At 37.9% G+C, this 72,089-nt stretch overlaps 1 long non-coding RNA gene across 1 annotated transcript; it reads right to left on the bottom strand.

The window, feature by feature from the left end:
- Window positions 1-27,770: 27,770 nt before the first annotated feature.
- Window positions 27,771-49,026, bottom strand: LOC124261932. Its single transcript, XR_006894470.1, has 3 exons — window positions 48,836-49,026; window positions 36,564-36,569; window positions 27,771-27,781 (listed from the first exon to the last, which is right to left on the bottom strand). It is a non-coding gene; the product is annotated as an uncharacterized LOC124261932 (long non-coding RNA).
- Window positions 49,027-72,089: the final 23,063 nt, after the last annotated feature.

The following is a 72,089-nucleotide window of genomic DNA, read 5'->3' as shown; positions in this document are numbered from 1 at the left end:
TCTTATCTTCCGAAACCAACTCCAAAACTTAGATTATGGTATGACCGCTTCATGAATTACACTTGGAAACTGGTATATGGAAAAACATTGTTAGATTTAATGGACAGTATGTGTATTATGAACTAAAGCTTCCCTTTGGCATGACCAAAATTAGCAGTCCTTAGACAAAACAGCTGCCCGAGTATTTTTGTAATAATCCTTTTGAAGAAAAGTTCCCCACAATTTTGAAATCAGGTCGTAAACCATTTACTTCAAAACCAGCCATATGTATTAAGGAAGGTTTATGCAAACGAATCATGCATGTACATGAGTGTATTTTCTTCGTTGTTGTTTTATGAGAATTCATACTATCACAACTCTATGTTGTCTATGTCTCAACATGTGATTGATGAGAATATAATTCTTCATCTTCTTAAAAGCACTCAAAATAATCGTAACTTGTATCAGTCGGTGAACTATCCATTCTCATATCTCATAACTCTTTAAAGCGGGACCCATACATGTTTATTGTTTTGCATACCTCTATGTATATATGTTATACCGTACCTAACAACTCATCGTATAGTTGTATATGTGTGTAGATAGATGCATGCTTGTAATATTCAAGTACAGAATACTGGGAGAAATAATATCTTCATCTTGCAGTAAAATGAATATCTTATGGGCAACAAGATTAACCCCTTTTCAGCCAAACTGAATTGATCACTTACAATAACAAGAAAACATCTATGACACTTCAGAAAAATGCATTATAATGCCATGCACAACAAGATGACAATGCAATATTTGATTTGGGTGTTACGAGACCTTAAAATCTAACATAACTCCAATGTGGTAATATTCCAGGGTGCGCTAAGGACCACCGTCATGTCCCACCGTGTAGGATAAGAAAACCAACGTAATAGTTAAAACGTGTTCTAAAATAACCCCTTATTTGTAAAAGTACATATTGATCCACAAAAAAAAAATCATTCTTATTGACCTTTTTGATCAGCTAAATCGTATAATCTATTTCCTTGTTAGAAACGGAACAGGCTTCCTTCACAATAACCGAAACAACATTGCTGCTAAGAAGCCCGAGGCTAACCCCTTGGCTCCCAACACTGCTCGATCCGAAGGTGATTTGTGCAATCAGGTATAACATAATGGGTTGTCGCAATACAACACTTTACAATGTAGATTGTAACACGTTTAAAATAACATGTGTATCCCCTTGATGTCTATCGGCGTCATATTGCTGCAAACTTCACCTAGTGACGAGAGCACAGAGGACCAATGAATATGGTGTGTAGTTGGACACCGAACCGGGTACATATTATAGCATTACGGACAAACTGACAGACAGCATTTTGAGCTGTCATATCGAACAAAGTGATGGATAACAACTTCTTTAATTTGTGCGACTTTTCGATAGATCCTTGTACTGTACGTTGTCAAGACGGGATGAACACAATCCTGCTTGACAACGGTACAAGAAACTGTATCGAAGCGTCTCACGGACGAAATAAAACTTGTTATCCATAAAGTTTGCTCAATATTTTACTTCCCAACTTTTAATATGCCACTCAAAGAGGTGTTTGAGGTGTCGTTTGGTAAACATGAACCAATGCAATCATGCACCGGAAATTATTTTTAGTTTCCAGGAATATCGTGACACACGTGGTATCGACATCGATATTTGGTGTGTTCTTTTCAAATTAAGTGTAATCAAATTAGAAATTAATAATAGAACTCTAGGGAATTTGAGGAGAAGAAAATTGACAATAATAGGGAAAATAACTGTTGTAAAAACTTTAGCACTTTCATCATTGGTGCATATATTCACTTCACTCTCAAATCATCCAAAAGAATTCATTGACAAATTAAATAATATATTTTATAACTTCATCTGGTAAGATAAGCGGGATAAGATAAAGCGAGCGACACTTATTAGAAAATATGACGAAGGGGGGCTCAGAATGGTTAATGTAGAGGTATTCATAAACTCATTAAAACTCTCAGTAATACATAGATATCTTGAAAAATCAAAACAGTACTAGCCCTCGTACCTTTCCATTCAATGATATATTTCTGCTTGGAGCCAATATTGGAAATTATGTGAACATTATGAATCCCTATTGGAAAGATGTATTGGCTGCATGGGGAATATTTTATAAAACACATGAAACTGACTTTACAGATATTGATCAAATCTTATCCGAAACCCCTTTGGTTAAATCATCAATTCCAAAATAGTAAGTTTATCATAAGACATTGGAATCTCAAAGGTATTATTCACTCTATAAGAGACTTGTGTAATGATCAAGGTATTTTGCTATTTAATGAACTGAAGAAAACTTACAAAATCAAAGGCACAATTCTTGATTGTTATCGGGTTCTTTCAAATATACAAAAAAAACTGGAAAGATACTATTAGAAATCATTTATTGATTGTTCATAATTATTGTTTTAACACATCACTGATAGGCTTACTTTCAGCACCAAAGTGATCCAGATATTTCTATGATAATAAGTGCTGAAAACTTACCTTCGATATGTGAAAAATGGCAAAATATCTTTGATATTGTAATTCCATGGGAACATATTTTCAAAAAATATAGAAGATGTACAAAAGATACTAAATTGATTGACTTCCAGTTTATATTTATCCATAATATTGTCTATGCAAAAAAAGAGGAATTACTAAAAATGAAATTAGTGGATGATGAACTTTGCTCATTTTGTAATTTAATGTCATAAAATGTGATACATGTTCATTGAATGTTCTGGTTGAAACTGAAAGAGTATAGTGAAGATACATCATCAGAAAATTTTACCCTGACAAATACACAGTCTTAATTAGCGGAAATAATACCGACCTAATGTACCATGGACTTCTTACTGGCAAAAATACATCCGTGTATCAAGTATTAAAAAAGATAAGTTATCACTAGATACATTTGTAAAAATATTTGGTGATATTTTCAGGATAGGAAAAGCAAATAAAGTTGTAACTAGTTGAACATATGTGTGCCAGTATAGAACAAGAACTATAATACCATGTCTTCAGATAAACATCAAGTTACAATCTTAAAGAGGTATGGTGAAATCGTGATTAACGTCTCTTTCCAGACAGCTTCGTACACGTATGTTAACACGGTGCTTTATACTGTGTTCAGAATCAGTATACTTCAAGCTGACCAGAAAGAAATCCCTTTATGCTGAAACGCAAATATCATACTGGAACAGAAACAACACGACGTCAAGGAATGCTACAACAGCCCAAAAGATTTCATTTCACAACTTTTGACGCAAAAGCAAACATTTTAGTTCCTAGGTATTTTCCCAATATGGTTTATGGTAAACTTGTGGAGAACATTTCCAAATTTGACTCATCAGTGAGAAAAATGATGTCTGCTGTATCTCTCCTTGTGTTTTCGGGCGTGATCATCTCAGTTGCCTTTGCGTGTATTTGTGACAGAAACAACGGCGTTGCCGAACACACTCACTTTCCAAACACCTGGTCCTGGTATCACCATTGTTTGATAGTGTTTCGTAACTAAATGGATCACAAAAAGCAGTGATGACACCAGGTGTTTGGGAAAAGAGTAAGCCGTTCTCGCACTATCAGAAACACCTGTCATTAAGCACAGAAATATAGGTGTTTGTTGCGACCACCAAATGACACATTTACTAATACTGTTGGATTTTGAAACGATATGGCAATTCTGAATGACGTCTGAGGACAAGAGCAGAAATTCTGCCTCTACTTAATAGGTACAGTGAAGCGTTTCTGGTCGTTGTTCGGGGACAGTTTTAATGAACGGCTTTGAACATATGTGCTTACATTATCCTCTATGTGTATAACCATATTATTGGTACCTATTCAAAAGTGCCCGATGCCTGCAAGTGGATTGTTTAACCACTAAACAATGATGAAGTCATAAGTTAAGGGAAATCTAGTTTTTATGATATGTGTGCAATCTGAATGCGGAAATGTTTTTTAAAAATGTCTCGGCTGAACATTTGCTGTTTGGACTGTGTCGAGTCGTTATATCTCTAGGCCCTGTACCAGAGGTACTCATGTGACTTGGAAAAAATTGAAAAAGACGGGGTCAGAAGAAAAAGCCAGAATGATATTTAATGTACTCGCAAAATGACGTCAATGGATGCCTGTGTATGACTCCTCGTGGGGTCGGGCCAATGCTGGTTTTATGGCGATAACAAACTGAGGTACCACACCCCACATTTACACATCAAACCGATTTCCTGCTGATCAGTCCTTGTTTTATTCCATAAATGCCGAGCACCAGACAGGGCAACAAAAAGTGTCATCTATGACGTGACCACAAATCCCCTGCTCTTCGATCTTTATCTTCTAGACTTGCATATGAATGTGGATATTACGGTGGAATTACAATACAAAAACAAAACGAATATATATGTTATTTCAGCTCAGACGTCGGGGAGTCTCAATGAATATTCAATATTTGTGACAGCCTGGCCTCTTGTGCACAAACTCAGACTAATTTACGTAAACCTTATCACATATTCTATAGAATCCGGAATGTAACAATGACTGATAGTCATAATTATGTTATGTCTTTTGTAATCATGATTGATAAACCGTTTCCGTGAATGATCAAAGGAATAATGTAATTTGGAAAAGTATTTTCATTTTGCATTATGTTATGTCTTCAATAGCCATCATTTTTTGCATTAACTTTTTCAATTTAACCACAGAAACGACTTTCTTATGTGCAATGACCCATTCAGTTGTCAATAAAGTTACTGGATTTTTACCAACAATAATACTACTTTGTGTCGTCATCAATCACGCAATGATACGAACGTATGTGATAACTTAGATTACTGAAATGCTTTCTCGCCATCTTGATTCTGTAGAGAATACTGGTGAACGATAGTGCCATTCCAGAGTGATGTATCTGTGCAAATCAAGATAAGTGGGAAGTCCAATATATCGTTTTAATAAATCATGTTGTATTTGCTGAGAAGGAAGAGGATATCACTTGTGACGTCATGCGTTTGAAATATTCCTCTAAATATTGTTCAGTGTATTACCGTCAGTATGCAGAAAGGCTGAGTAGATTTATATTTGTGTATTGTACACTACCGTGTCACAACATGGGATTCATGAGAATTAAATTCTTATCCTTTTCTTCATACAAGCATTCGAATTAATTGTAGCCTATATAAAACGGTACACTATCCGGTATGATTCAGTGTGTCCAAACTATTCAAAGATTAGGAATTACTTGCTTTATTGTTTCGCATACCACTGTATATACATGTCACACAGGAGGCATCCTTGACTACTTAAAGTATAGTTTTATGTGTATGTATATATGGATGATTGTAATATTCATGTGCGGGATCCTTTAATATACCATATCTTCATCTTGCAATAAACATTGATTGTGCTTTCTGGTGGTGAGAGACAAAAGAATATATCCCAACAGATTGTCCTCTTTCCTGGAAATCTCAATAGATTACTTAAAATAAATTGCAAAATGTGATACATGCCTAATTAAATAATGGATGTGAAGAATTAGATCACAAATTATGCATCAGACAACTGGATAAAACATAGCAGACCTTCGATTGCAATTAACTCGTTTCCTACAATCACAATAATGCAGCCGCTTTGAGGACTGTCGGCAACGCCTCTTCAGTCAATATTTTATGAAGTAATTTGCTGCAAGCCGACCAGAAACCTATCCATTTAAATTGAAAAGCAAACATTATTTCATACTGAAACATAACAGCACGAGTTCGAGGAATATTCTAGCAGTCCCAGCCTCTGAAACAAATATGAGCATGCCCTTTCAAAGAAAATTGGGCATGTACGTCCATGTCTCTCAAGGTCTGTTTGCATCTACCGGGTTTTTAATCGAAGTATATTTGTTCTTTTAAGTGACGGCTAAATTAGAGTACAATCGCCACTGGCTGAAAGTATGGTGTAAATCCAGCTAGGGTCCATGCAGGTAGCAAAGGTACTGTAAGTCCCCATGTATGGTGATCTACATTCAGTTGCTGGAAATCTATAGCCCATTTTTACAATGTGGTGTTGTTTACTAATCTATTCTTTTAAATGCAATCAACTAGTTTTAACTATACCTGTGATACTCTGATAATCCTACTGTCCTGTTTAAATATGACCCTTTTTAGACACGATATGACACGATGAAATATTGCCAAAGTGACTATAAATTTAACTCACCGACTCACTCAAAGAAATTTTCTAAGATCGCTTGTTCTTTGTTGTTTGATCAGGTGTACGATTGTCAAGACCTGAATGGAGTGTTCAGTGGTTTTATAATAGCCATTTGGAGGACATTTCCAAATTTGAATCATCAGTGACAAACATAATGACTTCCATATCTTCCCGTGATTTTTGCGATTATGAACGGAGTATACCCACACCACCTAATTTTCCTGCCTAACTTTCTCCCACATCACCTAATTAGCAGACAGCCAAGTACGCCTTATATCTGTAACCACTGAACCGTGGCGTCTCACTGTTCATCACCTCATTAATTTTTCTTCCCTAACGGGTACGAATAGGTGAACTGGGAGGACACCTTATGAACACTTGACTTGCCAATGCTAACAACTCCGATGCAAAATGCTCTTTACGAGAACAAATAGTATCATCACTGTTTGATAGTAATTCAGAAGATACAGACAAACTCGTGCAATGGACCCTGCACCAAGTTCAGATCTCAATAAAAGCTATTGACCACACCAGCTGTCCTCAAAACGTGTAAGCATATCTTGACCTTCTGGTAGTACCTGCCAGTTAGCCAGAAATGTTTTCTAATGATGTTCAACGCCGTGCAGCAGTACTCCCTACATGCGAGGGCTGTCTGGAAACAAACCAGATAATCAAGTGATGGACCAGCAAGTCTAGTAGCATGATATCGCAATTACTAATTTTGATGAAATTTTAAATTAGTGGGTAATTCTGAATTACGTTTGTTTCGCAAGCGAAAGGAAATATATGTTCCTTTTTAGCACATTCGGTGGTTGTTTAAAGGAACGGCTTCGAACACATGCACTTATATCAACATTGGGTTACAGACAGTTTCAATGTCCAGGTGTATTCAGTAGCACATCAACATTTTACTGTCGACTCGAGTAGTTGGGGTTCTGCGCTCTGGATTGCATGGACTTACAAAGCGACATGAAACGCCAGTGTGTCTGGCTGCGTGTCTGGACCAATGCTTTCATGCCGCCAGACAACTGAAACATCATACCTCTTTTGGACACAGTAACAGATTCCTTGCAGGCCAGTCGCTGTTTTATTCCATAATTGTAGGGCATATGTATGCCCACAAAAGGATATCGTTCAGCGTCTCTTGCTGTGACGTGGCAGGTAATGGAAACGCCGACTCACCACTCTCTGGTCAGAGGGGCTATTTAATAATAATGGCCATTTATTACGCGTCTTTTCCACGCACTTGTGCATGCTCAAAGTGCTAACACATAATTATCCCGGATAACCCAAGCTGCCTGTGAGGCGCTAGAAGGTTATTAGTCACATGGCTTGTCCCACCGGGTACCCACTTTCTACTGGGTGAACAGAGGCAATTTAGACCAAAATCACTTACCTATAGGAAGACCACATGTGTCACATGCTTCGTTGTGGGGCATGACCGAAATCATAGAAACTCTCAGGAGTCAAGCTGCCAAACACGGTCACCTATCGAGGGACTGTCCACGCTCAACGTTACACACTACCATACACTACTACTTGGTACACTTTGTACATCAAAACGATTTTTTACGGTTTATGTACTAAATATAAAGCATATATTGCTGTTTCTACTCAGACGTCGTTTTGTCTTAAGTGATATTCAGTGTTTGTGATTGGTGGGCCTCGTGTGTACAGACTCAGCTGTATTTCCGATAATCTTGTCAAATATTCACAAAGCAGCAATGACTGACAGCTCTAATGATAATACATCTTTGGTAAGCATGATAGATGAAGTATTTTCGTGTTTTTTTAAAGGAATGATTTTAGCTTGAAAAGAGTCTATATTACTTTTTTCGATTCATTATTAACTGTTATGGCTTCAATATCCAATTTAATTTCCATAACATTTTAAATAAAAACAAATTTCGTATTGTGTATTGTCATTGGGTGAATAACATTACCCCTTTGTCTGTCCATCAGTCATATAATGGCACCAACGTGCGTGATGACTTATGGTACAGAAAATGCCTACTCGGAATCTATACAGAGTATCAGCGAATTCCAGTGCCAGTCCAGAGTGATGTATCAGTGCAAATTAATATGGTGTGCTTTATTACACTATACATGGTGGTAGAGCGAACTGTATTTCTTAATTAAATGCATCACTCTGATTCTTTGAAGCTTAAACCTGACCACATTGGATGGACACATCTCAACACAAAGGCCACTGTTTTGCTGTGTGTGTTGATACAGCATGTAAGTGTCTGAATGTCTGTGTGTGTCTGCTTTTGTGTGCTTGTGCACACGTGCGTGTGCTGTCAGGGATCGTTGAGACCCCTACCTTCCGAGCTGTCTGGTTCTTGCAAATACTACCCGAAATGGTCATAAATTGGTATTTAGGTATTTAGTATTTAGTCATGTTCACCACTCAGATACACCATACTGACTCAGTCTTGAACGCCAGGGAGGGCAAAAACACATTTCATATTTTCAAACCAATGTTTCGGAATGATGTGCCTTGGTTATAGAACCACCACGTAATATAACAACAACGTGACAACAAATTACACAACAGAATGCAAGTACATGTTTATTTTGATATTGCTTTAATCCATAAATTCGATAAGAAGCTGACACAGTTGACCTTTTGGTCTGCCGAGCTTTGAACATATGACCAACATAACCCCACGATCCTGTCTCCTGTGTGAAACACATCACTGACACCTCTGGAGATACAATAATAACATAATGTGGAGTATATCCCGTGGTTCCAGCAGTCACACGTAATCCATATATGGAAGCGCTGAGGCCACTTTGCTTTGATGAGGACAAGTGCTGTGTGAAGTCCTCCCGACATTCCCATGTCATCTGGCAGGTTGTGTTGGGTGGTTGTGACATCATCTTGTCGTTTCGCCAGACCTGTTCGTATAGGGATATAGGAGGATGTGTCGGTAGTAACCTGGTTTGTTCTTTCATCCTTCAGAACTGGTGTCTACCATATGACTGATATAACACCAAGGGCTTGTCTCATGTGTGGAATATACACCACTGACACCCTAAAGACACTATAACATGACGCAGAATATATATGAGAATATACACCACTGACACCTCTAGAGATACAATAAGATGACGCAAAGTACGTATATCCTGAGTTTCCATCAGCCGCATGTAATCCATATATGGAAGCGGTGAGGCCACTGGGCGGCGATGAGGACAACTGCAGTGAGGTCCTCCCGACATTTCCCTGTTGTGTTTGGTGGCTGTGTTGCCTCTGCAGACATGTTCCTTTAGGGTTATAGGAGCATGCATCAGGAGTAACCTGTTTTGTTCTTTCCTCCTTCAGACCTGCGCGATAAGGCAATAGTGCCAGTCCCTGGTTTGGTTCGTCCAAAGCAACCCTCTGTAGTAGGTCCGCTCTGGTCATTGCTTTTGTCCCAGGGTTTGCTGTCTCGACAGGAACTTTCGGGAGTTGTGTGACATTTAAACTTGTGTACGCAGGTCACTGCTTGATCTTCATGGCAACTGTAAAATAGGAGAACAGTGAAGTAAACTATTACACAGATTGATATCTGTTGAACATATGAGCACTAAACAATGACATTTCAAAAGTTACAAGTATTCTATAAATGTGTACCTTAGCTAGTAGCTTTTGAGCAGGCATTTTATGTAGATACTGTATGGCTGTTGCTTCAAGCTTTTTTCTCTGTCCATGACCTTGACATCTGTCTATGAAGTCCTTGCAAGCAGTGCGAAGATCTGGAAGTTGAAACTCCTCTGATGCGCAAAGAAGACCTGAAAAACAAAGTAGAGGTGGGTTCAATTTACAGTTTCCTCCGGGTTCCTTTCAACCTTTAGGGCTAATTTCCCTCTCACATTCTTTATATCTAATCAATTAAAAACCTACCGACAACATGGTTGACGTCGACCTTGACCTTGCCCGAGTGAACAAAGGTGATGAACCTTCTGAAAGTCTCCACCTCGTAGTCAGGGACATGGATGACGAGCGTGTTTGAGTAGGGGGAGGGTTTCTGTTTCTTGAATCTCTTCTTTGTTGTCTTCGACAGCTCACATTTTCGTTGGTGGTGCAGGACTAGCTGATATAAAGACCTGTAATAGTTGAGTATCATATGGTAGAATATCAGATTTAAATGTTTCATATTCTTGCCCCACTTCGTTTCATTAAGCCCATATTAAATGGGGACAAGCAGAAGAAAAATAATGTTGATAGTAAATATGTTTCTTGGAACCTCGAAATATACATGGTGTACTACATAATGCCTGTGTAATCTTACCTGCTACGAGTTGCTAGAATGGCCTTGACCCCATAAACTGGACGTTGATCTTTGCCAACAAGGAAAGTGACGTCACACAGCTCGGGCATGCTGAGAATAAAAGCGAGGCTATCCTGAAGACCGGCAGTGCTTTTAAAGATCATCACTTGGTTCTGAGCCGATGGGCGTGGCAGGTGATGAGGGGCGGGGCTTGAATCACGTGATATATTGAACGAATCACTGGATTCATAACCAGACGATGCTTCACCTGGGCACAAACACAATACATGAATTAGTTTTATCATAAGAAATGGCCATTCTTTGCAGGAAACCGAAAATACCCAAAGCTGGTGGGAAAATCGAAAAATGTGGACGCCGTCATTCAGGCATAAAACTAAAACTAAATTTATGAATGCTGTGTTGATAAACCGATCACCATTTATCGAAGTATCTTTCTGATAGCACAAAAAGAATCATTGCTACCCATGCATATCATGTCAAACTGAATGGCAATACATTATGAACTTTCAGAAAATACGCAGTATATTTATTTTCCATAGAAAAACAAGTAACAGAGGTTAGACTGTATGAAATATCACAAACAGAAATTCCTTAGTTTATCCATTGTCCATTGCTGGTTGCTAAAGCAACAGCTGCCGATTGTTTATTTGGAGACAAACCTACAGTACATTCGACACATCTAAATGCCGCTTGAATAAAAAAGAAATATACGCATATTACACCACAATTAAAAACACTCTGAATTCTAAATTGAGCTTTACACTTTCAGAAAGGGAGTTTCGAATAAGTCAAAATAAGTATACATGTTTCGTATTTAAACCCATAGTATGCGCTATTAATTCAAACAACTTCCACAATACGCAAAACAACAGCATTATTCACACTCAGCACTGGGGGAAATGATGTAACAAAAGTAGACATCATTATTATGACGCCATATTTCTGATGTTTCCGTCTAAAATGAAGAAAAGAAAAAAATATTGTTTGAATGATATTCACTATTTCTATAGTACCAGATACAAACTGTTCATCGCATCAGTAGCCAAATAACTCATGTTAAGTAACAACTCACCTCCACTTTCACAGTCCAGGATATCATTATCCAACAGAACAAGTCGTGAGCTATTCCTGTCCATTTTTCGCTGACCTCAGATTACAACTAAAAATTTAGAGTAATATCAGTTTGTCTGCCGGTTCAGTGACTGTCAATCTGCCATTCGCCTTCTTATAAATCCATCGTTACTCTGGCCGATGGGACCACGTGACTTAGAGACGTTTTGGCTTCGCCATGTTGTTTTTACAAGCGGTAACTTGCTTCAGGGTCTGTGTTTATACAGCAATCACTCCGTGTTAATTTCACTGATTAAAATGTACTAATAATTAATCGTACTAATTGCTGGTTAACAGCCAATTCAGTCAGCTGTTGTATATCAGCGGTTGTATGTGGGGGGGTATCTGGTCTAAACCCTCTCTGCTGTCTCCCTTTCTCTCAATATACTAAGGTTGTAATATAATCTTGAGGACTTTATATGAATGTCACTTATCTGAATTTGATGATGAAATTATTGAAAAATATATTTATCTTGGTATTGCGCTGGACAATAGTGCGCGGTTTTATTTTGTAAAAGTATGAACAGAATACCCGCTCAAATATACGAAAATATACAAATCACAGAACATTCTTAAGGTTTTATGACAGCCTCTGATTACATGGTATACAGCGCACTGGACCGTTATCTGTTGATTTTCAAAATGCTTTTAAAGCTAGTATTACAGGATTTTCATTCATCAAATTTATTAATCTTTGAATGTAAGGGTAAATGTTCTGTAAAAAAGTAAATATTACCAACTTTATAAAGTAATGCTTATTTCCCTTTCTTATCTTCCGAAACCAACTCCAAAGCTTAGATTATGGTATGACCGCTTCATGAATTACACTTAGAAACTGGCATGTGGAATAACATTGTTAGAGTTGATAGACAATGTGTATTATGAACTAAAGCTTCACTTTGGCATGCCCAACATTAGCAGTCCGTAGACAAAACAGCTGCCCGAGTATTTTTGTAATAATCCTTTTGAAGAAAAGTTCCCTACAATTTTGAAATCAGGCTGTAAACCATTTACTTCAAAACCAACTATATGTATTAAGGAAGGTTTATACAAACGAATCATGCATGTACATGAGTGTATTTTCTTCGTTGTTGTTTTGTGAGAATTCATAACATAAAAATCTAACATAACTCCCATGTGGTAATATTCCAGGGTGCGCTATGGACCACCGTCATGTCCCACCGTGTAGGATAATATATATAAAACCAAGGTAATAGTTAAAACGTGTTCTAAAATAACCCCTCATTTGTAAAACTACATGTTGATCCACAGAAATAAATCATTCTTCTTGACCTTTTTGATCAGCTAAATCGTATAATCTATTTCCTTGCTAGAAACGGAACAGGCTTCCTTCACAATAACCGAAACAACATTGCTGCTAAGAAGCCCGAGGCTAACCCCTTGGCTGGCTCCCAACACTGCTCGATCCGAAGGTGATTTGTGCAATCAGGGATAACATAATGAGTTGTCACAATACAACACTTTACAATGTAGATTGTAACACGTTTGATAATAACAAGTGTATCCCCTTGGTGTCTATCGGCGTCATATTGCTGCAAACTTCACCTAGTGACGAGAGCACAGAGGACCAATGAATATATGGTGTGTAGTTGGACACAGAACCGGGTACATATTATCGTATTACGGACAAACTGACAGACAGCATTTTGAGCTGTCATATCGAACAAAGTGATGGATAACAACTTCTTTAATTTCGTGAGTGCGACTGTTCGATAGATTCTTGTACTGTTGTCAAGCAGGAATGAATACAATCCTGCTTGACAACGGAACAAGAATCTGTATCGAAGCGTCTCGCGCAGACGAAATAAAAGTTGTTATTCATAAAGTTTGTTCAATATTTATATATATATATATTTATTTCGGTACTGAAAGGCCACAGGCCTGTAGTACAATGCATTTATAAATCAATATTTACACGCACGGATAATATACATGAAGAAGGGAAAATAATCAACTTTAGGTTACATTGTGTTCTGAGATATATTCTGTCCTAAACAACATGGCATAGTAAACAAACATGGACAAGTTTTGAAGTATAGTATGGGTTTTGTTATTCAACAATGCTGAGAATTTATAAAGGTTTGATGGGCACAATAATATTTCTTAATATACAACTTTCTGATGGAATTATAAGCAGGGCAAATTAAAAGAAAATGATATTCATCTTCTATTTGGTTAAGATCACATAGTTTGCAAGTTCTATTTTCTTTTTTGACATTTTTAAATCTTCCACTTTCGATAGATAAATCATGTGAAGAACATCTCAATCTGCTTAACGCTATCCTATACTTTTTACGTTTAGACATGAAAGATAAGTTTCGGAGTCAAAAGTACATTTAAACACCTTATAATACAGACATTTACTGGAAAGTGATATCTTTTCAAACCATTCTTGCAAGTAGATATCTTTTAATCTTTGTGTTAGTTCTAAAATAAACTTACCCTCAGAATCAACATACTGATCGTTCCATACAAAACCAAACCCTTTCGAGAATAGAAAATGTCTAACAGCAGAAACCCAATTTGTGTGTCCATTCTTATCGAATAGCATCATCATATTGTAACATTTCTTTGGTAGCCTATAAGAAGGCATCTTCAGTAATTTTAACCAGTATTTTATAACTCTGATATTTGTAAATAAGTGCATCGGGTATTTACCACATTCTCCATACACCATTGTATTCATCGTATTGGATTTAACACCAAGAAATCTTTTACATGTTTTCAATTGAACTCTTTCAATATCACTGTAATAATTTAAACCCCATATTTCGGCTCCATACAATAGAATTGGTTTAATTTTGGCATCAAATATTTTAAAGTATGAACTTATATTTATGTCACCAAGTACATTTAATTGTTTAAAGATACCTATCATGACCTTTTGTGCTTGCAAACAAGCGTAATTAACATGTGTTGTCCAAGATAAACAATTACTAAAGAACATTCCCAAATATTTGTACGAACTGGTGCATTCTAATTCTTCACCTTTATACAACCATTTCTCATTTTTGATAAACGTCCCCTTTTTAAAAACTACTACTTTAGTTTTATTTCTATTTACAGCTAATTTGTACTGGTCACAATAATTCTCAAGTTCTTGTATAAGTCTTTGTAAACCTGCAACAGTGCTTGAGAATAGCACGATATCGTCTGCAAAAGCAGAAGAAAAATATGTACTAGGTCAGGGTGTAACTGTATTCCATACTCACAATTGTTTTCAATTTGGGTTGCTAATTCATTTATGAAAAATGAGAATAAAATGGGCTAAGTATACAGCCTTGTCTTTACCCCGATTTGTAGTTCAAACGAATCTGAGAATTCATTGTTATTCTTAACACAAGCTTTAACATTTTCATACATATTATGAATAATTTTTTCATTTTAGGACTTAGACCATGGGTATTAAAAATAGACCATAGCTTTTGTCTGTCAACTGAATCTTTTTCGAAATCAACGAAAAGTGTATAGAGTTTACCACCTTTGATGTTGAGGTATCTCTGTATAATACTTTGCAATATAAACATATTGTCAGTAGTCGTATATCCATGTCTAAAACCTGCCTGAGATTCATTTATTTTATTCAATGTCTCTCCCCAAGCTACTAATCTTCTGTTAATGATAGAAGTGAAAACCTTACTAAAAATACTCAAAAGAGTAATGCCTCTATAGTTATTTGGATTATCGATACTTCCTTGTTTATGGAGCGGGACAATAATGCCGATTGTCCAACAAGTTGGAAAACTACCATTTTCTAATATTATATTGAATAATAATTCTAAATATGGTGCTAAAATATCTGCCGAATTCTTAATTAACTCGGGTATTACGTCATCAATACCTGGTGATTTATTGGGTTTTAAGCATTTAATGCTGTCCAGAATCTCGTCCCTACTAATAGGAGAGTCCAGCATATCCTCTGTTAGCGCAAAATTAGGGTCAGGAGACGTTGATGGATTTGCGTCGTCAACAAAGTTATCAGTATTATTATCCGTTTCTAAGTTGAGAAGATTTCTAAAATGTTGATGCCACTCATTCATACTAATATTGTTTTTGCTACGATAGAAGTGTTCAAAGTTTTCAGTTTAAGCCAAAACATTTTGAGTCCCATATGCTATTTTCTATGTCTAACCGCTTTTCTTTAAAGTAATCAAGTCGCTTTTGTTTACATACTACATTATATTCATTTCTTATCTGACAATATTCTTCAAATGACCTCTTATCTTTCGATTTTCTAAACTTATTTAATAGCTTACAACGTTTAGTTTTAAGTTTCTCACATGCACTATCATACCATTTGTTTAATATTTTCCTTGGTGTACCAATTTTTTCTTTTCATATTTTCCGCAGCTAAACAGAGAGCATTAGTGACATATTTAATGCTGTCATCAATATTTGTGAATGCATTATCAACTGATTTATCAAGTAATGATTGAACATGATCCGAAAACAGATTCTCTTTAAATTGTTCAGCTTTATCGTTTTCCCAGAAGAACTTATAAGCATTATTTGGATGTGTGTCACACCCGTCAGAATATCTAACATGATCTGTCTTTACTGATAGTGTTATTGGTAAATGATCTGACTCGATACGAGATTGTATGCTAAAAGCACCAACAAAGTCAAATAATATCGATGATGAGATAATGTAATCTATTAGGCTTGTACCATTATTGCCTATATACGTAAAATCCCCAGTTTCTAGGTCGCTGCCACATCGCCCGTTCATAATATGGATATTCATGGTAGAACATAGATCTAGTAAGGTTTTACCAAAATTGTTTAGAGTTCTGTCGGCGGGAAAACGTTTTAGATTAAAAAAATCAATTAAAAAGTCCCAATAGGATTCTTTTGATTTTCTGTGTATTCTAATAAATCATCCTCTACAAAGTCCAGGTTCGTGCCAGTTCGAGCATTAAAATCACCACCACAGAGAATATAAACATCTGGTAGATGAGATACAACATCTAATAATGAATCTTGAAATAAAATTATTCCATTTTTACAATGTGGATATAGTTTATCGTACCATGACGAGCCTTCTGGTTGAATGTATACACATGCGTAGAGGATATCTCTGTCCAGACCAAATAATGCACGATCAAATAGTATAAAAACAGCGTTTTCTGTTGTTTTAGTCCATTTCAGATATTTACAAAACTGGTCACGTATCAAGACTAATATCCCACCGGAAAGTCTTCCACGGGTAGATATTTTATCTGCTGCTTTTACAATCACCTCAAAATCAGGGAAAATATTATGGATATCTATATTCTCACTCCAAGTTTCACTAATTCCAATGACATCAAATGATTTGATATAATCAATAAAATCATTATCATATAATTTGTGTGTTATCCCTCCAATGTTCCAAAACACAAAGTTCACAAAGTCCAATGTATTGTTAACAGTTGCAGAGGTCACATCTTTCTGCTCCGGTCGTTTCCGATGCGCCGTAAAATGTTTACGATAATCGTGGCCTTGGCCCCACCCCCTAGTGGGAGTGTTCCTTGGAGGGCGACGCGAATCCGACCTGAGACCACGACGGGGACGACCTTGGCTGTTGCTACGCTCTCGCGAGGTGTTCCCAGCATGGTGTGAGGGAGACTGGGTGGGTGCAGGTGTGTCTGTCGTCCTATCCGGGTCGTCCCAGGGTGCTTCCATCAGTTTGTTACCCTTGAAATAGTAGCGTATGTTAGGGTTTTCACTGCGTCGTCGTTGAAGTTCCTTGCGTTGGTAAGTTGTGAGGTCGTTAGCAATCCCCACCCCCTGGTCCTTCAGAACACTCCTCATTTTCACCGATTGCCACTTATCCTCCCAATGACACATGCGAGCTATAATGGGCCTGGCCTTGTCACCCTTCTTAGTAGACAGTCTATGTGCCCTTTCTATATCCCTCGGGACTAAAGGTGGGAGATTCTTCACTACCCTGGCCTTATTGAGAACTGTCAAAACTTTATCCTTACTCTCAGTGTATGTCTCTCGTTGACCGCTCTCAGGCACATTATATAGCACGACATTGTTTCGTCTGCTACGTTGCTCTTGATCCTCCAGTTTAGTGTCTAATTCTTCCAAATACTTCTCAATACCCACTGTCCTGTCATTCAAAGCCTCAACATCTAATTTCATCACATCCTGCTCTTGTTTACTAGTGTTTATGTCCTCTCTGAGCTCGTGGATGTCAGATTTCATGTCTCTAATGTCATCTTTGATAGATCTTATATCCCTAGATAATCTATCCTCACTCGCCTTTATCTGTTTCACAATGTCCCTCCTCATCTCATCTAGACCATCAATAGGACCGGGATTGAGTTCTATATCTCCTGACAGATGTAACGTTGAAGGAATAAGTTTCTTTACTGGGAGAGTTGCTGTTATCAGATGTTTATAGCACAAAACACTGGTCAGTCTTGAGCTATCTGTGACGTCACTATTGTCGCACAAATGTAAACAAACATTTTCCCCAGTCAGTAGATCAAACTCAAGACGCCCGGTATCAGCACAAACCTCCACATATCGCACAAGGGAAAAGGACAAGATGAGATGTATAGAGAATAGCACAGCACAGAGAGTCAGTCTGCCGGGTACATCAGAGCTGGCGGTGTATGGGGTGTAGGAGTCACAATGGCCGACCTGTCGGCTACCCCTCGGGTGCGTAAAGAGCCCGATCCTCGCTCTGTAGAGCGATAGGTCTATCATAATTAGTTCATATAGATGCTCTAGTCCCTTATAAAGTAGTATTGACAGTTAGTCGTCACATTTCACGAGGCAGTTTGATAATTACCTAAATTTTCTCAGCTGCTGTGTTCCGTGACATTGTTGATAGGGGCGTGTAACTCTGTTATAGATATCTTGAAAAATCAAAACAGTACTAGCCCTCGTACCTTTCCATTCAATGATATATTTCTGCTTGGAGCCAATATTGGAAATTATGTGAACATTATGAATCCCTATTGGAAAGATGTATTGGCTGCATGGGGAATATTTTATAAAACACATGAAACTGATTTTACAGATATTGATCAAATCTTATCCGAAACCCCTTTGGTTAAATCATCAATTCCAAAATAGTAAGTTTATCATAAGACATTGGAATCTCAAAGGTATTATTCACTCTATAAGAGACTTGTGTAATGATCAAGGTATTTTGCTATTTAATGAACTGAAGAAAACTTACAAAATCAAAGGCACAATTCTTGATTGTTATCGGGTTCTTTCAAATATACAAAAAAAACCGGAAAGATACTATTAGAAATCATTTATTGATTGTTCATAATTATTATCTTAACACATCACTGATAGGCTTACTTTCAGCACCAAAGAGATCCAGATATTTCTATGATAATAAGTGCTGAAAACTTACCTTCGATATGTGAAAAATGGCAAAATATCTTAATTCCGTGGGAACATATTTTCAAAAAATATAGAAGATGTACAAAAGATACTAAATTGATTGACTACCAGTTTATATTTATCCATAATAAATGCAAAAAAGAGGAATTACTAAGAATGAAATTAGTGGATGATGAACTTTGCTCATTTTGTAATTTAATGTCATAAAATGTGATACGTGTTCATTGAATGTTCTGGTTGAAACTGAAAGAGTATAGTGAAGATAAATCATCAGAAAAGTTTACCCTGACAAATATACAGTCTTAATTGGCGGAAATAATACCGACCTAATGAGCCATATTCTTCTTACTGGCAAAAATACATCCGTGTATCAAGTATTAAAAAAGATAAGTTATCACTAGATACATTTGTAAAAATATTGGGTGATATTTTCAGGATAGGAAAAGCAAATAAAGTTGTAACTAGTTGAACATATGTGTGCCAGTAAACTAAGTATGTAAACATATTCACAAGAGCCTTCCTTTAATCAGAGCTCTCTTTTAACTGAAATGAGGCAGCATATTTTATGTGTTACAACAAGATATGAGGTGATAATATGGATGTGAAGAGTGAATTTACAAATTATGTATCAGACAACTGGTTAAAACATACCAGACCTTCGATTGCAATTAACTCGTGCATATTAATGCATTTACAATAATGGGCTTTGAAGACACCTCTTCAGTCAATATTTTATCTCGTAAGTTGGCCATATTAGCAGGAAATAATAAACAATACTAAAATTAGAACAAGAACTATAATACCATGTCTTCAGATAAACATCAAGTTACAATCTTAGAGAGGTATGGTGAAATCGTGATTAACGTCTCTTTCCAGACAGCTTCGTGCACGTATGTTACCACGGTGCTTAACAGGAATACTGTGTTCAATACTGTGTACTTCAAGCTGACCAGAAAGAAATCCCTTTATGCTGAAACGCAAATATCATACTGAAACAGAAACAACACGACGTCAAGGAATGCTACAACAGCCCCAAAGATTTCATTTCACAACTTTTGACGCAAAAGCAAACATTTTAGTTCCTAGGTATTTTCCCAATATGGTTCATGGTAAACTTGTGGAGAACATTTCCAAATTTGACTCATCAGTCAGAAACATGATGTCTGCTGTATGTCTCCTTGTGTTTTCGGGCGTGATCATCTCAGTTGCCTTTGCGTGTATTTGTGACAGAAACAACGGCGATGCCGAACACACTCACTTTCAAAACACCTAGTGTTTCGTAACTAAATGGATCACAAAACGCAGTGATGACAGCAGGTGTTTGGGAAAAGAGTAAGCCGTTCTCGCACTATCAGAAACACCTGTCAATAAGCACAGAAATATGGGTGTTTGTTGCGACCGCTCCAAATGACGCATTTACTAATACTGTTGGATTTTGAAACGATATGGCAATTCTGAATGACGTCTGAGGACAAGCGCAGAAATTCTGCCTCTACTTAATAGGTACAGTGAAGCGTTTCTGATCGTTGTTCGGGGGCAGTTTTAATAAACGGCTTTCAACATATGTGCTTACATATCCTCTATGTGTATAACCATATTATTGCTACCTATTCAAAAGTGCCCGATGCCTGTAACTAGATTGCTTAACCACTAAACAATGGTGAAGTCATAAGTTAATGGAAATCTAGTTTTTTATGATATGTGTGCAATCTGAATGCGGAAATGTTTTTTTAAAAATGTATCGGCTGAACATTTCCTGTTTGGACTGTGTCGAGTCGTTATATCTCTAGGCCCTGTACCAGAGGTACTAATGTGATTTGGAAGAATTTGAAGAAGACGGGGTCAGAAGAAAAAGCCAGAATGATATTAAATGCACTCACAAATTATTTGCGCTCATTGGGTCTTAACAGTACTGACTTACATCCAGTTACATGAGTTAATATATGGAAAAGAATGGTTTTACCTACAAGTTTCTATGGTTGTGAAACCATGCCTACGCTATATGGCAAAAACATTGATCTGGTGGAAAATACCCAACGATATTTCGATAATGTATTCAAGGGTTCAACAGACGTATGCCAACAGATTCTGTATGTGCCAACCTAGGTCTCTGGTTGGGTACATTGACAAGTGTAGATTATTATTCCTTGGAAGATTATGTAATAACGCTTGTAATTCATCAACGAAAACACTGTTCTGTGCATTTTTAGCACTCACTGTTCACTTAAATATTAGCTCACGCAGTATTTGCAACACTCTGTTATGTACAGCACAGAAGTATAATCTACTGGACTATGTATTAACTTACGTGCAAACTTGTATTTTTCCGTCAAAGACAGTTTGGCGCAGAATAGTTATAAGTTGTATCTTCTCTTATGAAGAAGCTCAATGGAAATTGAGACTCTCCATTAGAGAGGATATGTCCAGATATGCTGTAAGCCTTCAAACACTGAGTTTACATAGACTTCACACTCTAATGTATCTGTACCCAGAATATAAAGACCATATACAACTTGCTGTACTAGTCGGTTCTAAAGCTAAATTCTCAAAAGAATGTATGCTTTGTAATAAGTACTGCTATGACCACGATGCCCACATCATTTTGCATTGTGAATCTGTAATGAGCCAAAGAAATAATTTTATATGACGCTGCTTGACCTACTGGGCGTAGAATTATATGTATGAATTGAAATGCTTGATGATGAAGACGCCCTTGTACTGTTTTGTAGTGCAAAACTTCACATCCCTTGCCTTCATGAAACAGCATGGCAAACCATCATACTACATTTTTCGAACTATATCTATTCTTTAAAGGATTCCTTGATGTATACTTTCTGAACTATCATTGTTGTAAATAACCGTACTTTGTACATATCATATGTAGATATATGTAACTGACTGACCGAATATATTTTTGGAGGAAATAAAGACATTCATTCATTCATTATTATTGCTACCTATTCAAAAGTGCCCGATGTCTGCAAGCAGATTGTTTAACCACTAAACAATGGTGAAGTCATAAGTTAATGGAAATCTAGTTTTTATGATATGTGTGCAATCTGAATGCGGAAATGTTTTTTAAAAATGTCTCGGCTGAACATTTCCTGTTTGGACTGTGTCGAGTCGTTATATCTCTAGGCCCTGTACCAGAGGTACTAATGTGATTTGGAAGAATTTGAAGAAGACGGGGTCAGAAGAAAAAGCCAGAATTATATTAAATGCACTCACAAAATGACGTCCATGGATGCCTGTGTATGACTCCTCGTGGGGTCTGGCCAATGCTGGTTTTATGGCGATAACAAACTGAGATACCACACCCCACATTTACACATCAAACCGATTTCCTGCTGATCAGTTTTATTCCATACATGCCGAGCACCAGACAGGGCAACAAAAAGTGTCATCTATGACGTGACCACAAATCCCCTGCTCTTTGATCTTTATCTTCTAGACTTGCATATGAATGTGGATTTTACGGTGGAATTACAATACAAAATCAAAACGAATATATATGTTATTAGCTCAGACGTCGGGGAGTCTCTATGAATATTCAATATTTGTGGCATCCTGGCCTCCTGTGTACAAACTCAGACTAATTTACGTAAACCTTGTCACATATTCTATACAATCCGGAATGTAACAATGACTGATAGTCCTAATTATGTTATGTCTTTTGTAATCATGATTGATAAACCGTTTCCGTGAATGATCAAAGGAATAATGTAATTTGGAAAATTATTTTCCTTTTGCATTATGTTATGTCTTCAATAGCCATCATTTTTTGCATTAACTTTTTCAATTTAACCACACAGAAACGAATTTCGTATGTGCAATGCCTCATTCAGTTGTCAACAAAGTTACTGGATTTTTACCAACAATAATACCACTTTGTGTCTTCATCAATCACGCAATGACACGAACGTATGTGATTACTTAGATTACTGAAATGCTTTCTCGCCATCTTGATTCTGTAGAGAATACTGGTGAACGATAGTGCCATTCCAGAGTGATGTATCTGTGCAAATCAAGATAAGTGGGAAGTCCGATATATCGTTTTAATAAATCATGTTGTATTTGCTGAGAAGGAAGAGGATATCACTTGTGACGTCATGCGTTTGAAATATTCCTCTAAATATTGTTCAATGTATTACCGTCAGTATGCAGAAAGGCTGAGTAGATTTATATTTGTGTATTGTACACTACCGTGTCACAACATGGGATTCATGAGAATTAAATTCTTATCCATTTCGTCATACAAGCATTCGAAATAATTGTAGCCTATATAAAACGGTACACTATCCAGTATGATTTAGTGTGTCCAAACTATTCAAAGCTTAGGAGTTACTTGCTTTCACAGCAAAAATAACTTAGTTTCCGTTCTTGCGGAAACCTAATTAATACTGGGTAATGTAGGTTTCCGCTAGGTTTCAGTATCCGGAAACAGACAATGCGAGTTTCCGCATAGTTTACAAAACTGAAACTAACAAATCTAGGTTTCCGTCAAGTTTCTACAACTGAAACTATCATTATGCGTTTCCATTTAGTTTCAGTTCGCTGAAACATTCATAGCAAAATGACTTAGTTTCCGCTATTGCGGAAACCTTTTGAATACTGGGTAATGTAGGTTTCCGCTAGGTTTCTGTTGGTTTCAGCTGAGATGAAATGGCAAACTTAACTTTGTGCTGTTCCATTGGGGGACAATATTTACTTACTGTTACATTTGCAAGATAATTTCTATATACAGAATCCATCTAGGGTCCATGCAGGAAGCAAAAGTACTGTACGTTCCCGTAGTCCCTAGTATGTTGATCAACCTTCAGGTGTTGGCAATCTATAGCCCATTTTATACTGTACCGTTAAAGTGTTTATGGTTACATGCCAGTTTTTAGTGTACATTTGTGATAGACTAGTTATTTTACTGTCCTTAGAAGACAGGTAGGTATATAAGTTTGTTTTTATTTCATGTACACATTTACAAATTTAGATTTACGACTTTCACGATATGGCTGCCGATGTGACTTTGTAACTCACTACCATTCTGCATAACTTGTGAATGTACCATTTATTACATTGTACACGAAAAACAACAAACACAGTAACACAGTCACTGATATGATTCATCTGTTTCATTATTTTGAATAGCTCACATTTCAACAGAACCCAAAAATGTATGTATGTATGTATGTATGTATGTATGTATGTATGTATGTATGTATGTATGTATGTATGTATGTATGTATGTATGTATGTATGTATGTATGTATGTATGTATGTATGTATGTATGTATGTATGTATGTATGCATGCATGCATGCATGTATGTATGTATGAGAGAAGCCACATCAAGAGGGAATCTTCAGCATTGGAGAACACAACTTCTGTATGAATATGCAAATACAAATATGTCAAAACCCTACAACATTTTATGCATATGATGAAATGATGTCTACTAGTGCAGGCATAACATACTTGCTGTGGTATTTATTAAACAGATTTTAAATTCAAATTCAAATGTTTATTGTATGAAAGGTCATGGGCCCATATACATGAAGTGTACATTTGAAGCTGCCTCAATGTATCTTAACATATACACACTAACAATCTCACATAGTAAAGACTTGGCAACTTGCTGACAATCATGGAGCTTCTATTGCACTCATACTGAGCTGACAGCAATCCTCTGATCTGGTACATATGAAGCAGAGTCTGAGTTGAGACATTTGTTTGCCACACAGAGAAAGGGGAAATATAACCAAGTTGATTACAACAAGGCTTGAACCAGTCCACAACCGCAAACAGATGGTGTATGCTCTACTTAAGATCTGTGGGTGAATATGAAGAGTCCTGGTTGATGTCTGGCACAACATCGTTGCCATGCTCATCGTCCCACACAGACTCTGCATCATCCTGCAAATACAATACATACAATGCTTAGTAAAACTACAAAACAGCCAAAGTAACACATGTACAGTGAAGCCTCGTTAATCTCAGTAAATTCGTCCGGATTCCGAATAGTCCGGACTACTGAATCAAGACCCAAGTTGCTTCCCCTAAGAATTACAAAAACGACACGAATCTGGATAAAACAAATAAGCATTTAATGTAAAGCTTAATTCATCACATCAATAATTTTACCCAGTGACATCCGCATGTTGATCCGACGTGTCTGATCACGTCCTTCCTCAGCACAGGTGAGGTAATGTCTAACAAGCGATCTATTGTAGTATGCCTTGAATGTCCGAATTATTCCTGCATCCATCGGTTGAATATGAGACGTGGTATTTGGTCACATTTCGCAAAGTTAGCGAAGCACACTTGTGACTTGCAGCATTGTCGTAAAGCAAAATCACTTTTAGTCAACGTGACCGGATCTGTCTGTCAAAGTACATTAACCAATCACAAAACAGCTCACTTGTCATCCACGCCTTTGTTTTGTGGTGTCAATCAAAGTGTAAATGTACAGTATCTTCAGTCGGGAGCTTTTTTATGTCTAACTAAAACAACAACCCAGTTGGCCAGTTATTTAAGTAAACATCGCCGGGCGGTGTTGTTACGGTTCGTGAACACGACTTACAGCGTCCGGACTTTGAAGCAATTTACTGTTTATTTTGCTGATTGGTGACAGCTACTTACCGTCCGGTTCCGGAAACCGAATTTCCGGATTATCGAGGCAAATTATATAGGCATAGAATGGTAACAAGCTGAAATCGCCCGGGAGGCGAGGCATCCGGATTATCGGAGTCCGGACTAACGGGGCTTCACTGTATACATATTCAAAAACATGCACAGTGGTATATCTGATCACAATGAAATTATCAAATTAGAACGACTAATTTGTAGATGTACCCAAAAGATTTTTTTTCACAATCACAAAGGAAAGATCTGTAGTATACATGTATATTGTATCTTCCATTGGACATGTCACTTATTTGATTGATTGGTACCAGAAAATAGTAGCCAACCCAGTATTCTGAAGCAAATTGTGGTAATATTTATTACTGTTACTGTACTCATATTCAAGGTAACATCTACTACCAAATCGCCAACTGAAATCTAAGAATAGGTAAAACGGTACATACATATTTTAAATAGATACGAATCATGTTTAAACACTGAATGTAACACCTTATTATATATGTGATCTTATTCATTTCAAATTGAAATGACCAACTCAACTGAGAAAAGCATACAAAACCTAACATTTCCCATGAATGAAAAATCATTGGGTATTTCTTAGTTTTATCAACCCTCTAAAGAAACATTCACAGCAATATAATAAAAAAAAAAATTTTTAATGTGACCTTTACTTTAATTTAAAACTGTAAAATGTGTAACACAACTTATTCACTTACACTTACAGTTACATATTTGATATACAATAATTAAATATATTCATTATTGATATATGATGGATAACAAAGGGACAGATCAAACTGAAGTCGTTAAGTGAAACCTATGAAGTGAAGTATCTTTGACGACTAACCTGATGAGAAACTGCCGTCCATTCCAGACGGATTCCTTGTTTCCTTTGAAACAAGCGACTGGCAGTGCGGACAGAAAACTGGTCTTCTTCTTGGAACTGAAAACATATCAATTTATAATTACACTGGAATCCACGCACTGTTACATTTTGAGTGATTATATTTTTCACAAAGATAAAGAAATTTATTCTATGTATCTATTTAGTGTTTACTTGTTTTTGACTAAATGCTGATGAATAAAAAATATTGTTTTAAGATTTCCTTTAATGAAATTAGGAGCATGGTATGGTGTAACTATAAATGATTACCAAGCCAAGCCTCTTGTCAATCTCCAACAAGTCCCTAGATCCACAAAACGTATCTGTAAATTGAAACAATGATTCTTTTAGAAATGTTATACGTGACTTGTGTCAATGCATTGTAAGGCTAAGAGGTTTAATAATTGATTACACAAAGCTATGAGTGTAAAGTATATGTAATAATTGTTTTAATGGTTATAAAATGATAAAATAGATGAACTGGTATAATTGGATAAATACCGCCATATAGCTGGAATATTGCTGAGTGCGGCGTAATACTAAACTCACTCACTCGGATATATTGAGCTGACATTACATATAAGCTAGCAATATATACTGCAAAATTAGATAATTTAACTTATAATACATGGGAATAGTATATCTAGGTGTAGAACTGAAAAGAATGAACATGATATAAGCAAGTCTAATACACTTGCATGTTTGGATCTCAATGGGTAAATTACTTACATGATGAAGTTTTACGTCCAGCAAAAATATTTTCGTATATTGCCTACTCCTGACAGGGTTTTGAAAAATCACCTATTTGTCACTAACACAAGTTCTCACGAGTAGGACTCATGAAGCTCGATCAGGGTGCCGTTCCACTAACCGATCTTAGCCCTACGCCAATCGTAAACCCCTAAAATCCCAATCTTAGCGTGACGTTACGATCGGCATACCGTTCACTAACCAATCTTACCCAAGTCAATCGTAAAGTTAAGATCCAAAGTCTAAGTTGCTCATGACCAACTTAGGATAGCTAAAATCAATCGTACAGAAACCAAAATGGTGGCTTTCCTATTCTATGTGAAAAATAAGAGCGAGCATTTCACCGTGAGCGTCCCCTAAAATCCCCCCATGAAATGAATTTGTATATTTCTGTGATGTAAACAAACACCGCACTGAAGCCTTACAAATGTCAGGCCAGTCTGACCACTGTCGTCATGGGAACACAACCGAGCGAGTCGGTGTAGCCGTGAAGTGAACAATGTTCTGAAGCAAAAAGATACGAATATGTTTCATTTCACTGCGCATATTTGGTGGGGGATTCTAAAGGCAGGCCGCGTGTTATTCAGGCACATATTAAAAGCTCTGACACAATTGACATTTTTAAAGTCCAGACTTAAAACCTGTTCTCAGTTTATTACTTATAATCTCGGCTGTAAATACTCTCGTGTAAATTATCTGTACATGGCGCTTTGTGCATGCCCCAGGATGTGGAATAGGCGCAATATAAATATGCATTTATTATTATTATATTATGCCTGATACCCAGCGTTCACACGCACTTGCACTTGAAACCAAGGTGCTCACTACCCTAATATTTTGCTCCAGCTTTTTTTCTCCACGTTTACACATGGTTGGAAAAATACCAATGAAGGCCCGGGTTAGAATATTGAACTTCAATAACCCATGCTTGTCGTAAGAGGCCAGTAACGGGATCGGGTGGTCAGGCTCGCTGACTTGGTTTACACATGTAATCGGTTCCCAACTGCGCAGATCGATGCTCATGCTGTTGATCACTGGATTGTCTGGTCCAGACTCGATTATTTATAGCTAAGATACATAGCGTTCACTAACATGAACGCTCATGTTAGTGAACGCTATGCATCTTAGTTAGATTTTTTACAGACCGCCGCCATATAGCTGGACTATTGCTGAGTGCGGCGTAAATCTAAACTCACTCACTCATTCAGTTGGTTCGTAAACTACTTTAGTGGCTGTACCCTCGAAGGGGGTTGAAGTAGCGTAAAATTATTGTCCTCCTGAGAGGGTACGTAAGTCCCAAAACATTTAGTCAATTTAAGTGTACCAGGTTTTTAATCGTAGAATAAGTGTGTTTTTAATTTATGGCTAGGTTTCTCTTCTGTCGCCAATGGCTGAAGGGATGGTGTAAATCCAGCTAGGGTCCATGCAGGAAGCAAATGTACTGTAAGTCCCCATGGTTCCTAGTATGGTGATCTACCTTCAGTTGTTGGCGATCTATAGCCCGTTTTTATATTGTATTGTCTTCATAAATAAAACAATTTTACATGTTCATGCTAGTTTTAGAATAAATCTGTGATACTCTAGTTATTTTACAGTCCTTCGATGACTGATTATTTAACAACTGTAATTTATTGTTTATATAAAACATTTCTCGTCATAATATGGCTGAAATATTGCCGATGTGACGTTAAATAATAACTCACTCACTCACTCGTAAACTACTTCCATCATTTGCTAGACTATGCAAAGGGAGATAACTCGTGCCTCGCATTCCTCTATCTATCGCACGAAAGAGTCTCGATCTAAGCTTGGTTCGGATCGTAAGATCGGGACCGGCTACAATCGGCCTAAAATCGGTTAGTGGAACGGCACCCAGGACTATTAAAGTAACGTGAATATGTTTTCAGATTTATTCACTGTTAATTATCTCTAGGCCTACATGTTGATGCTTGACACTGAGGAGGAGCAATTAGTGCCCATAATCCGATGAAAAGACCCTTAAGCCCATAACAGCCCACTGTTGTCACTTTGGGTACTCACATTCAATCTGCTCATTTCCACCTTTCACGGTCCCCTCTGATGTCGGCAATGTAAACGAATAAAACAATGGCGACCGGATCACGTCCACGCGAGACTACCTAAATTATTATAAAAACACACAGCTGACATTTTAGGTGTATAGTGTATGTTTATTTTGTTGTATAACGCGGAAAGATATCGTCAAACTGTAATGCTAGATTTAGATTAAAAAACAACAACAAAGTGTTTTTCCCGTGAGTCTTTGCGAGACGCCATTTTCATAGCCGCCTCAGTTTCCCTCAATGCACTGGAAGAGAGAATTCGCTACCTGGAAAAGAAAGATGGAAATGGCTGCGAAAAACTCGCAGTACCACGACCCTGTCAGGTAAGACCAATTTATTTTGTTGTCAAATAACGTTTAATGAATTATTTACTTTACGTACAGAAATCTGGATTGGTAAACAAGCTAATCTATCGAATTACAGCCACTGGCCATAGGTATTCGTCACTATGCATTATTCGACTTACATGTTAATTTGGTGCAGCTAGAAATATGTCTTGCATTTATTTAATATCCGTTTGATATTGATCATATTTTGCACATGGGTCATGAATCATCTCAGCTACAAAGACATAATTTCCGTTTTATTTTCAATTCAGTGCGTGTCATGGTTATGGCAATTTTTAACATGGCGGTCTATGGGGAAAGAATACGCAATGTTGTGTATATATATGTTGCTCATGTAACTACAATGTGGAAAATTATGTATCTGTGGCCAAGATGATTTCCTAACAACCTGCAAAATTTGACAACCAAATATGGAAAACTGAATTAATGAAAATTACACAGCTACACTAAAATAGCATGCAAGTCTATGAGAATTTTGCCGACGGACGTATATTTAAGTCCCATGACTGTATAAACTGTTTTGCTCGAACTAAGGTTGGTGAAGTAAAATAAGTCTATCTAAAAATATACTACAATTTTGAAAAATAAAGCAAATAGATTATAAATTACTGGATTTGTTTTATTCATTTAGGCTGTTGTGAGGAAACATGTGTCACGACTACTCCTGGAGGAAAAGATCACCCTCTCTTACTGACGGTATGTGTTTATGGTACTACGAAACATAGACATAATTTCACTTTGAATATTTTATTATTATGCTTCCCTAGATACATTTTCACAAAATGAACCATGAACCATACTAAAGTTACATTTGCAAATGGATTTGAATAACCGGTAACTTAATCATGATTTCAAATTGGACCAAATAAATCTTAACTTCACACCTGTGTGAAATTGCAGTCAAACTGACCCCTTGATTTTACAATACCGTAGTTACTCCAAGGTTATGTCACATGAGATAACTAAACTTCATTCATCAGGTTGTTTATGTCAGGCCGTTCACTTACTGATTGCATAACCTAAAGTGATAAATCTGTAGTTTGCTTGTTGGTATAAATGTCGCTGCAGGTTTAAGGGTTTTTTTTAAAACTCGAATGAATGGGGAAATGCAAAGAAAAGTAACGTGTTATTGTTTATTTTTTTCAGCAAAGCTGATGATGTGTCTGGAGACTGTATAATGAATGACCAAGGATGGTCAGCAGGAACATGTGAAGGTAATTTTGACCTATCTGTAGTGACTTTTATTATAAATAGTAAATAATTTCAAATTAATAGTGTAGAGACAAGGTTTATGGATGTCAACTCCTTTATTATGTGAAAACATTTTTCAGAGTGAATGATTACCCCTTTGTCAGGTGTAAGCATTCACCCCGAAACACTGTGTTTTCACATAATAAAGACGTTGACATCCGTAAACATTCATGTCTTGTATTATTCACTTCAAAATACACCTCAAAGACTTAATGGTGTAAACATACAGTCACTACTGGGTGAATATACTTGTGCCTTCAACAATACGACTGACTGACGTAGAGTTTGGTTCTACGCCGCTTTTAGCAATATTCCAGCAACATCACGGCGGGGGACACCAGAAATGGGCTCAATACGAACTGTAAGAGATTGAATATAGCAATTTGATGAAAATCTATTACTAGTACCATTATTGCTATATAGAAAATGCAATAAATGTTCAGATATATACATAACATATTATTACCTCTGGTCTGGGAATCATGTAACCCCAGAGCAAATTTTGTATAGATTGTGTGTCTTCTTTAGAAAATAAGATATTTCATTCGGTCAATGACGTGTGATGAATTGCATAATTTCAGTTTTGAGAAAACTAGTGCAAAGTGTGATTGTTCAATTAAGTTCTCTGTTATTCAAACTTCCCTTTGGATTACTCATTTTAAATCACCCTTGGCATTTTCAGTTTCTTGTTGATTGATGTTTGTGTAATTTATCAAAATAACCTAGTAATTCGTTATTACCTGCCATTTTCAGAAACTTGCACATCGCCTAAACAGACTTGCATCTATCGATTGGCCAGATAGACGAAAGAAAAGGTAGCGACAACACTCACCATAGATATGACATCACCAGTCGTGAGTGACGAAGATGACGTCAATAAGTTGCATTCCGTCTCCTTTGTCTGGGAGTCCAGCAAGCTTAGAGCATACCTGACGACACTGAACTTGGAAAGAATCTACACCTCTACTGCTCTCGTCATGGCCAACGTGAGGACGAGGATGAGGCATCCGACCAACCGGAGGGATCTCCGCCCAGGGATGCCCCTTATTGGGCTAACTGACCAACTCTTGCAATATAATTGAATTTATTTTCAATTTCATAATGTAATTTTTATTTTATTTTATTTTTGTATTGTAAGCTGTATGTTGTGTTATTGTATGATGTATATCATAGTGGATGTTTGGCGATAGTTGTGTGTGGCAGAATACCAAGGCGTGCAAATAAATGTCCGATGCAGCTATGTTTAATTACTGTGTTAATTTGTATGTTATTGTCATTTTTCACCATTAGCATGATTTTTGAAATAAATTTCATATCTAACATGCTATTTCAAGATAATAAGTGAATGAAAGTTTAACTGATGAAAAATTACTACTTTGTTATTAATGATATATGATTTCTTAAATTGGATTGAGTTATGCCAAAATGTTTTGCTGTTTTTGAGTGCTATATTACTAGTTATATGTATGATCTTTATTTGCCTGAAATGCTAATTCATATTCATGTTGAGAAAATAAAACAATGAATCTTATTATATATTCTGTTTTTCTTTAAGTAAATGTCATGATAATAACAAATTGCTTATATTGTTTTTAACAAGAGTTTATGATATGAATAAAGAAGAATGGTTAAATTTGACTCTTTGAAGCGCATATGAAAACCTGTGAAACTGAAATTGAAACGGGTAACTGAAACTATGCGGAAACTATGTCGGATTGTTTGTAACTGCAACTATGCGGAAACTGTGTCGGATTGTTTGTAACTGAAACTATGCGGAAACTATGTCGGATTGTTGGTGACTGAAACTCTGCGGAAACCTGTTGGAGTCTTATTAATAACTGAAACCTTGCGGAAACCTGATGGATTCAAAGTTAACTGAAACTCAACGGAAACTTGTCGGAGTGTGGGTAACGGATACCTTGCGGAAACATGTTGGATTGTGGGTAACGGAAACCTTGCGGAAACCCTTAGAAAGTGGGTAATTGTAAGTTTCCGTTATTGCGGAAACTCAATGTATAAGAACGGAAACTCACTGGATTCTAGGTGGAAACTTAAGTTTCAGTCCACTTTCCACCAGGTTTCCGCATTGCGGAAACCGAGTTATTTTTGCTGTGTTTATTGTTTGGCATACCACTGTATATACATGTCACACAGTAGGCATTCTTGACTACTTAATGTATAGTTTTATGTGTATGTATATAGGGATGATTGTAATATTTATGTGCGGGATCCTTTAATATACCATATCTTCATTGATTGTGCTTTCTGGTGGTGAGGGACAAAAGAATATATCTCAACAGATTATCCCCTTTCCTGGAAATCTTAATAGATTACTTAAAATAAATTGCAATATGTGATACATGGCTAATTAAAAAATGCATTTTAATCAATATATGACAGGAATACAATGAGACAATTGATTTGGGTGTCAGGAGAAATTAAAAACTAACCTAAAGCAAATGTATCTACATGTTGATGAGGCGTGGTGGGCGAGCTGGCTAAGGCGCCAGGCTAGTGATCCAGCTAAGGCGCCAGGCTAGTGATCCAGCGAGCATTAGGTGCCGGGATCGAGCCCACCCGTAACCGGGTCTAAAAACCTTGGAGTCTTTGTGTGCAGACTCTTTCAGTGTTGTCACAATCCTGTGCACTTAAAAGAACCCACGAATCCGTTGGTATATGACCAGATGGTGGCCACATAAATACGTGCAAACACCTAGTTGTGGGTACAGCAAAGTGCAGTAAACTTGGACAAAGTACTGTGACAATGTGTCCCTGTCCACCCTGCTGTGAATGGGTACCTCGTAAGGATGGGAAAGCCCCAATAACTCGATGCGCCTTGTGGCAGCAAGTGTTTTATGGTCCCCCGGGAGCTGAGATTTATAACAAGATGTGCCGTTGAGATTGACATCCAAATGATCGAGGGAATAAATACCAGCGGCTTGAGCATGCACTAGTGCATGGATATGTGCGCTATATAAATATCCAATGATGATGATGATGACGATGATGATAAACAGAAATCAGGTTTTTCGTGTGTTGAAGTGTTTTATTAGCTAAATCTTGTAATCCATTTCTTCGATTGTAGTCTAACAGGCTTCCGTTACAATAACAGTAGCAACAGTGCTGTCGGAAGCCCGAGGAAAACACCTTGTGAAATCAATGGTGATCTGTGAAATCAGAGATAACATAAAGAGTTGTCACAATACAACACTTAACACTGTTGTTTGTTACACGTTTAAAAATAACAAATGTATCCCCTTGATGTCTATCGGCGTCATATTGCTGCAATATTTCAACATATGACAACGAACCACACTGTCTTAAACCGTTCCCACCATCACGGAATATCGGGTGTATAACTAAACACAAAACCTGGTAAATCTGATGGTAGGACGGACAAACAAACTTAATGGGCCTACTGATGTGTCGTGTGATATACAGGAACCGATCAAGCATACACAGGAAAGTATGCTGTGCATCCAGGAATGTCGTGGTACACGTGACGACATATGTTGTATGTTCACTTCAAAATAATGTTAACCCACTAAAAGCAAAAAAGTTCCATTTATTACCAACTGAACATATATGTGCCATTGACCTAAGCATCTGAATGTATCTTCTATAATTAGTTGGTTTGAAATGAGGCGACACTTTTTGCAAGATCGCCAGTCTTAACGTTTCAAGGAAATATGATGTAACATGGATGTGAAGAATTAGATCACAAATTATGGATCAGACAACTAGTTAAAACATAGCAGACCTTCGATTGCAATTAACTCGTTTCCTACAATCACAATAATGCGGCCACTTTGAAGACTGTCGGTAACGCCTCTTCAATCAATATTTTATGAAGTAATTTGCTGCAAGCCGACCAGAAACCTATCCATTTAAATTGAAAAGCAAACATTATTTCATACTGAAACATAACAGCACGAGTTCGAGGAATATTCTAGCAGTCCCAGCCTCTGAAACAAATATGAGCATGCCCTTTCAAAGAAAATTGGGTATGTACGTCCATGTCTCTCAAGGTCTGTTTGCATCTACCAGGTTTTTTAATCGAAGTATATTTGTTCTTTTAAGTGACGGCTAAATTAGAATACAATCGCCACTGGCTGAAAGAATGGTGTAAATCCAGCTAGGGTCCATGCAGGTAGCAAAGGTACTGTAAGTCCCCATGGATGGTGATCTACCTTCAGTTGCTGGAAATCTATAGCCCATTTTTACAATGTGTTGTTGTTTATTATTCTATTCTTTTAAATGCTATCAACTTATACCTGTGGTACTCTGATAATTCTACTGTCCTGTTTAAATATGACCCTTTTTAGTCACGATAAGGCCGAAATATTGCCAAAGTTACTATAAATTTAACTCACCCACTCACCCAAAGAATTTTCTAAGATCGCTTGTTCTTGGTTGTTTGATCAGGTGTACGATTGTCAAGACCTGAATGGAGTGTTCAGTGGTTTTATAATAGCCGTATGGAGGACATTTCCAAATTTGAATCATCAGTGACAAGCATAATGACTTCCATATCTTCCTGTGATTTTTGCGATTCCGAACGGAGTATACCCACATGACCTAATTTTCCTGCCTAACCTTCTCCCACATCACCTAATTAGCAGACAGGCCCAGTACGACTTATATCTGTAACCACTGAACCGTGGCGTCTCACTGTTCATCACCTAATTAATTTTTCGTACCTAACGGGTAAAAAGTAGGAGAAGTGGGAGGACACCTTATGAACAGTTGACTTGCCAATGCTAACAACTCCGATGCAAAATGCTCTTTACGAGAACAAATAGTATCATCACTGTTTGATAGTAATTCAGATGATACAGGCGAACTCGTGCCATGGACCCCGCACCAAGTTCAGATCTCAATAAAAGCTATTGACCACACCAGCTGTCCTCAAAACGTGTAAGCATATCTTGACCTTCTGGCAGTACCTGCCAGTTAGCCAGAAATGTTTTCTAATGATGTTCAGCGCCGTGCAGCAGTACTCCCGACATGCGAGGGCTGTCTTGAAACAAACCAGATAATCAAGCGATGGACCAGCAAGTCTAGTGGCATGATATCGCATTTACCAATTTTGATGAAATGTTAAATAACATGGTAATTCTGAATTACGTTTGTTTCGCAAGTGAAAGAAATTCTGCTTCGAATAGGGAGCAAATATGTTCCTTTTTTAGCACATTCAGTGGTTGGTTTAAGGAACGGCTTTGAACTGACTGACTGACTGAATTTGGTTTTACGCCGCTTTTAGCAATGTTCCAGCAACATCACGGCGGGGGACACCAGAAATGGGCCTTTGAACATATGTACTTATATCAACATTGGGTTACAGACAGTTTCAATGTCCGGATGTATTCAGTAGCACATCAACATTTTACTGTCGATGCGAGTAGTTGAGGTTCCGAGCTCTGGATTACATGGACTTACAAAGCGACGTGAAATGCTAGTGTGTCTGGCTGCGTGTCTTGACCAATGCTGGTTTCATGCCGCCAGACAACTGAAACATCATACCTCTTGGACACAGTAAACAGATTCCTTGCAGGCCAGTCGTTGTTTTATTCCATAATTGCCGAAAATGATATCTTTCAGCGTCTCTTGCTGTGACGTGGCAGATAATGGAAACGCCGACTCACTACTCTCTGGTCAGAGAGGCTATTTAATAAAAATGGCCATTTATTACGCGCCTTTTCCACGCACGTGTGCATGCTCAAAGCGCTAACACATTATTATCCCGGATAATCCAAGCTGAAGGTTATTAGTCACATGACTTGTCCCACCGGGTACCCACTTTCTACTGGGTGAACAGAGGCAATTTAGACCAAATCTAGACCCCATGTGTCACATGTGTTTCGTTGTGGAGCATGACCGAAATCTTCAACTGATTAGTGACCTGAGGTCTATGCACATGACCACACACTACCATACACTACTACTTGGTACACTATGTACATCAAAACGATTTTTACGGTTTATGTACTTAATATAACGCATATATTGCTGTTTCTGCTCAGACGTCGTTTTGTCTGAAGTGAAATTCAGTGATTGTGATTGATGGGCCTCGTGTGTACAGACTCAGCTGTATTTCCGATAATCTTGTCAAATATTCACAAAGCAGCAATGACTGACAGCTCTAATTATATTACATCTTTGGTAATCATGATAGATGAAGTATTCTCGTGGTCTTCTAAAGGAATGATTTTAGTTTGAAAAGAGTCTATATTACCTTTTTCGATTCATTTTTAACTGTTATGGCTTCAATATCCAATTTAATTTCCATAACATTTTAAATAAAAACAAATTTCGTATTGTGTATTGTCATTGGGTGAATAACATTACCACTTTGTCTGTCCATCAGTCATATAATGGCACCAACGTGCGTGATGTCTTATGGTACAGAAAATGCCTACTCGGAATCTAAACAGAGTATCAGTGCCAGTCCAGAGTGATGTATCAGTGAAAAATAATATAGTGTGCTTTATTACACTAAACATGGTGGTAGAGCGAACTGTATTTCTTAATTAAATGCATCAACCTGACTCTTTGAAGCTGAAACCTTGCCAAATTGGATGGGCACATCTCAACACAAAGGCCACTGTTTTGATGTGTGTGTTGGTACAGCGTGTAAGTGTCTGAATGTCTGTGTGTGTCTGCTTTTGTGTGCTTGTGCACACGTGCGTGTGCTGTCAGGGATCGTTGAGACCTCTACCTTCCGAGCTGTGTGGTTCTTGCAAATACTACCCGAAATGGTCATAAATTGGTATTTAGGTAGAAAACATGAGTCATGTTCACCACTCAGATACACCATACTGACTCAGTCTTGAACGCCAGGGAGGGCAAAAACACATTTCATATTTTCAAACCAATGTTTCGGAATGATGTGCCTTGGTTATAGAACCACCACGTAATATAACAACAACGTGACAACAAATTACACAACAGAATGCAAGTACATGTTTATTTTGATATTGCTTTAATCCATAAATTCGATAAGAAGCTGACACAGTTGACCTTTTGGTCTGCCGAGCTTTGAACATATGACCAACATAACCCCACGATCCTGTCTCCTGTGTGAAACACATCACTGACACCTCTGGAGATACAATAATAACATAATGTGGAGTATATCCCGTGTTTCCAGCAGTCGCACGTAATCCATATATTGTGCTGTGTGAAGTCCTCCCGACATTCCCATGTCATCTGGCAGGTTGTGTTGGGTGGTTGTGACATCATCTTGTCGTTTCGCCAGACGTGTTCGTTTAGGGATATAGGAGGATGTGTCGGTAGTAACCTGGTTTGTTCTTTCATCCTTCAGGTGTCTACCATATGACTGATATAACACCAAGAGCTTGTCTCATGTGTGGAATATACACCACTGACACCCTAAATATACTATAACATGACGCAGAATATATATATGAGAGTATACACCACTGACACCTCTAAAGATACAATAAGATGACGCAGAGTATATCCTGAGTTTCCATCAGCCGCATGTAATCCATATATGGAAGCGGTGAGGCCACTGGGCGGCGATGAGGACAACTGCAGTGAGGTCCTCCCGACATCCCCCCTGTCATCTGGCTTGGTACGAGGCAGGTTGTGTTTGGTGGTTGTGACGTCCTATGGCCGTTTTACCTCTCCAGACATGTTCCTTTAGGGTTCGGAGGATACGTCAGTGGTAACCTGTTTTGTTTTTTCATCCTTAAGACCTGTGCGTTAAGGCAATAGTCCCAGCCCCTGGTTTGCTTTGTCCACAGCAACCCTCAGTAGTAGGTGGCCTTTAATCTTGTTCGCTGGGATCATTGTTACTGTCTCAGGATGTGTTGTGTAGTTGCGTGACCTTTAAAATGTGGCCACTGCTTGGTCTTCATGGTAACTGTAAAATAGGAGAACAATAACATGAACACTTACACAGATTGATAGCTGCTGAACGTATGTTTCTTTGCTTGTGGTTTTTTGTTAACACCACACTCAGCAAATATTCCAGCTAAGCTATTTGGCGACGGGTTTAAATACTCGAGTCTGCACCAGACAACGTCATGAGCATCAATCTACGCAACTGCAATATATTAACATGTGTCAACCACGTCAGCGAGCCGCGCCCGTCAGTCGCCTCTTACAACAAGCAGGGGTTGCTGAAGGCCGATTCTAACCCGAGTGACCACGGGTTGTTGAGCATATGAGCACTAAACAATGCCATATAAATAGTCACAAGTAATATGTAATTATCTACCTCAACCAGTAGCTTTTGAGCAGGTATTTTATGTAGATACTGTCTGGCTGTCGTTTCAAGCTTTTTTCGCTGTCCATGACCTTGACATCTGTCTATGAAGTCCTTGCAAGCAGTGCGAAGATCCGGAAGTCGAAACTCGTCTGATGCGCAGAGAAGACCTGAAATACAAAGAAGAGTTGAGTTCAACCTACTACTTCCCCGGGTTTCCTTTCAGCCTTTAATTCTAGGTGTGTCTTTTTTTCTTTCGTTTTTTATTCCTTCAATGAGGAACTTCCGCGTTTTCGTGAAGATATTCTGGGCTAGCTTTCGGTTTACATGCAATTGATTTCCTTCCCCAATTAAGAACCTACCGACAACATGGTTGATGTCGACCTTGACCTTTCCAGAGTGGACAAAGGTGATAAACCTTCTGAAAGTCTCCACCTCGTAGTCAGGGACGTGGATGACGAGCTTGTTTGGGTAGGGAGAGGGTCTCTGTTTCTTGAATCTCTTCTTGGTTGTCGTCACCAGGTCAGAGAGTTTTTGGTGATGCAGGACTAGCTGATATAAAGACCTGGAGTATTTTTAAAGTATAATATCGCTATATCAATGCCAAAACTGATTTATGATGGGGGAAGCGGGAGAGACAAGCGAATGATTCAAGACATACTAAAAGGGTACTAGGATAAGAAAAATAATTGTTTTACATGTTGCCAGTAAATGTGTTTCTTGTGACCTTAAATCAATTATAGATAACATAAATTAAAGATTTATATTTTATTTATAATTTTATTATTGGATATTTATATAGCGCACATATCCACGCACTATTGCATGCTCAAGGCGCTGGTATTTTTTCCCTCGATCATTGGATGTCAATCTCAACGGCACATTATCAATCTCAGCTCCCTGGAGATCATACAACTCTTGCTGCCACAAGGCGCACTGAGTTATTTGGGCTTTCCCATCCTTACGAGATTTGTGTTGCATCTTACCTGCTTCGAGTTGCTAGAATGGCCTTGACCCCATGAACCGGAACTCGATCTTTGCCAACAAGAAAAGTGACGTCACACAGCTCGGGCATACTAAGAATAAAAGCGACGCTGTCCTGAAGACCGGCGGTGCTTTTAAAGATCATCACTTGGCTCTGAGCTGATGGGCGTGGCAGGGGATGAGGGGCGGGGCTTGAAACACGTGATATATTCGAAGAATCACTGGATTCATAACCAGACGATGATTCACCTGAGCACAAATACAATACATGACTAATTTTAGATGGAAAACACGGCCACATTGACCGTAAACCGGAATATCAAAAGCTGCTTGGATAATCGAAAAATGTGGACGCTGTAATTTAGGCCCAAAACTAAAACTAAATTTATCAATGCTGTGACGATACTCCGTTCACCATTCATCGAAGTATCTCTTTGACAGCACATAAAACATCGCTGATACACATGCACGTCATGTTAAACTTTATTGTTAATACATTGTGAACCTTCATAAAATACGTAATATATATATATGACAGGGATTATTTTTGTATATTGTCTATTGGAGTTTCCTACCGCAACGTATTTTTCATTTGTAGGTAGGCCCACGAAATACTTAAATGCCGTTTGAATAAGTTAGTACAAGTACACATGTTTTGTGTAAAACCCGTAGTGTACATCATTAACTTAAACATCTCCCACAATGCGTACAACACCAATATGGCTCAGAAGCATTATTCACCCTCTTCATTTGAGGAAACGGTGTAACTAGTTCAAAAGTAGATGTAATTATTATAACGCCAAAATGATGATATGTCCGTCTCAAACATATAGGAAGAATATTATTCCAATAGTACCAGATACACATTGTTCATTACACCAGTGGCCTAAAAACTCATGTAAATATTTTAACAACTCACCACCACTTTCACTGTCCAGGAAGTCATTATCCAACAGAACAAGTCGTGAACTATTCATGTCCATTTTTAGCTAAAATCAGATTACGACTCCAAATTTAGGGCAATATCAGTTAGTCCGTTGGTTTAGTGACTGACAATTCGTTATTTGCCTTTTTATAAATCCATCGTTACTCTTGCCTGTGAGTCCACGTGACCTGGAGAAGTTTTGGCTTCGCCATGTTGTTTTTACAAGCGGTAACTTGCTTCAGGGTCTGTGTTTATACAGCAATCACTCCGTTGTAATTTCACTGATTAGAATGTAGTAATAATTAATCGTACTAATTACTGGCCAATAGCCATTCAAGGCCTTATGGGGTAACGTGTATCTATTCTGAATCTTTTCTGCCTTCTCCTCGTGAAGCCTTGGTCAATGAATATCACTTCCTTTCAACATGTCAGCAGTCTGATACTCAGTAGAGAAGCATACCACGATCTTGAAACTGAGATTTATACCACTTACTTTCACATTAACCAAATATGTCAAGCAATGTTTATGTCTGTACAAATGAAATCACGTACGTGCATATTTGCATCCTCCCTGTTATGTAAATTGAAACTGTTCATGATATGATTGGTGAGAATATAATTATTCGTCTCCTCATGAAAACCACAATAATTGTAACTTGTATCAATCCGTATACTAGCTATTGGCTCCAGTGTCCCATAACTCTCCAAAGCTTGGCAAATATGTATATATGTCATGTGGTAAGCATGTGTATGTTTTTGGATGATTGTAATATTCATGTGCGGGATACTTTAAAAAATAATACACGATATCTTCATCTTGATTTGGGTGTTAGGCGAAATTAAAACCTAACTTACAGCAAATTTAACTACATGTTGATAAACAAAAATCAGTTAGGCCTTTTTGTGTTGAAGTGTTTTATCAGCTAGATCGTGTAATCCATTTCTTCGATTGTAGTCTAACAGGCGTTCGTTACAATAACAGAAACAACAGTCTGTAGGAAGCCCGAGGCTAACCCCTTGGCTACTACCACTGTGTAGTCCGAGGTGATTTGTGCAATGAGGGACAACATAATGAGTTGTCATAAAACAACACTTTACAATGTAGTTTAAACAAAACAAATGTATCCCCTTCATGTCTATCGGCGTCATATTGCTGCAATACTTCAACATGTGACAACGAACCACACTGTCTTAAACCGTTCCCACCAACACAGAATATCGGGTGTATTTAACACAAAACCTGGTAAATCTGATGGTAGTACGGACTGACAAAAATAATCGGTTTAGTAATATATCGTTTGGTAAACTTGAAACTTGAACCGATAAAAGCATCCACAGGAAATTATGCTGAACATTCAGGGATAACTACACGTTTGTTCACCGCAATGTTAAAGAAATAAAGGAACATAAGTCCGATTTATCGTTAGTTAAACATATATATGTCATTAAACTAAGCATCTGAATATATCCACAAGACTTCTTCTATAACTAGTGGGTTTGAAAAGAGGCGATTCTTTTTGCAAGACCTCCAGTCTTAACGCTACAACGAAATATGAGGAAACAATATGGATGTGAAGATCACAAATTATGCATCAGAAAACTGGTTAAAACATTCAATGCAGACTTCTCGATTGCAATTAACTCGTTTCCTACAATCACAACAATGCAGCCGCTTTAAAGACTGTCGGTACGCCTCTTCAGTGAATATTTTATCAAGTAATTTGGGCAAATTACCAGGAAATAGTGGACAAGAATAAAATTACATCTAGATTAATAATGCAACATATTCAGTTAAATATCAGGGGAAAATACACTCCTACAGAAGTGAAAGTTTTTGTACTTTCATAGCGTGTACGTTATCACTGTGTTGAACACGGATACTATGCTCAGATGCGGTATACTGCACGCCGACCAGAAACAAATTAATTCAAACTTGATGTCTTCAATATCTTCCTGTTATTTTTCAATTATGAACACTTGACTTGCCAATGCATGCTACGGCTAACAACGCCGAGGCAAAATACTCTTTACGAGAACAAATAGTATCATCACTGTTTGATAGTAATTCAGATGATACAGACAAACTCGTGCAATGGACCCTGCTGAATCAAGTTGATATTTCTGATGATTCTGGAAAGTGCTTTGTCACTTTTTTCACACTTTATGACGCTGGTCGTAGACGTTTATCTTATGATTCACCCATGTGTACAGGTATTGAGACAAACCCAGGATTCAAACGAACGATCATGGGTCCTTTCACGTTGTATTTTGTCACCAACAACCATTCCTTGGCAACGAAAGTAGATCTCAATCAGATAATGGCTGTTTACTAATGTATCAAATTTGCTTGTTTGTTTAAAATTTGAGGGGTTTCAGATTCGGCAGTTATTCGGATTTTCTAAGACATTCAACAGAGTAGTTTCATCCCAAGACAAATGAAAACAAGTTGTTTATATGATGAAATAAAGATGCAACGGAGGACAGGAATACATGAAATACGCTCTTGATTACATGCACTTACAAAGCGACATGAAGCGCCAGTGTGTCTCTGGACCAATGCTGGTTTCATGCCGCCAGCCAGCTGAAGCATCATACCTCTTTTGGACACAGAAAACAGATTCCTTGCTGGCCAGTCGTTGTTTTATTCCATAATTGCCGAGCATATGTCTGCCCACAAATGGACATGAGGTGTTATCTCCCAGACTATGCACATCAAAGCGGTTATCACAGTTTCTGTACACAAAATATAAAGTATTCATTGTTGTTTCGGCTCCGACGTCATTATGTCTAAATGAATATTCAATGTTTGTGATTGGGGAACCTCATGTGTTCAAAGTCAGCTATTTGTACGATATCTTGTCAAATATTCCACAGAATTCACAATGCAACAATGTAATCATGACAGATGAATCACTTTCTTGAATCGGCAAAGGAATAATTTAATTTGAAAAGTGACTTCATTACTTTTTTTCGATTCGTTATTAACCGTTATGTCTTCAATATTAAATTTAATGTCCATAACAGTCTTCCTCTTATTGTGTAATGTCTCATTCAACTGTTAATAAAATGACTGGATGTTCACCAACAATAATACCACTTTGTCTGTCCATCAATCATATAATGGCATAGCCGTATCTGATTACTCGTGATACTGAAAAGCTTTCCAGCAATCTACACAGAGTACCAATGAACGATAGTGTCAGTCTAGAGTGGTGTATCTGTGCATATCAAGAATATCGGTGAATTCTGCTGTGTGTTGAGAAAGTTGAGGATATTAACTGTAAAGGAGGAGTATTAGTGTCGTTGTGATACAAACTTGCTATCAGTGCCTCTCCAACCACCTCTAAATCCAGTTTGTAATTCTGGAACTTTGGCAAATACATCGCACAAACCAATGTTCTAATTAAATATCTAATCAAAACATCATTTAGGGAAAGTGTACCTATTTACCGTTCCCATTCTCATGAAATGTGAAAAGTAATCATTTTCCAATAAGGTTCTAATATTCAGAACCGAGCAAAAAAGTTAATATGGTAAAAGATTAGTTTTAGAAAAACTTGATGTTGTCTGGTGTGACTGCACCAAACCTTGGCGTCTTGCCATCGCTCAGGTTCTCAATAACCTCAACCTTTCTAATGTTACAGTGTACACCAAATGTGACACCGTCGTCCTTGCAAAAATGGCAAATGTTCTCATTAAGATCGTGTTAATAGTGTTCCGGCTTTCCAAGGTGATCCTGGTCAATCTCGTTATCAGTGATATTTAAAACGACACAATATACACCCCCATTCGGTAGTTGATATTGGTTTGTACAAATGCTTTGACATTCTGCGAGGTGCTTAATGCCAATCCAGCATTACAGCATTAAATGGGAACCAGTTTCAAGTTTTTCCTTTTCGCTATACATTTTCCTCATTTTCCATTCTTAAGCGTCGGATATTTTGTCAACAAGTTGTATCCATATCAAAGATACTTGAAGTATTCACAGTCCTATTCATTCCACTTTCAGTAAACTGCATGTACCCTCTATGCCAGCCTTTTACGCACATTTAGTTTAGCTTCTATCGAGAACGTCGTCTCTAAAATCTTTAGCTTTGTCGGTTGGCAGTTGTCAAAATCCATTGAAAATTTCTCCTTTCATCTATATTTATTATACATCGTACCTCATCACTTACGATATTTTGCGTTCCGGAAGAGTGATTTACAGGACAGATATATATACGCGGCGTGTACCAGCATGCAAATCAACTTCTAAATTAAACGATGATGAAGATCTGAAGTAATAGCCAATGTACCAATACCATTTATGTATCACATTATCATGATCAGTCCGGCATACTGTTCCAAGCTGGTTTGAACCAGTTCTCCCACTTCCTATCTCCTCCACACGCTGTCAAAGTTCAGGGAGTCTATGAAACAACGCCATCCTCTTTCATGTCATGCAAATGAGATGTCTACTCCATGTAATGCCACCTTTGTCAGCCAGTGTCTTGTTAATTGGAAATGTGAGTATGTTTCAGCTAATATAGATCTATATATCCAGATGAATACGATCCAGAGTTTCGTGGATGCCACGTGGTGAAATTAAATAATCATATAGGAATCCAACATGAAATTGACTACAGAAAATACCATTATCTACTCTACGAAAATATTGGTGTTAATGTAAATTTGATGTTAATACCTAATGTTACAGACATCGTGGGCAAGACGTTTATGTCTGCTAGACACAACACATTCACACACGTGACGCAAACTATAGCGCCACACACTTGCGAAGGGTGACATTTTCTCACTTTCAAGAAAGGTCCATTAACCTTCGTGGACAATTATGTCTGCTTGTCTGTTTTATGTTTCTAATCACAGAGTTGTGATTTACTTGATTTCATGTATTGTTTGTGTTTAATCTAGCAATGTGGTGTCTACGACGTACAGAGCTTCTGCCTTCCATTGGCATGCCGGCATCAGTCCTTGAATCGAACTTACGTTCAATGTGTGCGAGAATCAGTCTATGAAAGAAGTGAAAACAAACCCAAATGTCTGAAATCGACCCCGTATAGGGCATCCGAGGTGAATGGCATGAATACAAGAACCATTGATCCGAAATCCGACTCTATGGATCGAGTTCAAGTGGCGAATCAATTGCGGGTCAGACTATTAGAAATCGTCTGGATCTCATCTCCATGCTTGACGACCATGGCTGTACACCTCCTTACAGATGGACATGTTGTCGACAGACTTCAGTTGTGTCCATACTGTCGTAGTCGTGGCTGGTCATGTGTCACGTTGTGACATTAGTACTGATTCAATTAGCATTCCCTTGATAGTATTGGTCGTGTCTTGCAACGTCGAAATGAACGTTTAACCAATGATTTTCTGAGATATTAAGGAAGATTTGGCGGTAGATATGTTATGGTGATACGGGGTGTTGCTATAGCTGAGTGAATCCGTCTCCATCTGATACAAGGAAGGGTAACTGAACATAAGTGTCTGTACCCTTTCCTTTGAGTCCAACTTATGCCTATCAGGACGACAGTGCTTATGCTCACCGTGCACGAATCCTGAATGTTCACGTCCATGGGCACATCATCCTTCAAATGCCAAGGACTGAAACGATCACAGACCTTCTTCTTGTGAAGAGTCCACTATCAATGACTATTGGTAACGCTCATACGAGGCATGACCCGTCGAGTCCAAGCATAATTTACAATCATAGTCCCATGACTGGTTCTAACACGGTCATAAAAGTATTCATTGAATTTCAGCTGTATCATATAGCTATCACAAGAAACTAATATCGCTGGCAATTTGGAGTTGACCCCTTATCATCCTTCAGATGATAGTCAATAAACTCGACATTTACAGTGTTAGATATTCTACAGTTCAGAGCAAATCTAGCGGCATTGCCCTGGCAAATGTAACGAATGTTGTGAACATTCCAAAGTGGTGCAGGTGTTCTCAACTATACCCGGAGCCTTGGTGTTTTGCAAGATCCATAATGTGATTCCAGCAAGTTTTCAATTACTGTTCATTATAATTCCTTACACTACTAGAAATAGCATTGCTGACAATTCTGGAAGTGATTTCTGAGTTTCACCTTCTTGTGTTATTGAATACAGTTATACCACCACATTCAGTGCACAGAATTTGAAAACTTTAACATCTGAGGCCTCTCCTCATACACTAACATTTCCTTTTTTATATACAGTCTCCCCAAAAAATGTTTCAAAATGATTATTAACCAACAATGTTCCGTTCCTACATACACACGCATCGTCTCCTGTAGATAGGCGTTGTTTGTACAACTACATGGATGTTGATAATAAATTCCCAACCGATCACATGATGGTTATTTTGATTAACGGTTCCTAATCCTGCCTTACATTGGTCTTTGATGTTACCAACATCATGCCTGTGAAATATCTCTAAAAATATTGATCCATGTTTGACCGTCAATAGAAAGAGGATGAAGAAAGAACAGCAATAGATGAACCACTTAAATACATAGACGAAGTTCATCAAACTTTACAAAGGCGATGCAAAAGGTTTTTAATATTCTTCAAGAGAAATGAGCGATGGGTGTACGTTCAATCTTATTCCATTGTCTTCTGATTGTTTTCTAATTACAAAAAAAACCACATGAAATGCTCTGCCTTTTCTAGACATGGTCAACGCGTTGGCAGTGGCGACACACACGTCTGTGGGAGTGCGTGTGTATGCGTCTCCGTGTGCATTTCAATGAGTGAGTTAGAATTTTACATCGCATCGGCAATATTACAGCCATATAATCAATAAATAATCAAGGTAATCAATTTATAATATCTGTCGCCAAAGGACAGTAAAACCAACTAGACTATCACAGATTTGTATTTAAAACTAGTAATTAAATCTTAAATACTTGAACTATAGAGGACGATACAATATTTTTAAAAAAAACAGGCTATAGATCGCCAACAACTGAAGGTAGATCACCATACTAGGGACCATGGGGACTTACAGTGCCTTTGCTACCTGCATGGACCCTAGTTGGAGTTACACCGTCCCTTCAGCCGCTGGCGATTGTAGGAATATTTAGCCAACTTTAAAAGAACAAAAATACTACGTTTTACAAATCTGGTAAATTTAAATATAGCTTGGAAAGTTTTGGAACTTACGTACTCTCTCAGGAGGACAATAATTTTACAATACTTCAAACCCCTTTGAGGGTACAACCACGAAAATCTCAGTTATTAATCTAAACTACCAATAATAAAATATTTATCCATTTACAAACTATTCATCATAATTTATCTAATAATTCTATTTCTTTTAAAAATTCAATAATTAAATGAAAATTAACAGTAGTAAAAAGATCCGTAACAGTCTTTACATTGAAATACTTATCCCATGTGATGGAAAAATCAATACAGTCAAGCAGGACATGCTTGATCGTGATTCCTTCATCACAAGGGATGCAAAACGGATGATCCTCACCTTTTAACAGGTATTCATGAGTACATCTAGTATGGCCAATACGACATCGTCGCATGATGACCTCCTCAAATCTGGACTGACAACCCAAGTAGGTGTAACCAATATAGGGTTTTATTGCATGTAATTGATTGATACCTGCTTGGGGTGTCCCACTTCTTCTGGATCAGATCACGGATGTAAGTTCTAATGCTAGCTTTGTAATCAGAGTATAAGAAGTGGCGTCACAGCTTTGTTGAGAGCTGCCTTAGCAGCAAAATCAGTCATTGTGTTCCCAGAAATACCAACATGGTTGGGTAACCAACAAAAGACGATGTCGTATTGGCCAATAGCAAGATCAATATATAATTCAATCATATCGATTAAAAGCGGATGCTTGCAAGAGAGATTTTGTATAGCCTGAAGCTAAGAGAGCGAGTCAGAAAATATGATATATCGTTTATATTTAGGATGTGTTTTAATATAGTTAAGCTCTGTTAATATGGCATTGCTTCTGCTGTGAAAATAGAACTATCACCTGGTAATCTAGACGATATTGTTCTGGACCCATTGACAGTGGCACAAGCAACCGTGCCACCATCTTTGGAGCCATCTGTAAATAAGGATTTATATGTATTATATTTACTTTTTAATTGATTATATTCTTGTTTATATCGTAAGTCATTAGTTGCAGATTTTTTAATTGTAGTGAATGTTAGGTCACCTGGCCTCACCAATTGCCAAAGAGGAGGAGAAAGAAGACGGGAAAGAGAAACATTTTCTAGCTGAATGCCGGCAGCAGAAATTAAAGGCTTAATTCTGAGCCCAAGAGGTGGAACAAGAGAAGATTTCCTGGTGTATAAATCCTCATAGAGGGGGATTGAAGACACAGTTATATGCAGGGTAAGATTCATTAGAGTATAGTTTCGTTATATATTGTAAAGATAATTTTATACGGCGTTGTGTAAGAGATTGCTCATCTTCCTCAACGTAGAGACTGTCAATAGGAAAAGTTCTTTAAGATCCAAGACAAAGTCTTAGATCTTGGTGGTGGTGCATTTCAAACTTGAAAAGCGTGCTACAACTGTACAAGTTGAAGGCCCTCAACAAGTGATTACGTTTACGGTCAAAGGGGCAGACCCTGTTCATATCTGAAACAAAATTGAAATTCTTTAGTTAATTAATATCAATGTTTAAAAACATACAACCATTTTTCCTGTAATGAAAGTATAACCTTAAATATAAGTGCTGAACTATTTGACACTGTGAAGCCTTTGTTGGCGAGCTAAACAGGCCACAGTTTTCCCGTTTGAATATAACGTAGTTGTGCCAATTGACTTAGACTGGTCTCCTGTCTAGTCTAAGTGAGTGAGGGAGTGAGTTAAGATTTTAAGTCACATCGGAAGTATTTCAGCCATATCGTGACTATATCAATTATATATAAATAATAATTATAGATAAAGTATAAAAACCTGCCAACGAAGGACAGTAAAACAACTAGAATATCACATATACAAATTTAAAACTAGTAATTAAATCTAAAACATTTTAACTATACATGACAATACAATATAGAAACAAACTATAGATTGCCAACAACCGAAGATAGATCACCATACTAGGGACCATGCTGTCTAGTCTGAAAGCAAAATATATTAATACTGAAAATAATCACGTGAAAAAAGTATGTAAAAAAATAAATATATGTATTAGAACTGAAAATGTGAGCAGCAGGGTAGATTGCTCGTACGCGTGTATTTTTATTCATAAACCTCACCTCAATGAAAATACCACATATGTATAACAATGTTGACACACGTATGACATCGCTATCCAGTAGAGACATTTGGAAGGAAACGTATTTGCAAGCAGCATATATCTATAGAAATGACATGTAAGTAGTTGTCTGGTTGCTTGATGTTATTTTCGTTTGTTTTCATTGTGACCAAGGGAGATCATGGCGTCACGCTTACGGAAACTATATAATATGTTGTGTTGAATCTAGAAAATCATTGGAATGCACCTATTCGTATTTCCTATTTCTTGCTCTGATGATATTCCCATGCGTGTTTAAAACTTATGAGCAAGTATGTGCAACAAATAGGCGAAACAGATCTCTCACAGTATGAGAAAATGATACACAGTCCAAAATCTGAGCTTGGCTTTGTTTACATTTCAAACAAGGTCTTCTTTCCCTGCGCGTCATTCGTTTATTCGTCTGATATATTTCCTTAGATTTCACAGACACATTTGGTATTGGGGACAAATGTACCATTTAATTTGGAACTGTGAAATTCAGGGATTCATGTAGGGAAGCTGATATTGGATTACTGTTGTGATGTAATGGGTGAAACCGAAATATCATGAGGAGTTCACCACTTACTGAATATATTGAGTTACACTTTGAGTTCCCTACTTTAGTTAAAAAAAACAAGTTCACCACTTACTGAATTTACTTATGGTCTTAATTTGAATTTTGTTTTTTTATATTTTAGGTTGAAGACCAGCTTTCGTCGACTACATGACAACTGACTAGACAGAGGGACGATTGGCAACAGCGCAGTGGAATCATCACGTTACCTACGAACCAAGGACCTACAGTCATCTAGAAAGTTGGCATGGTCGCCTGAAGCGGTCGATTGCAAAGGCTCACCCATCCCTTATTGTGTTCTTGAAGCGGGAGCATGAAAACAATGAAACCCTCCTTCACCAGTACCTCAGTGGAAGGAAGAGGCCACCAAAGAAAAAGATTGTACGTTGTTCGCTGAAATGTCTGAAAATCGGTCCTGAACAAGGATATCTATAATGTTTGTGTAACTACTTCAACATTAATATTATAATTAAACCATGAAAGCTTTATAAATAATAGTTTCTGCTATTTTAAGGATAACTGAAAGGTGCCATGTCAATACACAATGCAGTGCCACATATGTGAAGACGTTTGACACTGTTCATACAACAGTCTAAACAAATACATACTTCGGTCCACAACCATTACTAAAATATGGGTTCAATATAGGCATGGCAGACGTCATTGTTCAAAGTATATGGTAGTTTTGTCGTGACCATTTTTGGTTGATAGGCTTCGTTAACAGTTATACAATACTGTAAATGTGTACTTTTAGACACATTGTCCACAGACATGACATGAAAAGTAGACATTCGGAATGGCTGTTGGCACTAAGTATATTCTTTCACACATTGCCCGAAGAAAGTCGTGAGACACGCCAGACAAATGACACCAATAGCTGGAATTACAAGATACCCTCTGTTATATTAGCGTTATATAACTTGTCTGGAGAGTTCCAACACGTGCCACTTTTCAACCCCCATATAACGGTTGATAAGAAACAGTAAGGTGGTGGGCGTACATATTTCAATATTCTGAATTAGAATAAGTGCTAGTAGTTCTTGAAATTAGGGTCTACATTGTCTGTAATCACTATTCCATCCGGGTCCTGTTGATTCTATTTTATTACTGAACAGATCCGACTTCTTTCAGTGAGTTGATTCAAGATTCAAGATTCAAGATGTTTATTTGTAGAAAGGCCATATGACCCAAAGTACAAATGTACAATATAACATAAGATTCTACAGAGTTACTTTCTTTAGTTGTATACATTCAAACACATGTTTAAGAAATTTAGCAAGATTTAACAGAAAGGTGTTATTATTTGATTGGCACAGGTTTGAAACATTATTATGGTTACCATTACTACAATTTGGGATGAATCGCTTTCTCTCTGTTACAAAATATACACAATCATACAGTACTTGTCTTTCATTCAGCATTACATTACAGTGTTTACAAATGTAGGAGTTATTAGTAAAGACATTTTTCTTACTCAGATATCCACTTCTAAATAAAGTTAATACACGTCTATGCTCATGGGAACTAATGTTTAACAAATATTTTTCACAATTAAGCAAAGCATATGAGAATTATAAAATGCGAGAGAATCACTCTGAAGAGAATAGTGCCAGTTCTGATAAGCACATTCTTTAACACGTTGACTAAAGATATAAATGAAATGATCTGGATCCCCAACCTCTTGGCTTATCCAACGAAAAAGTAAATATTTTACTTGATTGGCCCAACAATGAGTTGAACAGCTTTATGATTGATACCTAGTTTTCTATCAGTTTGAAATATGACTTCCTGTATAGCCCTGTTTTCATGGTGACAATGTCTAGTGAAATAATAGCATAAACTCATCCCCAGCAACAATGGCATGGCGGTATCATTTGGTGACATCAAGCCGCACAATGAGTGAGTGAGTGAGTTATAATTTAAAGTCACATCGGCAGTATTTCAGTCATATCGTGACTGAGAAAATTGTAAATTTATAATGAATAAAAAGAAATTAGATAATATACTTACCTGTCTGCAAAGGTCAGTAAAATAACTAGAATATCACATTTATAAATGTAAAACTAGTATGGAAGGAAAGACAATTCAGTATAAACGTGCTATAGATCGCCAGCAACTGAAGGTAGATCACCATACTAGGGACCATGTTGACTTACAGTACCTTTCAAGCCGCACATAGGCAATACAGCAAGTTGACGACACCAATAGTACACGCAATACTAGTATACAATAAGATGTGCCAACATTCAACTATTAACGGATATATTATATTTCTCGGCATGAGTAACTGTTAATCCGAAGAAGGCTGGCCAGTTCTAAATGTATTCTGTATGTGTTATGTTTCTGGGTGTTTTAGCCTTAGCCAAGCTCTGCAGCTTGTTTAACTTCTTGTTAAACGCTGCACTCAGCAATACTCCAGCTATATGGCGACGGTCTGTAAATATTTGAGTCTGGACCAGACAATCCAGTGATCAACATCGTAAGCATAGATCTACGAACTGGGATCAATGACATGTGTCAACCGACTCAGCGAGCCTAACCCCCCGCTGCCATAAGTCGCCTCTTACGATTACGCCTCCGGATTTTTCTCTGCACAAAATGACATACCGACCATTGCTTCTGACAAAGTTCTCCATCATGTAACAAACAATTGAAAAACACCTGTTTACTTGATATGTTACAAGTGGAAGTGCGGACTTGTGGGACATAATTTGTGTAAATTTGTGTAAAGTTTGTACATAACGAAAGAGGTTATATTTCACCGTTTGGCAGCTATAACATAGTGTGACATAAAAAGAAAGCTCAATTACATATTCACATTCAGCCATACGTGTTCCCGAGAACATCAGTATTTATAAAACAATGATATGATATATCACGAAATCGTACGGCATACCTCCCGAGCTCCTCTTGATCAACGGCTGATGTCCTCAGTGTGACTTGGCTGCTCTTTCATTTTTAAATAAGGCATAAACTTTTGAAAATTCTCCTTACCGATTAATATATGCACATCTGTGTGACGTCAGTGGAAGAGATAAACTTACGGTGTCTTCCATTGGTGGAACTATCTTCTTCATGAATGCGGTGTTTAAATAAAAGGTCGACGTGGGAAGGTGATACACCCAGAGTCTGTTTTATCTAAGCCTCAATAAAAGTGCCCCGCATCCACTACGACAAGCACCTCAACAGTCTATATGCCTTAAAGATGGCCATCATTATGACTTAACTGTACAAACTAGACATCAAACATTCCAAGCTGGATGTGGTGGAAAAGGTCGTGTAAAATATCAAAGTAACGTTCAAAATCGTGCCTCCTTAAGATCACGGGTTGATGAAATAGAGAGGTAATAAAGACGCAATGTGATATATAATTGCTGCAGAATCATAAGGTGAAATGCGCCCCTGTTCCACATGAAATAGAACAAGAAAATATTTAGCTAAAATACGTGGCTGGAAATGTCGGTATGAGGGATGAAAGTATCCCTAGGCCTTAAACTGAGGCAACCCTTCCATAGAAGACCGCGAAGAGGGAATTAAAAAAAATTGAAATATATCATGTCAACATCGATAGATTGCACTTCAAACAAAACAAAATATCCCATATACTCGTAGCAAAACAACTATACACCTAGGGATTCTGTTAACTTCTATTAAACGCCTACAGAATAAACCCTTCTCTATGTATGCACCTAAGCCAATACAGGTGTGATGTACTGATCCCAGCAGCAAAAGAAGCCAAAAAACAAAACGAGATGGCGCTCATCAGTGTTGACAAATTGTATGTCGGTAAAGTTCTCCAGTAGACCTGTGACGTGGTGATCTGGGCGGATCTGAAATGATATGAATCCTAATAGCCCTGTCCCCAGCCACCAGACAGTTAATAACGCTGTTGACATTTCTCATGTGTACTACCTGCTACAAACAACCATTCTCATTTGGTAGAGAATTACGTGTCTGGCCTAATATATGTAACGCCCTGAACGTTTTACCATTTCCGCTGACAATTTACAGTCTGAAGGTTTAATGCCTAAAGGGCAATGGGACTTATGGACATACTTGTGATACGTAGGGTTCTTAGAAATACTTTGGATGCAAAGAAATCTTCCAGCCAAGAAACCACAGGTGTTGCTATTATTGTTGAAAGACGAGTTTGACAGAGGACGTGGTGTTGATTTTGGTGAGAGTCATGATCACCCAGTTGTCATTAATATCTCTGAATATGGGAGTCATTTATGATGTTGATATTTACAACGCAGCTACTAAACCTAACAATGCTGAATGTCATGGTAATTTAGTTGATAGTGCCACCAAATATTGTCAACATCATGATATCGATATTACACAGATAGATCACAGTCATAAATTTGGCATGGATAGTTTTACATTGCATCTAAAGCACAGATCCAAAGCTGTGAAGAAATCAGGAGGTATTGAGTTTATAGTTAATAATTAACCGAGAGATTTTGGTTCCGCTGTGTATGATAAAAATGAGTACATTTACAAATTAACCAAGACACTTACATTGGGTGAGTATGGATACCATCTGTAGGTACTAAATAAGTGCATGATGAATATTTATTTCTGTACAATTGATGAAAATATTATTGATGAACCTGGTAATTATGTATTTTGGGGAACTTCCTCGTGAGCATGAATCAATACTAGATGTTGAACTCTTATCACATGACAGAAGGATGTCATCTGTGCACTGATGGAGCGCGCAAGTGTATGGCATGAAGCTCAAGTTGAGCCGTGAATGATCAACGTCATGGCCCGCGATATAGAACACACACTTTATGACAATGCACGCTCAGAATTTTTAGTTCGGAAGAATGTCACAGGATATGGTATCACAGAAGAACAAGAGCAATACTTGCTTGCCAAAGAATTCAGAAAAGCATAAAAAGATTTATAATACTAAATATTACGTAAGGAAACAAGTTTACCTTTAGATAACGCACATTGCCACCAAATGTCTGTACTGTAATTGTAATAAGTGTTTTGACAAAGATAAAATACATAACGCCTCCAGGTAGACAAAACACGTTCTGCGCGAGAAGTGGGAAACTTAAATAAAACATATGGTAATAAAACACATCTAGATAGTCATTACGCCTATTTCGAAGGAATAAATGAACGCTCTACCATTACGGTGCCTTTAGTCAGCATTTGATGCAACTCTAGTCCTTGTTTAGTCACGTGCTGTGGATATGAGAATATAACTATGACAGAAAGGGGCCATCTACAATTCCTAAAGGTACTGGACTGAGAAAAGACAACTACAGCTTTTATGAAGTATGTCAAATTGAGCAGAGAAGTATTACCGCTTATAAACGCGTTACCTCCATTTGGCATAAGCAAGCTTCTACAAACGTTTATCATAACCAGTCACAATAGCCCTCTGTACCTCAGTAGATGAAATATAGATCTCAATTCATATACAACTGGAAATTCACTGCTGAATTATTCCCCAAAGGTGTCTTCCTGGGAAATATCGATTTCTTTCCAAATCAATTTTCTTATGTTAAAAGCTGATCAACTAATTATACTCTGTGACTGACGGGTCCCATTATCCTCCTTATGTGCGGATGTTCTCCAACAGCGATATGAACTCACGCTTTCCCAATTTAAAAACCTATGACCACTAACAGTGTAAGAGATTTATCAGAAATACCTTTCCTTAATCATGTGTATTACATTGTCTACATAAATGCTGCCATTCTGTTCATAATGAACGTTGTGTATAATTGTATCACCTGTATCGCCGTATGCGTTTTTTACGAGAAATACGAGAAGTTTCCCTGCTGTGAGCACGATTATTGCTCGATGCTTTGATTGACAGCCGTGATGAGGCTTTCTCGATTACCAACCAGTTCATCGATCGTGTTCAATAACCATGCATACAACTAACTCAGAAGGCGATATGTTAACACACTACAAAACATCAGTCAGTCAGTGGCTTCCATACCTTTCCTTGTTCCACAGAGTGAAAGCAGTGGAGGCTGAGAGGGTTAGATTGCTGACTTTGTGTGCTTGCGACTAGGTGCCTAACATTGCGAGTGTGGGTTCTAATCCCGGATGGGACTCAACGGAACAAAATTACTACAATCGGTACTTTATTGGGAAAGATGGTCGCGGACAGTCCTCGGATGGGTGACCGTGTTTGGCAGCTTCAGTTTCTAGGACTTCAGTCCTGCCCCACAACGAAGCACATGTGACGCATGTGGTCTCACCTTAGGCAAGTGAGTTTGTTCAAAATTGCCTCTGTCCACCCAGCAGTAAAATTGGGTACCTGGTATAATACGATGGTAGTCTGAATTTGAACTTTGAGCGTCTGACAGGCGACCGGTTGTATTCTCCACAGGGAGTGTTCTGTACTCGTTGACCAGGGGTAATATGTCAGCGCTTTGAGCATGCAATGTGCATGGATAAACGCGCAATATAAATGGACTATTATAATAATTATTATTATTATTAAAGTGTAATCCCAAATATACCATGTGTTACATGTAGCATATATCTCCAGAAATGACAGTACACAGTAGTAACTAGGAAAAGGACAAAGTCACCGCCATTAAGTATGGGTTGAACACCGGATAAGCATACCTTTTCGCGAACACCTAGTATCGTTACTGTTTGACAGCGTTTTATTGCTGTACAATTAACTATGCTGTTAGCAGACATCTCTTATGGATGTGGAACGTGTGTTGTCGCATCTGTTTTGATGACAATCAGTTCTAACCTAGATCTTCCTGGGTCGTACATATGTAAAGGCTGACAGAGCCACGAATCCAGGTTGCGCGACACTGCGAAATCTTGTTCCCACCCGCGCGTTTGTCACTTAGCTGACCTTCACGGGGATATAACTTGAATAGTGTTGATTCACGTACACGTAACATAAATAAAATATTACTGGATTGTATGGAGTTGATTGAATGTGGTGGTGATCGGGAAACGAGCACCTACTTGTTTATTTTAACAGATGAGGTGAGGTGAAATTGGGTTTAACGTCGTACTTGAGAATATTTCGCTCATATGACGACGTGCATGCGTGTGTATGTGTATGTGCGGCTGCTTGTACCAGCCCAGACTGGAGCTGGTTTCATAATGCTGCCCACTGAGATACCATGCCGCAGTGAAGCATGAATACCCCACTCAGACACATTATACTGACTCCGAGCCGAACTGTCCATGTTGTTCAACCCATTAATGCCGAGCGCCAGGCAGGGACCAACAAGTACCGTATTTTAACGTCTTTTGGTATGACGCGGTCGGGGATCGAACCCGCGACCTTCCGTTTTCCGGGCGGACGCATTAACCACTACACCACGGAGGCGGTCTATTTATATTAACAGAAGAGCAGTACGCGCTTCTAAATGTGAACCTAAATATTATTCATTTGGAATAAAGAAGTTATATGTTTTGCACACAATATTAAGATATATGACGAGTGCACTTAGTTACGATATATTTAGAATAAATATTGAAAATATGACGCATCATGTCAATGTGGCCATGGATGTGAGAATGTTTTTCATTACCTCCGTGAATGTCCATTGTAGACTACTCAAAGACATAAACTGTTACCATCTTTAGAAAGTATTGTTGAAATTAAAACACTGATTGGTATTAATCGTATCTTACATGGCAATGCAGGTGTCTCATTTACTGCAAATAAGAATGTTTTCAAATATGTACATATCTATATCTCTCCAACAAAACGTTTTCTCAGTTAACTTCTGTTGTACATATGCTATTTTTGGGAGGGGGACTTTTCTATCAATAAACGCAATCAAACCTCTCAGTGACAATCCTGTTTTTATATTCGATAGTAATTGATAGTAAAATCAATTTTGAGAAGAGAAATCATTTAATCACAACAAAGTTCTATTTACCCACAATCAAACCGCAGTAACGAACCTGTTTCAGGCTCACCCTGCTCTACTCACTAGACAGTGGACTGTTCCATTATACCTGTAGGTGTTACCCTAATTAACCTTCTAGTTCAGTGTCTGTCAATTGGGTGTCTGTCAAATGGGTGTCTGTCAAATGGGAGATAACCCACGCTTCCCTTTGTCAAGAACAGCTGATGTCATGACTGATATCATTGATTCATCCATAATAAATACAATTTTGATAGCTGGTTTACTTTTATACACAATGGAAGTGGTTTCCGCAGATAATCAAGATTAATCAATTCCTGGTGTCGACATTGTGAATACATTCGTACCTCGTGAAGTGGGAACTATATTTTCTCACTGCTTGCTGAAGAAATAATATTGGAACGACATCAACGTTCAGGAGTGGCAAGTTTATTAATAGTTCAAAGACCTTGTGAGTGTAGACAAATTAGGCTGTCTATGCTGGACTTCTCTGAATGACTGTTAGTTAAACACGAGTTTAATATTCTGTCTATATCCGCCAGGATTTCATTACTCTTCCATCTGACGGGACAAAGTTCACGTGACATTGTTCCAGCGGGATCAATAATAAATAAATTGTATAGTTTCAGACTGACCAAGTGGCACATACGTATATTGATGTTGGCCTTTCGGATTGGATCTATTCGTTTGTCGGCTGGGCTTTAAAGGTCGCTATCTTATGTAGAGTGGTAGGGTCGAGACGATACTGCACAGTCGTTTCTTGTATCCTGTACAGGCGGCCACTACAGCTGCCACCCGTGAAGATCCGGGTTAAAATATTGGCCTTCAGTAACCCATGCTTGTCGTAAGAGGCGACTAACGGGATCGGGTGGTCAGGCTCGCTGACTTGATTGACACATGTCATCGGTTCGCAATTGCGCAGATCGATGCTCATGTTGTTGATCACTGGATTGTTTGGTCCAGACTCGATTATTTACAGACCGCCGCCATATAGCTGGAATATTGCTGAGTTCGGCATAAAACTAAACACACTCACTCACTCGCTGCAGCTGCAATTCTAGTTCGAACAAAGCTAAATCTTATCCCGGGAATAGAACACGTCCAAACTAACATTTTCAGTTAGATCTTTTAATTTTATTTAGAGACACAGTATAAAAGATACTGTGTTTATGAAAAAAATCAGGAAAAAATGAAAACACGTTGCCATCGTACATAAGTGAGTGAGTGAGTTAAAATTTAAAGTCATTTTGGCAATGTTTCAGCCATATCGTGATTAATCAAGTTATAGATTAATCCAAATTAACGGTATATTACAAAAACCTGACAACGAAGGGCAGTACAACAACTATTATCACAGACAAAATTTAAAACTAGTAATTAAATCTTAAAACATTTTAACTATACATGACAATACAATATAAAATAGGCTATAGATTGCCAACAACTGAAGGTGGATCACCATACTAGGGAACATGGGGACTTACAGTACATTTGCTTCCTGCATGGGCCCTTTTTGGATTTACATCATCCCTTCAGCTGTTAGCAATTTAGATAATCTAGCCATACATTAAAAATACGATTAAAAAAGCGGTAAGTCCATCGTACACAACGATACGCATGTAGTAAGCTTCAGTGCGTTGTGGAGAAGGGTTAAGATGCCCCTAAACATACCTTATGATGATGGGAAAATGTTACGGTTCGAGTTGAAGCAGACACTTGCGCTTGATCCTTGCAGCTGTGACGATTTAGTCCTACTAGTGGCATCGTGTAATTTGCCCCAATGACGTGCACGCCATGTTGTCCGTTTGAGGAGTCTTCCCAAAGACGTCGACGTCAACTCCCTGTTAAGAAGGATTTACAGATGAATACACAATATCCCTCTCTTGATTTTATCATACATTTTATTTTCAATTGGAATTATCTGCAGGTAGTGACTAGTATAATCCACGGAATGAAATGAGTGTCATGATGTCAACATACCATCCACAGCTTACGTTTTACATGTTGCTGCGGAAAAGACAGATGGTTAAATCACATTAGAATTTCCCATTTTCATTCTGGTGAAAAACAAACGTTGCTCTGTTGTTTATCTCAGTTTAGAATGCATGACCCGTGTTCACAATCGACGGGTAGAATAGGTCATTAATATTTCACTTTTACTAGAAAAAGTACGGGTAGAGGAATAACTGTACATCGAGGCCAGCACACTGAGACTCCTGGAGGACGACATGTACATTCGGGGAGGGGTGTGACAACCATTTTTTAATATGTAGCTAGTCTCCGACTAAAGGACATGGAACAACACGTAGAGACATAATGGTTACTTTGGCAGACTATACATGGTTCTAATCTTTTTGTTTGAAAAGGACAAGGAAATAATTCATGAAAACAGACCTCTCGTGAAGTCTAGTGGATAGAAAGCGGAAGATCGGATGTTCGAAAATGCCAGAATCAGCAGTATCCCAGCTATATGGCAGCGGTCCGTAAATAATCGATGACATATGTCAACTAAGTCAGCGAGCCTGACCACCTGATCCTGTTTGACGCCTCTTACCACAAACATGGATTGCTGAAGAGCCATTCTAACCCCGATCTTCATGGGTAGGTTGGCCCCATGTTCAAATCCGAAATTGTGTCTCAGTAGACCAGTGCATGTACGTCGCTATGTGGGTTTACATAACCTTGAATGCGGATCACTTCACCTAACCATGTTAGACATACCATGGGATATCATTTGTGGACAGGGGTGCTGGACTAATTCTTAAAGCGTCCGCTCGTCACGCTGAAAACCCGGGTTCGATTCCCCACATGGGTACACTGTGTGAAGCCCATTTCTTGTGTCACAAGCTGTACTATTGCTAGAATATTACCAAAAGCAGCGTAAAACCATACTCACTCACTCGTTTGATAGGGGTACTGACAGATTCAATTTTTTTCAAAACTAAGGGGCCCCGTCGTGATATTGCTGGAATATTGCTAAAAGTGGCGTGATCCACAATCCACTTAAACCCAAAACTAGGAACAGTAGTTTAAAGACTTTTTTGTAAACTGTTCATATCGAAAAGATCCAAGACAGTATTCAAAGGTACTACGATCCGCCACGCTGTCTGGAGATGCAAAATATCCCCAGCACATGTCGAGTTAAATATATATATATGTTAACCGTACCTGTGGGTATATCAATGTCCTCATCTCAAAATTACTGCTAAAACAATGACACTGAACTTTGAAGCAACAAATATGCCATGAAGCAATTATGAAAAATGGCATCTTAATGGCCGAAGAATCTACAACTGTTATACAGCAGACAAAGATCAGACATAAGACATCACCCTCCGTACGTCTTGTTTTATTTTTTGTTAATACTGAAATATGGACGAATCAAGTCATTGTTTCACAACAAATGTATTTAATATGTATTTATAAAAGTATCAAATCAACGAAAGCAATATAGAATAGTTTGCAGATTTCTCGTTAGATACCTTTCTTATCACAACAAATGTTTTTGAAAAAGATATAAACGATCGAAATCAGTATGGATTATCACATGTGTCCCTGTTGTATGCTGTTTTATCAAAATGCGTGTACTTCAAAACGTATGCAACTAAGAAAGCAATATATAATGCTATACAAAACTCATTTTTAAAGCGCAGTTGGCAAAGAAAGTAATGCAGAAAGCATCAATATCGACTTAAGATTTTTCTCGAAAAATGGAAACTGTACAACTACGCAGCTTTCTCTGAGATCGATTAAGGAAACCAAACGACGCAGATTATAAAACACGTTGGCAATAGCAAAACCACATACATCCCGGCCATCTCATAATTCGACGGGAAAATTTAACTAGCGAACCTTGCTCCGTAAAGTGTACGGAGCCTGAGAGAGCATCATGTCATGTTGACTGATTTCAGCACATCGCTGTTCGGATTGTTGATTTTACTCATATCAGGCAATGATTTTGTGATAATGTTCGAACATTATATGAACTTTTAAACCAGTTTCTAACGATCTCATTCCAGCATTTTTATAATATATTTAATTATACGACAAATTATAGATTTTCATCTCAAAAAATCGGTTTTCCCGTCGAATGTGATATTTGCCTGAGATTTTAGTGATTTCATAATTGAGTATATAATTCGGTAGAACTTATTATGTGTTTATTAGTATTCTTAAAAGGAATATAAATCATGTCGATATGCTGAAAATATCGAAATATTTCTAGATTGTACAGATGGTAGTTTATATACAGCTACTGATTCGGTTAATATTTTCTACAAAATGTCAGGTCTTCAGTTAAATATATATAGGGCATAATCAAGTTGGATCGGATAAAAACAAGAAGTAACAAAACGTTCTACGTAGGATTATAAACGCAAATGTCACAAAGATCGGTTTGCCGTATTGGGAATCAAATTTACTCCAAATTTGAAAGACTTATTGGCGATAACCACAGGAAAGAGACTTGGAGATATAAACAGATTACTGGCATTTATGAGGAAAAGACATTTAACATTCATACGCAAATTTACTGTGATAAAAACATTTGCAATTTCTAAACTAGTTTATGAGCACATTACCCAACCAGCCTGTAGATTTGGTAACATCTATTGAAAGGATCGCTTTTTGAACATACATGATAACATATGTAAATGGGCACAATGAAAGGAATTAATAATGATGAATGGTTGTGCATGCTTGATGCAAAAACATTTATTGAAGCTCTGAAACTGTCTATCCTGAAATTGTATTTTACGGAAAAAAATAACCCGAACATTTTCTGTTCCTGTTCTATGTAATGTATCTTTTAACATAAGGGGAAATGTTTCAAAAGACATAAAAATAAACATCCCTTACTTACAAAGATGTCACAGGAGTAAAGAATTAATGTGGAGGGAAACAACACTGAGGACTTGTAATCCCAGACTTTATGGCTCAGTCATGAATTAAAACCTTTTCCTTTTCATGAGAGAGAAGATTGACAATCAAGGACTTGTGTGATGAAAATGGTTTGATGCATTTTGAATCAAAATATGAAATAAGAGGAACAGATTTTGCCTGAATCATGGAAAAAATAATATTACAACTAATAGTACTATAATTAAATAATCTGAATATGAATGTTGAGATATTCTGACATTATCTGAGGTGAGGTGAGGTGAAATTGGGTTTAACGTCGTGCTTGAGGACATTATCTGAAGGTTCAAGGTAAGTTTAGAATGTAAATGTAAATTTTATCACATTGCTTTGTTTGTTGGTTCCACACCAAGTTCTTTTACTGACTGATTTCCACTTACCAAATTTAAGACATCAGGGCGACTACTCTCTTAAAGTGTCCAGCCAACAAAATATGAGGGGCTATGAGCAGTTGTAACACCGAAGATTCCGTATTAACACGGTTTCTTTTATCACGGACATTAGATATTGTACTCCCGTGCATTGACATTAGTTTTGATGTGGGATAAGGTTGCCAACAGCATCACCTTATCTGCAGAGCCTGTTTAATTTTACAACACATATTTAGAAAACATACAGCTTATTTTGACGCCTTCACTTGCGAGTTAAAGTTTCTTGTTGGTGCAACATTAAGCACGACTCATAACTGAAACACACTCTGTGTTGGAGACGGAAAGTGAGAATTGTCAACATCCTGTTTTCAAATCAAACTGATTTTGCACAGAAAATTCAATATACAATGGACACCACCGTACACCATGATAAAAACGAACCCGTGTTTAATTATAAAACCTCTTAGCACATGTACACAACTACGATGTAGGTATCCAAGACGCTTACAACAGACCTCATCGTCCACACAAAGTTCCAAATATGCTTACCGAAGTCTCAATGCTCTCTCCATCCCAGGAGACCGTTCTCAATTACAACGGACTGAAAATGCCTATATCAACGTAAAATTAACTGTCAGCTTTCACATCACTATCACACATGAATGTTGAAATCCCGGTTGTCCATCAGTCTCCGTGGGGTTTAAACGTCAAACTTCCTCATTGTCTGATATCAAAGAGAGTTCCAAAGTCGTTGATTAAGTTCCTGTCGATCAAAGTTCCCAATATTCATCCTACTTCTCTTGTCACGTATGAGATAGCCACGAAGATGAAATCCCTTCAGGAGTTTATAGCAGGTTTTATCTTGTTCTTCAAGCGTGAGATCCATTTGTATGAGCTTTTAAGGTTGGGATTAGATGCATATGTTTTTCCTTGAGAAAAGCGGGGCTGTTAATAGTCGATTCTTGACCAGATTCAGTGATTACTATCATAAGCATCGATCTACCCAACTGTAATACGATGACATGTGTCAACCCTGCCGTGAGCCTCACCTCTCGAGTCCTACGACAAGCATGGTTTGCTAAAGGTCTTTACGTGTCGGCATATGAGTTAGACACAATATCTCACATGGCGGTGGAAGTAGGATAACCCTGATGTTTAACATTTTTACACATTTACATGGCTGTAAAACAATGGCGGGAGTCTTTTGGAATAGTGTTTAGGAATATACATTTCACTTTGATCAATGAATCTATAGCCTGCTTTTATATTGAATTGTTCTCGTTATAAAATGTTTATGATACCATGCTGGGTTTACTTAATTACACTGTGATTGGTAATTGGCTGTTTTTCGCCAACAGGCTTTTAATTTCCAATTGTGTTGATCTGTAATATAATAGTTAACCGTGCTCGTCACGACATGGCTGCAATAATGCCGATGTGACAATAAATATTTACTCACTCACCTGTCATCAGTGAACTATTTACATTTGAAAATATAGGGGAAGTCATTTCCAGTTTCAAGACTATCACTCAATTTGCTGAAACGCTTGATTTTTCACTGTTGGGAGTTATCAGAAACTTATCACGCCCGTGTATGACTGAAATATTAACTGAAAATACCTTATATTGCAGGATAATGTACTGTTATCCTCACGGCTGGTTTGTGAAAAGAGAAGAATTCATCATCTTCATTAACTAAAATACACACACTCTTGAACTAAGACTTGCGTTGGAAAACATGACAAAGCGCCTATGGGTAAAAGCAAATGCTGATGTTCAAAACATAATCAAACGGCTATTGCCTACTCTCTTGAATAAAGTGAAAGAAGTGGAGTGTTCTCATAATATCTTCAGCTCCGATACGACGCCTTCCTGAATGAAGATCTGACCAGATGTGTCAGGACAGTGTGCCTATGAATACATTTCGCATCATAGGTCGTTTCTATTAGACAAAACCTTTTTTGAAAGAAAGTTTTACTGAAACAAAAATGCATACATGTATCTGATCCCCATGTGATAGAACTGAACGTTTTGTCCCTATATCGAGTGTCAATCAGTGCGTGAAAATTGGTAAGTCGTGCTAACAAATGTAAAGCTAAGATCTATCGAAATTACTTTTCGTAGCATGCGTGACCACATGTTCGAATTCCAAATAGGACAAAAGTCTGCAAGCACCGTAACCGTGTTCTGGGGTTTCCGCAGAGTGATATATGTCTAAGCCCAGCATTGGGTCGTTCCTCCCACGTTAAGCTAACACACACTTATATGAATGATGTACTGTTCAAAGTGGCCCTAAAACATAATCATTGCGCCTCCAATCTTATGAGACAATATTTCCTTCTAAGAACTTTTTCTTCCTCGAAATCTCGGGTTCGAACTAACGATGAAGAAGTTGATGAGATGACGCCACTGAACTCTTTAATTAACCTCCACTTGTTTTAGTTCTGTTTTATAAAAAATCAATGCCTCTCTCGAAAGACTTAATTGTTTTTGAATCCCATATGGCTGCAAATTGTAAACACTAGATTAACGCACATTTTCAGCTGACAAGCATTTGATCCGTCGGATCAACTTCTGCCCGGTAGATACCTCGCCGGCTCTCTGGGGAGTCTCGGACTCAGATATCGCTCTGTGTCAGAAGCCCTATCACGGAGGATGTCAAATCCCGAGGTGCCAGTCGTCAGGAGTCAGTGCTGTGGTTCCTGATAACAGGCAGCACGTCAAATGGTTGGCAGCATTATATGGTCCTCCTGTCATGCTTCATCTCTGCTCGGCCTTTTAGCATCTGTTATGCAGTAGTTTAAGCTCAAGAAAACAACCGTTGATTTACTAACCCCTACACTTATCAGGATAAACCTAACAACAAACCCACCCCCCAACCCCCATTATATATCGTACCATCAACATCCTCAATGACAAATTTGTTTCCGACTGAAGAAAATGTAATCCATGGATATTTTCCCCAGGAGCCGAACAACAGTGTCGTTGTACAATATAATTTCGGGGAACACTTTTCGGACATCCATCAAGATTATTTGTTTTGATACAATTTGTGTCGGATTATTACTGACGTTATTTCCTGAACAAAAGTTTGTTTTTTTTCAGCACCCATCTCCAGACCGTCAAACATCGTCAATTGAATGATCGAGCTGGGGTGTCCTTGACACGGCATACGCTGCCTACAGTCATCGTTGCTGTGAGCTTAACCGTTGAGTTATCATTGCTTTCTATCATTTGTTTTGTGCATCTTGAAAACATCTCGATTAGAGCCTGATTCAGCTACCCCCAATGCTAAACCCGCCTGCTAAACCTGGCTGCGGGAACATAAAGGAGAGCAACTTCGAAGACGGCATGACCCATATTTTTTTCTGATTTCAAATATTGGTTCATTATTAATTTTGCAACAAACATTATCGATTTCTGAATTTTAACATTTTACGAACGATTATCGTGTTGCGGAACATGTATAACACAGAAGAACGTGCCTTATCACTTTGTGGGTCAGTCTCTCTCACTAAGCATGCTACAGCAGTTTTGTTATTATTTACACCGCACACAGCATTGTATTATGTATATAATCGAGAATATTGGTGTCCGACCACGGTCATTGTTGACTAGGGCTGTGGGGTAGCCTGGTGGATAAAGCGTTCGCTCGTCACGCCGAAGACCCGGGTTCGATTCCCCACATGGGTACAATATGTGAAGCCTATTGCTGGTGTCCCCCGCCCTGATATTGTTGGAATTTTGCTAAAAGCGGCGTTAAACCAAATTCACTCTCTTATTGTTAACTGGGTATCCCCACCGTCGATGTGCCTTGACTATTGGGGCGGTGGAGTAGCCTAATGGTTAAAGCGTTCGCTCATCACGCTGAAGACCAGGGTTCGATTCCCCACATTGGTACAATGTGTGAAGCCCATTTCTGGTGTCCCCCGCCGTGATATTGCTGGAATATTTCTAAAAGCGGCGTAAACCTAAATTCAGCCAGGCAGCCAGCCTTGCCTATGGTCTGCAGTGAATGTTCAATGCACATATGAGTCATGTAGTTGATTAATACCTATGATCCAGATCTTGCGTGTAGAGGCTCCTCACCCACCTCTTCTGCTCAGTGTGTGGCAGAGAGATGTTGTCAAGGCGAGACCAATAAACATGCTAGTATCCTTAAAATGCAATACATGTACACTGTCGATGTGTGATGTGCCTTTTTGAGTTGAGTCAAGTTTACACAATCTGAATTATAATCTGGCTGAATCTTTATCCTTTATGTCTTTTGTTTGTTTGTTGTTTAACGCCACATTCAGCAATAATCCATAGGCGCCCGACTCAGATATATTTATAAGCATATATATATAGGTCATGCTTATAAATATATCAGAGTCGGGCGCCTATGCAATAATCCAGCGATATGGCGGTGGTGTGTATAAAACCGAGTCTGGACCAAACAATCCCGTGATCATCATCATGAGAATCGATCTTCGCAATTGCGATACGATGACATGTGTCACCATGTGACAACCCGATTCCCTAAGTCGTGTCTAAGACCAATTCTAACCCGGAAAGAAGGTACACAACGACCCCATATATAGTAGACTAACATCTAGTCTCTGAAACGAACATATTTTTACAGAAAAAGTCCCTAAATTATAATCATAAAATATAATAAAAAGGTGCTCCGGGACTTTCTTCATTTTCAGTAACTGTGGAAATCTACACTTGCCACATATTCTAGGGCTTTCTTGGATATACTTGTTTCAGGGTCTGTATGACAGACTGTATGGGTGGGTGACCACAATACATTAAGGGGTGAGCTTGGAAGGTACATCATATGAACCTGTATTGACAATGTGCTGACCAATCGAAACTATCGATCGTCTTTGCTTATGCAACATAAATGCTTTATAAAATGCAGTGCTTGTATAGCAGTCGGGTGTCAGAGGTGTACCTGTGCGGACCTCTAAAGGATTATAATGAAAAAGACAGCCGCGAATTCCAGCAATGCAATGTGTCAAAGTTGGGCTCAGAATGTTTCAGAAACGCCTCGAATGTTAAAGCTCTGTGCATCACGATCATACAAATGCGACACATTCATTACGATGATCCACACAAATGTCCACTGGGTGTACCAACTGTATCTTGAACACATGTTTATGGATGACAATCAATTAATAATTGACAGACTGATGGCTTCCACGACATCCATCTGCACAGGCGATTCAGTTGTTCACCTGAAACAAGTCGGGTACACATGGTGCGAGTCAAAACGGGGTCTTGCGTCGGGCATAATGTATGTTACTAATGCGTCACAGTTAGAAATGTCTTCCGCATCTCTACTACAACACATTGTTGCTGAAGTTTTGCTGACGCCTCACATGCGTTTATCCTGATCAAGGTATTCTTCAGCAAGAGTCGCTAAACGTTCTATAAAATCTTCGTAGAAAGAGTATGCTGGCTATTATTCAAACCTTCCGAAATAATAACGTGAAAGGCAGTGGCTGCTTAAAACTAAATCGGCATAACAGGCCGTTGACTCCAAGAGAGTGGAAGGCATGCCGCTCTCCATACAGTCTTTTGGCGAGTTTTTAATATGTATGTATACCAACATCTAAATGTGAAACATAGAGGGCGGTTCCATTTGTCTGGGAATTGACTATTTGACCTTTGTAAAGTATGTCAGATTAGCAAAATCTTCTCAAATGAATGTTTCATTTCAGACATATATGCTACCAGTGAAATATATTTCCCCAGTTTTCAGATGCAAATTTGCCTTCATATTTGACAAATTGCCCTGAACCTGTTGAACTGAAACTGTATCGGCGGCCTTCAAGTTTCACAAGAAATGCCACGTAGAGCGCGGAACGATTTTTGTGTACTGTTTCCTCCGGGGTAGAGTCTACAATTCAATACTAACACGTATAAGACGTAAGCAGATGAAACTGAGACATTACAGAGATGACATTTCTTTTGCCATAACGGTGGGGTGTTTATTTATCAGTTGCAAAATTAATCGATACAGAGCGTTACATAGTACTTTTACTCTGTGTCAGTTTTTAGTGTTTACATGTTCAGTTAGATAATTCATTTATGCATTTATGTTGACACGGAATATCAACCTGAAACATCATTTCTCGTCGTCGTTTACACCCACGGACGCTGGACCTTCGTGATTTACAAACACCAGAGTAAGTAGAAACTATGCTTCAGGGCCTTTCAAAGCTATTTTCCATATTTCTCATGACATCAAATTTTATGTTCAGCCATGCAGTGGTACAAATATACAAAGCGTCCCCTAAATATAGCAACCCGTTGCCCATATTTATAATCGCGATCCAGAATCATTAAACCAAATGTACTCTCTGTTCTGAAGGTATTCTGTCTGCAAAGGGAATGTGAAAGAAGCGTGCTGCTGGAGGAAAGTCCAATGCCAGTCGTTGCCGTGCTGAGAAACCAAGAGACCATCTGGGGTTCGAACTCAGGAATATAGGTTTCAGACACATATAAGGAAGGCAGTTCTACACACTGAATTGAGGCGAGTTTTACAACTTAACCTTAACCTTTACATGAAACGACAAACTGTATCTTGTATTACACAAATATATTGAATTAGATGTTAATGGTGTTACTCCTTTTAACGTATTGATATAAATACGTAATTATAGTAGCTCGCTCAGAAAGTCTATAGGAGAACTAGCAGTTCACGTATTGATTAATAACGGCGAGTTATTGATGATTTATTCTTTTATCCTGCTTTCTCTCTCATAAAACTTAGAGTACATTCATGAATCTTATCCAATTTCAAAATGGAATATTTTGATGGACGGCGTTTCCTCTGGTACCCATTGCCTTGTCACAGAGTCATGAAGGGCGCTTTCTGTACCAACTTTGATATTCCGTGAATGCCATAAACGGAAAAACCTTTACCATAATTTGATTAAGTTCATAAAACATTCAACAATAAGTAATGACGCTCCTTGAAGTCAATCAAAGATAACAGACATGACCACTGGATCGAATTCTGTGTAACAACAAATCCAATTACAATCGAGATGATCGACAATGCTGTCACAGATATGATTTCGAGCGTATAATGTTTGGCACTTTCTTCTGCATTATGCTGCCCATGTTTAATGGATTTAATAGTCAATAGTCTATCCACACTCTCACAGCTGGCGAGATTGCCTGCAGTAACTTCGACGACGTTATTTATCTTTAATGAATTTAGGAGGAGGTCTTTGCAAAAATAATACAACATTTATTATACGGTCCTTGCAAATGAGAGTCTCAAATTTGAAGTAGCAGCAATGTCAGCAACGAGATGCGACAAGAAATATGCCGAGGGTGAGTGGAATATAACAAAGCATATAACGTGCGAAGGCTACAATTTGTTGCCAGAAGTATAACTTTAATTTTGCGGAGTTAGGTAAAAACACAGGGAGCGGACGCTAAAATTATTGAGCAGATTGGTATAGCGATGGAACGGCTTAGTAAAGCAAGCAGAAGGACGCGTGTGTACAACAATTAAACGCTGCAATTTCATACCAGGGAAGGAGGAAATAAAGTCCCGTTTAGAGAGAACTCTACAATCTGGTTGATGGGTGGTGATAGGATCGCGAGGGATCTATGGCGAAAGAACGCGGAAGTATGGCAAGTAAATACTAAGGTTTATTTAGAGAGTGGTACAGCGTGATGTTCCTGAAGAACATTGTGAAAATATTTTACCATCATTTTCAGTAGTTTCTACACCGTATAAGGTTTGAAAAGCTTTTACCCATGTAGCATTGTGTTCTTGATTAACATTACAAGAACATTTTAAATAGTTGAGAAACACTTTTATAACATTTTAACAAACATATTTTAGAAAAAACTACAATGAAACAAAATATCGATACATTAAAAAAACAAATATCCTACTATTAACATTCAGAGGAATGAAAAGGGTAAGTACCCTCTCAGGGGGACAATTATTTTACGCTACTTCAACCCCTTTCGAAGGTACAGGCACTAACAGTCATAGTTTTTAATTCATTGAACCAAATTAAA

The sequence above is a fragment of the Haliotis rubra genome, unplaced genomic scaffold (genome assembly GCF_003918875.1).
Source record: "Haliotis rubra isolate DU_JTF1 unplaced genomic scaffold, ASM391887v1 Scf817, whole genome shotgun sequence".
In the NCBI taxonomy this organism is placed as follows: domain Eukaryota; kingdom Metazoa; phylum Mollusca; class Gastropoda; order Lepetellida; family Haliotidae; genus Haliotis; species Haliotis rubra.
The sequence above is the reverse complement of the archived record's forward strand: the minus strand, read 5'-3'. Positions and strand labels throughout refer to the sequence as shown.